The 71,577-nt window shown below is 39.2% G+C and overlaps 4 protein-coding genes across 5 annotated transcripts; 1 reads left to right on the top strand and 3 right to left on the bottom strand.

The window, feature by feature from the left end:
• Positions 1 to 21,145: 21,145 nt before the first annotated feature.
• Positions 21,146 to 34,408, bottom strand: PLRG1 (pleiotropic regulator 1). Of its 2 annotated transcripts, none has more exons than XM_054382931.1 (15): positions 34,388 to 34,408; positions 32,406 to 32,512; positions 32,048 to 32,187; positions 31,008 to 31,061; positions 29,266 to 29,359; positions 28,680 to 28,770; positions 28,407 to 28,508; positions 26,246 to 26,338; positions 25,743 to 25,892; positions 25,530 to 25,631; positions 24,921 to 25,023; positions 24,237 to 24,345; positions 23,418 to 23,557; positions 21,776 to 21,969; positions 21,146 to 21,294 (listed from the first exon to the last, which is right to left on the bottom strand). In XM_054382931.1, exons 1-15 carry the CDS (start codon positions 34,394 to 34,396, stop codon positions 21,235 to 21,237), a joined length of 1,548 nt encoding a protein of 515 aa, XP_054238906.1. In that variant the 5' UTR covers positions 34,397 to 34,408; the 3' UTR covers positions 21,146 to 21,234. The 2 variants fall into 2 exon arrangements, with proteins under 2 accessions (XP_054238906.1, XP_054238908.1); XM_054382933.1 differs by having other exon boundaries at positions 31,035 to 31,061.
• Positions 34,409 to 39,686: 5,278 nt separating this feature from the next.
• FGB (fibrinogen beta chain) lies at positions 39,687 to 46,645 on the top strand. Its single transcript, XM_054382913.1, has 8 exons — positions 39,687 to 39,785; positions 41,082 to 41,285; positions 42,474 to 42,657; positions 43,188 to 43,415; positions 43,964 to 44,077; positions 44,608 to 44,730; positions 44,916 to 45,201; positions 46,091 to 46,645. Exons 1-8 carry the CDS (start codon positions 39,711 to 39,713, stop codon positions 46,317 to 46,319), a joined length of 1,443 nt encoding a protein of 480 aa, XP_054238888.1. The 5' UTR covers positions 39,687 to 39,710; the 3' UTR covers positions 46,320 to 46,645.
• Positions 46,646 to 49,120: 2,475 nt separating this feature from the next.
• On the bottom strand, positions 49,121 to 56,111 carry FGA (fibrinogen alpha chain). The gene is made up of 6 exons (XM_054382982.1): positions 56,061 to 56,111; positions 54,057 to 54,185; positions 52,769 to 52,952; positions 52,304 to 52,449; positions 50,335 to 51,307; positions 49,121 to 49,954 (listed from the first exon to the last, which is right to left on the bottom strand). Exons 1-6 carry the CDS (start codon positions 56,109 to 56,111, stop codon positions 49,245 to 49,247), a joined length of 2,193 nt encoding a protein of 730 aa, XP_054238957.1. The 3' UTR covers positions 49,121 to 49,244.
• A 4,805-nt stretch (positions 56,112 to 60,916) lies between these two features.
• On the bottom strand, positions 60,917 to 65,608 carry FGG (fibrinogen gamma chain). The gene is made up of 10 exons (XM_054383040.1): positions 65,490 to 65,608; positions 65,347 to 65,391; positions 64,712 to 64,895; positions 64,534 to 64,627; positions 63,851 to 63,981; positions 63,242 to 63,375; positions 62,926 to 63,110; positions 61,958 to 62,235; positions 61,458 to 61,627; positions 60,917 to 61,094 (listed from the first exon to the last, which is right to left on the bottom strand). Exons 1-10 carry the CDS (start codon positions 65,559 to 65,561, stop codon positions 61,080 to 61,082), a joined length of 1,308 nt encoding a protein of 435 aa, XP_054239015.1. The 5' UTR covers positions 65,562 to 65,608; the 3' UTR covers positions 60,917 to 61,079.
• Between the last annotated feature and the right edge of the window lie 5,969 nt (positions 65,609 to 71,577).

Below are 71,577 nucleotides of genomic sequence, written 5' to 3'. Positions count from 1 at the left end.
ACTTATAAATGAAACAAAATGTGTTTAAAAGTTATTTTTGTTTTGCTGGTAAACATCCCTTCACTATTGGTCACAAATTAATTTGCAGAACTCATTTTGCTGTGGAACAGATGCTTTGCCTTCACTGATGAAGAATTGTGTTTGTTGCCAGAATCTGATTGGAAATAGTGTACCTGTCTTCAAGGTAGGAAAGCCTTTTGTGCTGATTTAAAAACTAAGAGGCTATAGTATGAATATCACTAGTGGGTTGGGTTTTTTCCTTTCATTATGGATATACTGTGATGCTTTCACTCCATCTGTGGAGTGAATGTTGCTGCTGCCTTCTGTGGGCAATTATTTCAGAATTTGTCAGTCAGATATAGCCCTGTAAGTAGGATTACCAAGATCAGTATTTTCACATTAGCCTTATTTCTAGTTCACTTACCTCATATGCTATCATCCAGGCCTAATCATCTGTGCTGATGCTGTGTTTCCATCTTGTGGATCTTCATTAGCTTCTGTGCTGTCAAACCCATTCAGTTTCTACTCCACATCTTCCCATCTGCAAACCCGAGTGTCACATCACTTGTCAAGATGATTGCTCAAATATATTTGGATCTGCCTGGAAAACTTCAATGTGTTGTTCTACTCATATGATGTTAATTCCACTATCCCCTGCACGATGAAGACATTTCTTGTTATGCTTAATACATAACTCATCTTTTTAAATGAGCAAACTTTCTAGAAAATATGAAATAAAATAAAATACGAAGATAATATTAACAATTAAATTAGATCCTGCTAGATAGGTCTTCATTCAAATTTTGACATCCTAGACATTTTTTTATGTATATGGCTTCATTTATTTTATAAACTCAGTGATAGGTTTTATTACTCTAGCAATGGGATTTATCCAAAAATAAATGAGCTTGTTTTTCATTGCTATTCACATCCTATTTTTCACATGCTATTCACAGAGGGGTTTACCCTCTCACATATTATCAACTTATCTTTAAAATAGAAGGAAAGTGTCTTTCTTTTGCCATCTGTTATTCCAAAAAGCTGATGCAGATTTGAAGAAATACTTTGGGGATGGCAAAAGTTTCACCCAGCCAGGAATGAGCACACCATAACTTCCTACTACACATGTTGCATTTGACATAAAGCTGTCTTTTGCCATCTGCTTGCCGCTGCTAAATCCAGAATTTAGTGGTCCCTTTAAAACTTGGGAGGTGAGCTACAGAAAGTTTGATAAAGTATTTAATACTCCCTTGACTACTGTGTTAAATTTTCACAAAAATCTATGAGATTATCTCAATTATAAAATTTTCTCACACAATAATAGATCACAGCCTGCAATCAGATCACATTTTATGTATGTAGAAAAGCAAAAGAAAAAAGGACACAGATGTGAGCAACAAAGCAGGACTAAATCCTGTAATCTGATGTGTTTGTCTGAACTGCAGATAATACTGAAAGCGTGCAATTACCAAACATAGTTGCAGGAGCTCTAAATCCATTGGTAATCTTCATCTGGATGCAGCATCTTAACTCAGGGACCTGAGTGCAGCATTAAAGAAGTTATTCTGCATCTACAAGATATGATATCCTAGCATTTCCTACATTTCCAAAATCTCTCTTTCTCTAAACTTTGAAGATTTGAAAAGCAAGAGTTGGCACGGAGAAAGGAAAAAAGCCATTGCAATCATATCTGAAGACATAGAAGTCATCAAGTCAAGGATGCTCAGCCCAGCTTTCCCTTCAGGGATGCCAGATAGCCAATGTTAACGCTGGCTAGAGCTATGCAGAACACCGCTGGTGCCAGCAGGCCAAAATAAAGTAGTTAGAGGTTAAGTCTGTTAATGGAGTTCAAACTGCAAACACAAAGCAAACAGCTTGCAAGGGCATGCCACTGTATAGGATGCATTTTCTGTCACTTGCAGTCTTTAAATCACGATTAGACAGCTAGCAGTCGTGTTCTATTTCAGCTACAAATGACAGAGCTTTAGGCAAGGAAAATTAAGTCAGGCTAAACGATTAGACTGTTCCTTCTGGCTTTCACATCCATGAAAATCTGGTTTCCCAGGGCAGCTGCCCTCATCACAGAAGAGCAGCCCACACAGCATGCTTGAGATCTGGAAACCTGCTGCTATCACTTCATCAGCTGAAGTCCTGCTGAGGCCTCAAGCTTGTGGCACTGAGAGGGGAGAGGGCTGATACATAAAGCCACTATGCCAGCTGATTCCCTGGCTGTTTTGAGCTAAGTAATTATTTGAAATAGCTGTAAATCAGAAAAGAGGTTTGCTTTTAAAAGTAAAATATACTGTCATCCATGTGTGAATTAAGGCCCCTGGCTATCTTCTCTCACACGTGCACACAAACACCAAAAGAAGTTAATTCACCTTAAGTTTTTGAGTGCTTGCACTCCTTTTCCAGATGATAATTTCATAAGGCAAGGATGCCCAAGTCTTGGCTGCTGTGCTCCAACTGATACTACCACAATTACAATTCAAAGGTTTGCCTGTTTTCTTAAAGAGTCTGTTAAGACAAGTCTGTAGCTACATGAAAACAAAACAATCCTCCTTGCCCCAGTATGATAGTGTTCCAACCTGCTGATTTTCAGGGGACTCAGTATTGTGCAGTACTATGTGTTTCTTTGGGATGGTGAGAGATGGAGGTGTGGCTGAACAGAGTGAAACCCCCCAAAAGCCATAGGTGAGCAGATGTTTGCATTACCTCACGTAGCAGACTTGGGGGTTTTGACAGCTGGCAGTGAACTGCTGCTGGCTAATTCTGCTCATTTTGTTTCAATAAGTGGCAGTAGAGTACCTAGCAGCTTTTGGACAGGCAACCATTTTTACTATGAGTGAAAACACATTTGTGCAAGTCCTAATTTGTGCAAGGATCCTGTTTGTTTGAAAGTAAGCCAAACCAAGTGCTGGCTACAGAAGTTGGTTGCCTATTTTAATTTAGGACATAAAAGCTGTGTCTAAGGGCATTTCTACTAGCTTCCTCCATCCAGTCCACATCTGCAGGGGGAAACCTTATGGTGCTCTCACTGAATTATCCAAAGTCCTCATCCTTTTCTGCAGAGTTTGTCTTTACAGGATCTTTATGGGTCTGAGAAGGTTCATTATCACCATTCTACAGAGAATCTCACACAGGTATTAAATTATGTGCCCAAAGGGCATATTGGCATCATGCAATGGACAGAGGAAGAGCAACTTAGGTAATGCTGATTCTGCTGTTCTTCTGGAGATGTCATAGCAGCACCCTTAGGAGCCCCACTCTGAAATAACAGACCCAAGGGGTGAGTTATATGCCAGAAAAGCCCTGATTATCTCTCCATCACAGTTCCTAGAGCTGAACTAGTGCTTTTGCACACTGAGCGAGGATAGTGGAACACTGGAACAAGTTGTCCAGGGAGGTGGTAGAGGACCCATCCCTAGAGACATTCAAGGTCAGGCTTGATTGGACTCCGAGTAACCTGATCTTAGTCGAGGATGTCCCTACTCAAAGCAGGAGGCTTGGATTACATGATCTATAAAGGTCCCTTCCAACCCAGTACATTCTGTGATTCCATGAATGAATTGAGGTGAAGATCTCAGTACTGCACACTGACTCAGCATGCCCACAGCCACACCAGGAGTCAGCAATGCAACCTACATCTCCTGCATCCAAAGGTAGTGCCTTTGGGTGTGTTTTTCCCTGCGTGCTCTTATCAACCTGTTCTAGATATATTTGACCATGGACCTTTTTGTTGTGGTGTGCCAAGAATAAAATAATGCAGGCTTTTACCAATTTCAGCTACATATCTTCTATTCTGCTAGCTGGAACGTCAACTGTGAGACCCTTGAGACCACAACTTCACAGTGGTATCTTTAAAGTTTCAAACATGGAGATCGCCCTGTTACCCAAAGCAGATTGTTCCCCAACATAGAATTGCCCATGAAATCTCTTTTTAAGTATCTTTTTATCACTTCTAGTCATATTCCTATGTGGTAGTTTAAGGCTATGCCTTTAAAAAATGTTCACAGATCTTGAACAGAAAGTGGTAGAACGTAAATAAATCACCATTGGGTGTAAAAAGGAAAATAATGATAGTTCTAAACAATCCCATTGTTTAGAAAAACCATGAGAGACCTTAAATGCCAGCTCTTGGTCACCCTTACTGGTCAGTTGTTAACTTAATCCCTGACTCTGGTTTGAGTCTTCTTCTCTGGAAACTTTCAAGACCCATATGGATGTGTTCCTGTGCGATCTGTGCTAGATTCTATGATCCTGCTCTGGCGGAGGTGGGGGAGGGTTGGACTTGATGATCTGCAGAGGTCCCTTCCAACCCCTAACATCCTGTGATCCTGTGATGACCTATATAGAACACAATAACTTGTTGGTCAGTTTAGGGTCACCTAACTGTCTGCTCCTCCCTGCAGCCTTTTACTCTGAACCCCCAATAAAGTACACAAGATTTAGCAATGACCTTGGTCTGCACACCAGTCCTTGGTGCTAACTAGAAACATGGAGGGTTACCACTGCCCAAAGCAGACACTGTCTGCGAAAATACGCCATTTACTGCAGAAATTGCAGTCAGTCAGTAGAGACTGAAAAGTAAAATCATTGAACAGAATTAGTTTCTGTTCTAACTCAAACCAGGACAAATCTTTAAAGGAACGGTAAAGTGTTTAGGTGCAGAAATGGGTAAGAAACGGATTGTACTCTGCTGGAAGTAGACTTCAGGCACAAGGAGGTGTAACTGTCTGCAAGGGGAAGAACAAGTTTATATCAGCAAACCTACTGTTACTTACATCCAGCAGAAACAAACCAGCGCTGGGAAGGGCGTAAAATATCCTAGGGAATTCAAATGCCCTCATTCCTGTGCAGCACAGTACTTATTTGACTGAAAAATTCAGAATACAGAGAAACTGGGTGCTCTGCTGACTTTGGGCTGCACCCAGGGTATCATCTTCCCTTCACAGGAACCAGAGGCAGGCCAGGCCATTTCTCCAGCTGGATTCCAGGCTGGTCCCTAAGAGGGGAACTTCAGGGATGCCACAGCCACCCTGGGGCCTCCGTTCTGCATGGGAAGAGTTGCTGCTCTGACAACACACAGGAGCTCCCCACTGCCACAAAGGGGCAGGAACACCAGGGTCTTCACCACACTCACCTCGCATGGGGCCTCACTTTGCCTTTTGGCTTCCCAGCCCTGCCCACCATGTCTCTGCCCACCATGTCCCTACACTTCTTCAGCACCTCAAGTGAAAACTGTCAAGAATCTCAGACCACCACAGAGACCCAAATAGTTACACAGGGCGACATTGTCCCCTCAGTAAAATCTGGATGCTTTATCTCTGGCTGCATCTTCTGTTTATGGCTGTGTGGTGGAGGAGGGAAGGGGAGAAGACCACTGGGCAGCAGGACTTGCTGGGGGCAGTAGGTATTTTTCTAGGTCTGGAAGCAGTTCACAACTTCCTTGCTGATGATAAAGAAAACAACACATGAAAGTGCTCCTGAGAGGCTCAATATAGGGTCTCTCTCAGGCTCAAATCTTGGTTTACACCCATGGAAAAAAGCCCATATTGCTAGCATGAGCTCATGACACAGTGATCTCTCTCTGAGTGCTCATTTTGGCTTACGCACTTGGAACTGCCTGCTCTTTTCTCTGTAGCTCAGTCGTGCGATATTTCACCTCGCTCTTCATCAAGATCCAGGAGGGGTCTGTATTGCGATGGAACAAAAAAATAACAACAGTTTAATTTAATGTGCATTTCTTTTATGAGAGGGCCTTTTGAAACGACAGACAATTTTTATTTTCATACTCAAAGACATTCATTGTAAGGGGAAGAATTCAGGTCTGCATTTTCTCTTTTCCTTTTATTCTCTCTGTCATGAAAGAGCTGCTCTCAGTTGTTGACACAGACTGTCAGGATTTCATTGCACTAAACAGATTGTTGGCAGCCAGTGGGATGGTAAAATGAATTAATCTACACTGAACTAACAGTTTTTACTTTAAAAAGAGGCATTTGTTTGCAAGTCCTAAAACTCTCTACAGATGTGAATGAATGAATGAATGAAGATTTACAACGATCCTGTCAGAGGAGTAAGCAGAGCATGGACATTTCATCCCCAAGTACAGAAGGCACATGACTTGTCCAATGTTAGACTGAATGCACCTAATCCAACATCTACTGAAATCAATAAAAGACTTCCTGTGGCTTCAAGATGTTCTGAGCTGAGACCTAAACTAGTGACAAAAATAGAAAATAATTCATGACCCTCAAATCTGTCTTCTAATTGCATTTTAGGCTACTTTCCTTCCTTCTGTATTAGTGCTGACTTAAACCAGAACATCAGCCAAACCATGATGATTTATTATAAGACAATATGATAAAAGAGAATTTGTGTTAAAGCTTTCCAGCAAAAATTCATATTGCAAGGACAACTAATAGCACTTTGTGGCCAAGATAATCCTTAAAGAAAATAAAAATGAGTTGAAATATCCCCAAAGGCTCCTTTGCTTGAGCACTAAACACTTATCTAAAATGCTTTATTTACTGCAACAATTTCATGTTATTATTACCTAGATCAATCACCTAACAAGCTATAGCAGAAGTACCATCTAGAAGTCAAGACTAAATAGTGTACCGGAGAAATGAAAAATCTGGACCACTCAAAATTCCACAGTTAGGCTGCTAAAGAAGTGAAAGTCTTTTGAAATGAGCAATTCAATCTTCTTATGAGCTGTAAATACACCTTTTTAATTGCATAAATAACAGCCATGTACTCATAACTGTAGGATCCACTTGGAAATATACATAGCTCTCAATTACATGCAAGTAAAGTATCATGACAAGGAATTAGTCATACCACAGATGTGCAGAACATGCAAATTGGTCTGAAAAAACAAGCTCATTTACTTGCACACAATACCACCCAAACAGCTGTACTGCTTCCACTCCTCAACTGGGCAATGCAGATTTGTCAGCAAAGGCTTGGGACTTTTGCACACTGCAGTCAACAGCAGCACCAATATTTTTCTCCTATCAGATGTTTGCAGTATCTTCTCACTCTCTGATTTACATACATTTTATATTAGCTGTGGTTTTATTTTCACTGGGTGACCACCTCTTATTCCACCTAACATTTAAACCAATCACAGTTGCCATAATGGGGGATTCTTCCAACTGCCTGCTAAGAACAGCCTTGCAACAGAAAATAGCACAACATTAGCTTCATTGTCTCTCTCCTTCCCTAAGTTCCAAGCCACTTATTCACCACACTCAAGACATTCTTACAAAAAAAGAGAAATCAAGTTTCCAAGTCAAAGATCTTGAACAGAAAATGGCTCTCCAGCTACCTCTTTTCTCTCTCACATCTCTCTCTCACATTAGCAGCCTTCCAGGCTGAAGCCCAGCACTAATTCGTGGCTGGGCCAGGAAAGGACAAGCTCCCTCATACTGCTGGAGCTTCCCAGGCCGAAACTAACATGTTCAAATCAAGGCACAAGGTGGCCAAAACAGACTGTGGAGCATAGGCACTAGGTGATCACGGGGGGATAAAACCAGCTCGTAATCTCCACAGGTATCAGTTTCTAATCAGATGGAAGATACACCTTTATAAGGAACTTGTTGAGAAAACCTGCTATTGGGAGGCAAAGGCTTGGATGAAACAACAAGGTCTGTTTCCAGAAGAATTCATCAGAATCTCTCCTGGCCAAGCAACAAACAGAAACAAAAAAAAAAAAGTTTGTCCTGGATACTAATTCTGTCCTGAGCATTAAGAAATCTAGCCAGAATGAGATTGGAAACCCAACCAGGCCTTTGGATTGTAGACTTGGAACAACCTAAGAAAAACAAGCTCAAAGCGAAAGATACTGTCTTTGCTGTCTCCTTTGGTTACAACCCCCATCCAGACAATATCACTTCAACCCTCTTCAGATACAATTTCAGACATTTCCTACCCATCTGTGCTCCTTTCTCAGATAGCCTCTGTGTAATACTGCTGTTGATGGATTATACAAAAGAGAGATACAAGCTAAAGTATGTATTGTTAATGTAGTAAAGCCTCTCTCATCCATATTTTTTCCAAGGACTCCAGTATAGCAAGCAACAAATGAAGATTGCTCCCCACAAGGTAAAGAAAAATGATCCTCATTTATTTTCTAAAGGGATTGGTTTGGTTCAGTCACGAATCATAACAACATATAGAAACATATGTTAAAAGTATTGGGTAAAATGCTAGCCTGACTGAAGTCAGTGGCAAATCTCCCATTTACTCTAATGGGACAGGATTTCATCCATTAAGTTTCTTTTTGCCTACATTTCCTTGTATATGCCTAGCACACATTAGGCAGATGCTCTTTGCTCAGCAGCTCAAGAAAGTTATTACTTTCCCCCAAAACACTGTCTTCACCCCCAGCTAGAAAAATTGACTTGGAATAGTTTCTTCAGAGAATAATACCAAATTGTCAGGGTTTGTCTAATCTGGGTTTGGCATAACCAGGTGAACTCGCTGGCTGGTAGCCCTGCTGTTAATAGCCTGTAACAGCACAGTTTGGGACCTCTCCTTTGGTTTTCCACTCACATGTGTCTCTGTGTCCAATTTCAAACATAGTCAATCGTGAAACAAGGAATAAACTGTGAAGTGGAAAGGTTGAGAACAGGGAAGTGTATTGAAACTCCTCTCAGTGAGTACAGGCACAATTACATGGGCACCAGAGAGGGTAAGCTGGGGCAGAGAAAAATGTTCAGAGAGGATGCCCAGCCATCAAAGCAGAAGTGCACAACTTCTCTCTCCCCACTCTCTGCTGCTCTTTTGCATGTGTCACTGCTGTGCAGCAACAGGATGAGACCCAGGCCAGCATTTCATCTGCTCCAGTTCATCCTCCTGTGAGTTAACCGTAACTGCCTCCATTTGTATCAATAAACCATGCAGTAAATTGCAACAGGCTGGGATGCATAGGTAAGCTCCTGGCAACAGCTGCCACTGGGGTCATGGCCCAGGGACTAAGGCCCATACTCTCCTGCACTCAAGTCACAGACAGCAATGTGGGATATCTGAGGATGTCAAACTGTGGCAGATAACCAGTAAGCAGCTCCCCAGGATGGGGAATTCTTTAGGAAAAGAAGTACCTTTTGGGGAAGGAGAATGGGTCTAAAGATTCTCTCTTGGAAGACTTCGCTTTCCTACTAAATTACTCCTCTGTGAAGTCATGCCTGGCTTTCCCCCTGCAGAGCAATTCAGCTATTAAACATCTCAGCAGACTGCTGGGAGATGCAATTCCCTCTTCAAAACCTAGATCTATGAACTGCAGCCATTTGATGTGGGGAATTTTTGCACGCCAAAGTTCAGAAGCCACTTCATGTTACTTAACCTCTCTATTAGAAAGACAAAACACTTGGCTAAGATCTCAGCCTGGGAATTTTTCTCTTTGAAGAAACAGGGAAAAAAGTCAAGGGCACATAAATGAGAAGATGGTTCAAGCAGGAATTTTAAACAGGTGTTTGGACAGAACAAATATTGATCCCTCATTTCATCACATTCTGAGCTGAAGAAACACGAAAGAATGAACAGAACATTAATGCTCTTAGAACATTGTAAAAGGAATGAAAACATCCCACCCCAGCATGTCTAGTTAGCCCTCTCTGTCTGCCTCACCTCAATTAACTGAGTGTAACTGAATATAACTTGAAAAATGAAACCACTCAATATGGTAGAAATCAAACTCTCTTGTTATTACTAGTACAGTTTGAAGGAACAAATCTGACTGCAGAATCTGCTGCTAAGGGCTTATGACCAAAAGTCCTGGCAGAGAAATGATTTTTTAATTTCCCCACAGGTGTATGTTGGGTGGATTTATTGAAGTTGGGGCTATGAGACAAGACTTATCTGTTTGCTTAAATCTTTGCAAAGGATTTAAGAGCTTGATAGAGGAAGCTTTATAGTATGACCTTTGGAAAGCTTGATCTTATCGTCCTACTTCTGTGGGCAGGTTTATAGGACACAGAGAGCATATGAAAAATCTCACTTCAGCATTATTTCTCAATACTCATTCTCTTGTGCATGCTGATTTAGCTATTTGTTTTTAAACATCCTTTTGCTAAAGGAGAAAACCCTACAACAGATGTGGAATGTAGCAGAGAGAGGTAAGTGAGTCAGGTAACTATCTGAGACAGATACTTACCATAATGTGGCTTCTTAACCACTCCTTGCTGGTTTTACTTATTATCCTCTTGTCCTTGGTACCTCCAGTGTCCTGTTCCCAGCACACAGATCAGCTGGGCTCTCTGACAGAGTACATGCCAGAGTTGGGCTTACAGTGGGAGAAAGCAGCACAGTGTATGTGAAAACACATTCAGTTTGCTGTGTGGGAGAGCAAGACTGGTTCAAAGAGGAAAAAAAAAAAAAAAGAAAATGAGTGAAAAGAAGAGCATGAGTCAAAAGAAGCAAATCATCTTCGAACAGTGTATCAGACCTTTGAAGAAGTCCATTATTTTGTCATTTAAAATGCAATATTTCACAATAATAAGAAAGAAACCAATCATATTAACTGAGACCTCTGATGTAAAACGAATGCATAGCTCCAATGAGTCAGATATGGAGAAAAAGCCAATGAAGAGATTTTGGCAAGGCAAAGAAGACTTCAGAGCAGAGCATATACAAACAACACTTCCTCTTCTCCCCACCACCACCAAGGAACACCACACACACTGCAACTCAGAGCAGTGCTGTCCTGAGGCTTCATTTTAAATGAGAATAAAAAAGGTGAAAGAGGAGTTGCAAACTTAAGTTTCCCAAAATTTATTTCCTCAGGAATGCACATAGGCTTTATTTTTCTGGCTTGATACCCCTCATGCAAAGTAATTGGGTAAGTTGTGGAGCAGACTAGGTTTGGCATAAAGATCTAACATTTTTAATGAAAAGGGAGATTGGGCTGGGCTTTTTTAGTAGAAGCTGTGCTATCATGGACATAAGCCATAGCCAGCTGGCTCATTGTGTCACTGAAATCAGAACTGACCTTGTGAGAATCCAAAGGCTCTGGGATTTCAGTCATGGAATCCAGAAGATATGCTGCTCCAGAAGAAGCAATGTAAATTTGACACAGTGCCCATCAGCAGCGGTTTTGGAATTTGGTGGCCACAGGCTGCCACTTCCAAGTGCTTGATGGAGCTCTGCTTCCCATCCAAGTGGTGGCCTGGCTGGATCTGGCACATGTTTCATTTGGTCTACTACCCCTCTCCTAGAGAGGAAAGGGAACAGATGATGAAACAGTAAACAGCCTGAACAGATGGACACATTTCCAAATAGTTCATATTGTACTGCACTGCCAAAGCTCCTGTTGCTGCCACTTGTCCCTAGAAAAAGGGGGCGAGATGCAACATATATGGAAAAACACAGGCAAGTCTACCTCTGTAGCTGTGAGGAAACCTCCAAACTGGAACACGGCCACCAGGGCTGATAGGGTTAGACTATTCTCAGCACTATAGGAAAAAGCAATTTAAAGAGCAAAACAATTTCAACACTAACATCTTGGACCAGCAGCCTAGATGCAAAACCATTCTAGCAACCACCAGAGACTGCAATTTGTAAGGAAAAAGCTCTGCAAGTAACTATAGTCATAGCTTTAGGAACAGGATCCTGTCATACTATGCTCAGTTACTGCTCATGCTGTATGTTTACTAGGGACAATGCTTGCTGTAGGGAGGCAGTGAGCAAAGCCAGCTACCTTCTATATCTAGCTGTAGAGCTTCTTTTCCCTGAATTGATCTTACCAAACAATTTATAAAGTCAGTGCAGTGAATTGGCAATGCTGAATGCTGCCCGGTCCACTTTCCAAAGCAAAAACTACATCAGACTCTTTGGAGGAAATCATATGAAAATACCAGCTCCACACTAAATGCTTATTGTGGCAAATGACAGATCACAAACATTATTTTTATTGTTGCAATACTTTGAGTCAGGAGAAACATCAAAGTTGTTAGCAAAGCACCTCTGAAGTTCACATTCTAGCAACTCCTTAATCAATTTTAGAAGATATGACCCTATAAACACAGCTCAAGAGTTTCCAGCAGGTGTTCCACTTCTCCTTTCTCACTCTAAGCACTGAAGGTCCCTTCCAACCCAAACCATTCTATGATTCTACATCTGCTTATCAACAAAAACTGAAGCTAATACTTTTTAATGTTTCCCATGCAAAGTCTCAGGGAACATTACTTTTACCCTCTCTTACTTAATACTAATTTTGTTCCTCTTCCACTGAGACAGAGAAGTGACTTTACATGTACTGCATGTGAGAATGTGCAGGAAACCCTTTCAACAAGAACCATGGGAGAGAAAAGATGAAAGAGTATAAGGTTTCCTGTTCTTGGCAAAACATATTCATAGAGGAAGACTTCTAAATTCCACCACATACTACTTTGGTCCCGTCCACACCAGAGAAATGCACCATGCTAAAAAAACGTGTGAACTGACATGTCTTAAAACCAAGACAGCGTAAAAACACAGTATTGCCCTGGGGTATGAATGACAACAGCTGTGTTATTTTAACATGTGCTGTCTCCTGGTGGTTAACTCTAAGGTGTCTCCCACAGATACTCACCAGTTTTGTTTTTCACACACAACCTGCCTCTCTGTAGGTATCAGTTATCATCATGGCAGTTTCAAATGAACTGCCTCGGTACAAACAGGATGTAAGGCATACGCTTACAGAGCGGCACCCAAATATTTATGCTCTGGCCTTTTGTTTGCTACACACCCACCCATCCCATCACCTCTTCTGTTTTCTCTTGGAACAGAAAAACAACATTCAGGCTTTTATTGTTTTTCAAAGACACGGGTGGAGATTCAATATTCCAAGCAGCAGAAAGTTCTCCCATTTCCTCATTGTGACCATTATGGAGAGTGGCTTTTTGTCAGCTGCTTTCAATAGTAAGAGATACCATAGCAAGCCTTATAGGTCCTGGGATATTCCCAAGGACACAATTTTAATTCATAACAACTATTTATGGGGTTTAAGAAATTAAGAATAGTGAAGAGCACTATGTGAAACACTCAGAAGCTTATGTCCCATCACAAAGATGACAGCCTTTCACTAGCAGATTTTGGCATTCCTCCACATCTTCCCTGCCAGGACAGTCTCAACTGGGCCAGTCTCATCCTAGAATAAGCTGAGGCTAATAAACTGTTACTGAGCATGGTGATGAGCAGAACAGGAGGTTAAAGAGAAAAAGCTTACAGACATGATTTACTTGAGCATCCTTCTGGCTTTGATTCAGGTTTCCATGGTAAGTTTCTCATTCAGGCATAGCCTTTACCACTTGCTTTTACTCTGAAAAAAAATGTGACATTTTTCATCAGATTTCGTTATTAACACTATTTGTGGGGCATTACTAGCAACTACCAGAGCATTTTATGTGCAGTGTGCTGTATCACTAGAAGGATCACTCAAGAAAAATCAAGTGGGGTGAGAAGAAATTGGAGGATGGAGAGAAAACAGTCATCTCTCAACATCAGGCTACCTATCAGGAGAGAAAATAAAATTTTATTCCATCAGTATTTTCCCATCTCCAAGAACAACTTCCCAACTCAAAATGCTCCTGTCACATAGTTCAGTCACTGTTTGATGCAGGGAAGCACAACCACAAGGAGGGACCTGGAAGAGCAATCTATAGCACTGCACACTGTGCCTGGACAATGTGAAACTCTCCAGAACAGCTGAGGATCTTGCAGGCTCCATGGGGAAGCTTGTTGACAGAAGGCGGCCAGAACACTTTTGTGGGAAAAGAGTTACCAGGTCATAATTAATCAAGCTGGAGATACAGGCTAGAGATAGCTTCCAATTTCTTAGCAGTGTTTTCCCCATTAAAGGCTACAGTTGCCTTATTAAAAAAAAAAAAACAACAAACAAACAAACAAAAAAAACCCCACCAAAAACAAAACAAGGAGAAAAATGAAATCAGAGAGCACTGCTTTCAAAAAATTGTGCTCCCACAGACCACAGGGCTCTATTACTAGAAGCATGTGGACATCTTCTTTAGGGTCTTAGAATCTGAAACACACTCCCCGTTTTAAGCACAGTCAACCTCTTTTAATGGCTGAAAACTACATCACTGATGTGGCAACCACATGAACCAATATCCCTAAGAAAGTGGATAACACCAGGAGCAGTTTTCTTTTCCTTTAGGTAATTAAAGTACGTTTACAACCACACTGACAAATTAGAAAAGCAGGTTTGCTCAGGAGAAGAAATATGCTACATTTTACTACATTCATGTCAATTAGCAACAAGCATTTTCATCTGCAATTCTATTTAGTTACTATGATGAGTTTGACTCACTAGTTTCTTCTGAATTTCCTGTCAAACCCTGATTTGGAGTAACAGGGAATAAAAAAACCTCACTCACTGGGATTTTCAGTTCCAAAAATAGAATGAAGTTATTAACAGAACTGATGGATTCCAGTAAGTTTGTATTGACAAGCTTTCTTTGAACAATGCATGTTCATTACCATGTTGCATGGGAAGAAAATAAATTGAACGAGCAAGAAAGAATTAATATACTTACGGGACTTGAAATTCGAGTCATCTGGTGGCTGAAGCCCTGTTCAAATTTTTTTAAACGGAGTTTTTCTATTCGTACCCTATATTGCTGCTTTATTTGAAAGCAGATCTCTAGCTGTCACTGAAGGAAGCTTGCTTGGCAAAGAAATTTACTTGGAATACTTAAGTCACATTAACATTCATGGTGCTTTTTCCTAGTGAAAAGCTTTTGGACATGGCACAAAAGCTTTTCCTGACTGCACAAGCTACACCCTTAATTGATCACATTAGTCTCCCACCGGCAATGCATTCTGTAAGCATGATACTCTGGCTATAAACTTGCCTATCATTCCACAGGTCACCATAAGGAGGGTTGCCAGAAGGTCAAGGGAGGTTCTCCTCACCTTCTACTCTGCCCTGGTGACACCATATCTGGAGTATTGTGTCTGGTTCTGGGTTTCCCAGTTCAAGAGAGACAAGGATATACTAAAGAGTGTCCAGTGGAGGCTATGAGGATGATTAAGGGGCTGCATCATCTGTCTTATGAGGAAAAACTGAGAAACCTGAGGCTTCTTAGTCTGGAAAAGAGAAGATTAAGAGGAGATCTTAATGTTTACAAGTATCTGAAGTGTGGGTGTCAAGAAAATGCTAGCCTGTTTTCAGCAGTATCCTATGATGGGACAAGGGTCAATGGACAAACTAGAACACAGGAAGTTCCACTCCACCTCAACATGACGAAAAACTTCCTTACTTTAAGACTGACAGAGCACTGGAACAGGCTGCCCAGAGAGGTTGTGGAGTCTCCTTCTCTGGAGACTTTCAAGACCCATCTGGATTCTTGTGTGACGTGCCTTAGGTGATCCTGCCTTGGCAGGGCATTTAGGGTCAATGATCTCTAGAGATCCCTTTCAACCCCTAACATTCTATGATTTGCTTATCAGAAAGAAGCAAGCTCAGTAGTGTAAGGCAATCTTTACATTCAAGTCAACTGCAAAATCAGCCTCACTACTGTTACAAACTTTGGCATCACTCTTCACACTTTACTCTTTAAGCCTTGTCTAGAATTGTATTAGCAAGTTCCCTGGTACAAATTACAGTGCTGCAGCAAACCCCTCCAGACTCCTCACTCTGCATTGTTCTGCAATTCTTCATGTGCCAAGGACTTTTCTAAAGTATCTTGAATTATGCTAGAGTATTGAGGGTACTGGAACATGCACATACATATAATACCAGTGCTTCTTGGAAATGTGTTCACAGGTTGTTGTCACAAGAATTTGCATCACGACACTCACAGGAAGGAAGAAAGAAATTAAAAAATAAGTATATCAAAAGTTGTTACTGTAGCAGAAAGAGTAAAGGTGATATGTATAGGAAGGACACATGTTCTCATGTTCTCCTCTAAAGTATAGTAAAGGTTGGCTGGCAGAAATGTGTTTCTCTTCTCAATCACTGCAAGGTGTAAGGAAAAATAAATCAACACAAACCCAAGCAAAGCTCAACACAGTTTCCCCAGGTCTGTTCAAACTCAAGATTTATTTTCAGCTCTAGTTTTTTTGGTTAGTGAATTCTCCTTACCTGGAGACAGGCATATAGTGCAATTATTGTTTGTACTGTTGAGATCTAATCTATAAACAAGTGCCCCAATTAATCGATGCTTTAGATACACATTTGGGGCTTATGAATTCATATTCAAAACAAAAACCCTAAAGGAAGGTTAACAAAACCTGGTATTAATGTGCACCTGAAGGAAGTTAACATGCTACTGACTTACAGGTTCACAACTAAACATTACAAAGCAAGTACTTCACAGTTTCAACACAAGGAGCAACAGAAAAACAGTATCATTTAAGGGCTGCATCTTGCAAAACCTTCAAGTCAAAACATTTAAGATGACTTTCAGGAGAACATTTGGAAAATAAACCAAAACCAACAAAGAACAAGCACACATCTAGAAGTTCAAAGGTTCTCATCTACAGCAATCTCTGTTGAGTACTTATACCTTTAACAAATATCTGACTGCTGCTTTACAGCAACTGGTAGAACACAGACCCATTAAAGAGATCATTCTCTTTGTTAGATTTGGTCATTTTGCTGGAAAACCTCTCAAGTTACTTCCAACATCAAAACTTAGTAAAGCTTATGCTGATATTTTTCAAGTTTCTGACACATCCTAAATGAGATTACAATACTGAATGGCTCATGATGAACTTATAGAATAGAATGGCTTAGGTTGGAAGGGTCCTCACAGATCATCTACTCCAACATCTCTGCCACAGGCACGGACACCTCTCAACTAGACTTGGTTGCCCAATGCCTCATCCAATCTGGCCTTAAACACTTCTAGCGAGGAGGCACCCACAACCACTCCGGGCAACCTATTCCAGTCTCACTACCCTTGTACTGAAGAGTTTCTTCCAAAGATCCAGTCTAAACAACTCTCCCTCAGCTTAAAACCATTCCCCCATGTCCCACTACTAGATACCCTTATGAAAAGTCCCTCTCCAGCTGTAGGCTCTCTTTGAGTATTAGAAGGCATCTATGAGGTATCCCTGGCATCTCCTCTAGGCTGAACAACCCCAGCTCCCTCAGCCTACCCTCACAGCAGAGGTGTTCTGGTTTTCCAGTCACCCTTGTAGCCCTCCTCTGGACTCAATCCAACAGCTCTACGTCCAACTTTTCTTGGTTTAAGATAAGAAAGCATAGGAAAAATGTTCACAGAAGCAATTACATTTTGCTAGCCCTTCAATCAAAGCTTACTTACAGGACCTTACTCAAAATAGTACCAAGAAATGCAGATTCCCCTCTGTACATCAAAATTCTTGGAAGGACATCTTTAGACAGGGACAGTCATTCTTTTTTTGGGCCAGTTTTCAGCCAGTTCCTATTCTATTAAGCACAGAACTAAACTCACAAGGCTTCAAGATGTAAAAAGCCAGAAGACTGATTCTCAGCTGCTGCCATTAAAGAAGCATCAGATGGAGTCTCCCAAGTGACAAATTCTACCTAAATGACCACTGGTGACGTCTGTAATTCCCTGCTTACCAGATTTTCAAGCTATAGAAAAAACAAACAAACAACACAAAACCACCAAAACTTCTCTCTCCTCATGCCACATTCAAGTCCATTTCACCTGAAGACTTTATTGCTTTCAAAGGAATGAAGTGATTCACCAACTGTACATTCTGCTCACGGAACAGTTTCCATAGAAAGTCATATTTCTGCTAGTTTCAAATCCTGCTAACCTAATGTTAAATTTCATAGAACAAAACTGCAGGCTTACTTTCTTCAGCTGATGAATGCCAAGAAGCCTGATCAGTTTCCAAATACTCAACAACTTCCTTCAGTGTACTAATAAAAATTTAGAAGCCTCGTCTAAAAAAGAATAATGTACCTTATGCACAAAAAAATGCTTGTGTGGCTATTACATGATATGCCAGACTGACAGTTTTTCCAACTCACTTCAGGGGAGAGAAAAAAAAAATTCAAACCTCAGATACCTCACTAAGTGAAATCTTGACTTAAAAAATTAATGATAAAGCTCCCATCTCATTGTGACCAAGTTTTCAGTTATGTGCCACTGACAAAAATATCCCTTTAATTTGCTCCTAGTAACACAAACCAAAATCAGTTTAAACCTTTTTTTTCACCCATGCAGGTCCCTGAACCTGTCTTAACCATGCTTTATTCCACTGAGGTTTCAGTGTGGTTCTTTTAAACGTTAGAAAAAAACATCATTTCTGCACTTGTTTTGATAATGCCTCCACACAAATAGGAAGCTCTTCATGAAACAACCATCTCTCTCCATTACAGCATCACACATTTGTTACTGTACTATGGGAAACAGCCATCCATTTTAGCACTAAATGACTTCAACTTCCAATATGTACTTATTTTTTGTTCTTCTTACTACAAAACCCAAAATAGGAAAAAGAAAAGAGAGACATGAAATCACATTGTGTAAGTTTTATTGATGGGTAAATTGCTGTCGAATCAGGCATTAGCACTTTAATTCTTATCTAACAGGACTAAAGAAATTGACTATTAAAGATTTACTTCTGTAAGCCTTTCAGTTGCTGAAGACATACTTTTCTGCACAACTTTCATGCTGCCAGCAAATGACAGCACTGTAGCTGCATAGCTTACATTGTATGCTTTAGTACACAGCAAAGAGCAATCTCAAAATTTATGACTTTTACCAGTTACAGTTTTTTGCATTATGTTACAAACAAAACCCATCTTTTTATTTCTCTGCAACTATGTACAGTATAAAACAAAACCCAAGGTTCATGGTAGAAATGTGTATGACTTGATCATATACAGAAGACATCAAATTGTATGAACTAAATGACAATAATTGTTTTCTGAGTTTAGACTTCTCTTGGAAATTATTTTAACTGACATTACGGTGCAACTGTTCAGAAGCATGGAAAATACACCGAACAGACCAAATCTTCCTCTCTTGCCTCACCTTATGACTGACACGGACAAATCTAATGTCACTGTGTATCCTATACTACCAGACCTATGTGTATTTAAACTCACTACCTAGGATTTCTTTATACTAAAGGAGCACTTAAATGAACTCTTAGAATCTTGACGTCTCATAAATAACACTTACGGAAGTACTTGTGATGATACTCCCGCTACCGCAAAGTGGAATAAAAAACTTCTGGGACGGAAATGAACATGCAAACCAAATGTCAGAGAATACAATAAAAAAATTAAAGAAAAAAAAAATCACATAGAACTGGCACAGAACAGTACAGAGTCAAACGGAAGTATTACTTCAAATAAGAGTGTGTAACCTTTAATTTGCAAGCCAAATTTTCACTAGGGCACAAAAAGAATGCCCTGGCAACCACTGACAGATGCTGGCCGATCCCTGCAGAAGTCCAGGGAAGAAACACAGGTTTTGCAGGAGATTTTCGGGTATCTCTTCAAAGTGACAAACAGTGGAATAAATGCAGTGCTTCCTCATTTCAAATTATGAAAAGAAATAGACAACAGAAGCAAAACACAAACTAAAAAAAGAAAACCCCACAAACAAACCAAATCAAAAAGGTCACAACAATCTTGCCCCTTTTCAAATAAGTTATTCCTCTCCACAGTGGCTTTCACTGTGAACAAGAAAATTCTGTAACATCAATACTTCATCAATTCCTCGAATGAAGCATTAGCAGCAGTATAAAATACACATAAATCTGCATTTTTCCCCATTATCTTAGTCAAAATGAAAATAGCTATAATGAAGATCTAGAAAAAAATATCAAATTATCATTGAAATAAACCGAATAAGACATTTAATCCTATTTATAAATACCAAATCCTCCTTTTGTGCAGACACTTTAGACAACAGTTGTCAATCAAAATTCAGTTTTTACACAGCATGGAGTCTCTTAAAATGACATTGTCAAACAGTTACAAAGACAAGACAAAAAAGATCCTAATAGAAACACCACCTAGCTTTGCTAGCTTTTGAAAATTACAATGCAAGTATCTGTCATTTCTCTAACACAAATCCCAGATTTGAAAGAACTCAGACTAGCAGAGAACAGAAATAAGTATTTTGAACTGCCTGTTATCAATGCTGTGGCCACAGGACAATTCTCCAGATCTACCCAGCATAAAACTTGGCGGCTATTAGCACCACTAACCAAGTTTCCAACAACTGAATGGCTCGATGACAGTCCTCTGTAAAAATAAAGTGCTTTAGAGCAGCACAGACACCACAGGTAAGATGTAGCAAGGAGGCTTACATGTTTACTGCTTGTTATGCAACTGTAAACACAATGAAAGATTTGTCCCTTTAAGACTACAAATTATCTTTCAGGAATATTTCTTTTAAATCCCTACATAAGATCATGGGGAGATAGCAACATGCAAAATTAAGAGGCTGAATGAGAACTTTTCCTCTTAAAAAAAAGTTTCCTCATAAAAGTCTGCTGTACTCCAATGTCATTATATGCTTTGGATTACTGAGGGGAAAAAAAAATAGGTGATTTAGAAAAACTAGTCCTAATCCTGTAGTGACTGTGAACAATATGATTTGACAGTGATCCTTGCTATAGAAGGTACACTCTGAAATTGAGTGAAGATGAGTATTTGCATAAGAATGCTTTCTTAGGGAAATAAGCACTTTGAAGAACCAATTCATTCAATAACACAGCACTGGCAACGCTCAATGGCTCTGTTTATAAAGCAAATTACATTATTATTATTATTATATTGTCCTGCTTCTTTCTTCATTACTCTAATTTAGTATACGGACTGTTCCACTACAGTATATACTTATGTACACGTTAACAATACTCTCTAAAATCTGAAAGTGTTACTCAAGAAATTTCCAGCAGATGGCTTCTATGCATACATTTGCTATTGACTTTTGGAGTCACGCAAGGGTCTTTCAGAAAACCTGGCTCAAAGTATTTTTAGACTTACACTCAGTAGATTCATATAAAAAAAAAGTAAAACAACTGCACAGCTTTCCTTTCCATGAACTATACACGCCCCACAAAGAAAGTTAACAGCTGCAACCACTTAGCTGGGATCACACCAAAAAAAAAAAAAAGACAAAAGGAAAGAGAAATAAAATTTATTATAAAACATGTTGAAGTAGCAATGACTTAGCTGACTTCCTGCTCTGCTGCTCTAGGCAGAGCAAAATGTGACTGAATGCTGTCAGGAAAACCAAAACAAAATTACAGCACAGATATGCTGCTGTACTAAAATCGCTTCCTCTTGATAATTTCTGGTTTCCAGCTGACAGGATGAGTTTCTTCAGTCTGAAGAGAAAAAAGAACAATCTCATATGGATTATTTTTGACTTTAAATTGACCTGTCATTAGGGTTTAGTTTAAAATATTACTCATAATATATATATTCTGTTCCATATGTAACATTACAATTAGCTAATCTACTATGTAATTAGATTATCCAAATGAAGTTTTTGTGTCATCCCACACAGTCCCCTACTGGCTTCAAAATACAATGTACATGACTGTATTAAGATTTCTACAAACTTTATCATAAAGGACTTTGGCAGTATAGTTGACAGACCTGACACTTGCTTGTACTACAGCACATAATAAAAAACTCAAAGAGTACAGAAACTAGCTGCTCTTAATGTTATTGCATGCACATTGCTTTCCAACTTCAATAAAATGGATTATGCAAATCTGTGCATATCCCTTATTGATATGTGCAACATCTGTTTGCAATCTTTTTGCTTTTGTGAAAATACATTAAAAAGACCCTCTGACATACCGCAGTATCATCTTCTTTGTATACTTTTATGGTTTTATCAGCTTCGGCAGTTAGCAATCTGCTTTCTGACTGGTCAAAAACACAGGCAAATATTCCTGATTCACTGTCCAAAGAACCTGGCTGTACAGCTGCATGCACTCTCTGGAAATTGTATCCAGTTCTCCAGTCCCAAAGATGCATAGTACCATTATCAGCTAAAATAAACCAGCAGATATATTTAGTATTTAAACAAGTTAATTTTTATCATTTTTTCTAAAACCAGTATCATGAATAACTAATTAAGACATCAGTAATACTTCAGCTATAACATTCATATAGACTATCTCGGTACATCCTACATTTCCTTCTCAGTTAAGAAAGGCTGATAGTGTCTAAGAAAGCTTTCTTAGAATCTCATTCAGTTTTATATGAGATAACTAGAGAGATGATGCACAAGGCAATTGCAGCAAACTGCTCTGGAAGCACAGTAAGGAGTAGCATTCTGAATATCAAGCTCAGTGCCCCCACTAAGACTGAATAAAGAGTTAACGTTTGCAAAAGTTTTATTTCAAGTACAGTTTAAACCACTGTCAGTATTACTGCTGGTGGCATCAGCTACAACATTTTACTCCCCACATGGCATAATGTATCAAATACACTAAACACACTTCACCATTTCAACTTGACTGTTACTCTTTTTTTGTTTTGGTTTGTTATGGACTGGCTACAAATACAGTAATGCTTTTGAGAAGTATCTGCTTCTGCAAACTTAAAACTCACCTTAACTGTCTTATATGTGATACTGTGAATTTAGACCCGTCCTTGTTCACAACTACCCAAAAGGTTAGACAAACTCTGCAAGTTACATGGAACAATATAGTCTAAACTTTTCATTCACTTTAGTCTAGACTTTTCATTCACTTTCCTCTAACTGCTAGAGCTCTTCCAGGACAATCTCATGATTAAGTAACTGGTCTACGACCTCAAGTATTTGGGTTTAACCTCCTGCTTTAACTCTCTTTTCCCAAGCTATCTTGGGACTGTTTCTCTACAGTTCACATCTCAAACTGTAAAATTAGCACTTTCCAAACTGTTTACTCATTTCCTGTTCATAACACCACGTACATTAAAAACACACTTAATCTCCCTACTAGGTAGACACAATGTCTTAACAAAAAGATCTGAATGCAGTTGGGTCTTCTAGAAGCCACTTTCAAAAAAAAAAAAAAAATCTTGTCACTGAAAAGGTCTTTTCTCTTTTATAGACATAAAAATCTCAGAAACATCACAGATTATGGTTTTAGTTCCAACAAAATATTTTTACTATAGTGCTCAGGTAACTAATATATAGAAAAATGCTATCTGAAATAGGAGATAAATATTCTTTTCATAGAATTATTCATATACACTAAGCATTCAGAATTCTCTTCCCACCCCCGCAACACAGATGCGTGAATACTAATAGTTCTCAGCCTTTGGGGGGCTCACAGACCGTTAACACTACTTCCATGTAACAGAGGATTATTAATTTCTGGACATTGAGTGAAAGAACTAAGCTGATGCATCACGAAAGACACAAAATCCTCCCCTTGATCAAGGAAAGCTCAGTGAGCATACGCAAGAGTGGAGAGGTGAAATATGAACACGAATTTCTTGTTTTTACCTCCTGAGACCAGAACACCATCAGAATTGACAGCCAATGTATTAATAATAGCATTGTGACCAGAGAGGTTCTGAATGAAGTTTCCATCTGGGAATTTCCACTGCTTAATATTATCTGGAGAACCAGATGCAAATGTGTAACTGAATAAAAAAGGAAGAACAATATATTAAAGTTCAAAACAGCTGTAGGGATAGTAAACATCCTTCACTGAAACCACTGTTAAATGCTATTGGCAAAGTTAATTAATACTAAAATTGCTTTTCTTGTATTTTTACTTTGCATATAATGAAGCTGGTTTAGGAAGTCATTAACTATTTGTATTGTTTCCTTTCTGTCCAGAGACTACCTAAGCTTGATAAATCCTACACTATATAGGATGTTAATAGGCAAATAGACACTAAACATGGATATTAAGTTCTTGTCAGTTGTTCAGGAAAGAGGGCATCAGCAGCAAACATATCAAAAAGAGAAAACAAAAAGGCAGCAACCCCCCCCATAAGAGGTCCCCATATTGGCTAGTCTTCAATGTTACATGTTTATTATTAGCTTTAGAAGCCCATGTTGCTGACTTCTCAAGGACTGCAAAGGCACACATATAAGAACTTCTGTGGGAGATAGATATTCTCAGTACTGCTAATGTACACCAATGCCAATACTTGGGGAGCACAGAGTACAGTAAAACGTATTTGAACTGATAGGTACATTTTTGCTGCATTCCAAGTTCATTGTTTTTCACATTATTATGCCCTAGCATTCTGAATCATCACTCACATTGGCTTTTCTACTAGCCCAAGTATAAAAGAATGAGGAAAAACTTACTGTCTTGGATGGAGGACTACTGCTCGTACAGACTTCTTGTGATTTGTTAAGGTAACACGAGTTTTTCCTGCCACTAAATCCCAGAGCCGTATGGTAGTATCGTGACTGCCTACAATGAAAAGAAAATAAATAGCAGAAACCAACATATCAATTCTACCACCATTACTACTTCGATAAGGCAGCCAAAACTCTGCATGTGAAAGATACAAAAGTATTATGCTTCTGTGAAAATAGGATACTAATGCCACTTCAGACAAAATAGGTTGGGTTGTAGTAAACTTTTTATGCAGTTCGAAATTCAAGAATTATGCAGTTAGACAGAAAAGCAAGATTTTTGACATAACAGGAAAGAAGATTGACCTTCTATTTAACCATGGTACTGGACAATTCTTAACTGAATTGGTGAGAGCAGTGAGATATCGCAGAAAACACAAGACTCAATACATACTACAAGCAAAAATTGTGAACACCAAAGTGCAGGAAAACATCCACACAGTTGTATTTGCTTAAACATGCCACTACTACATGAAATAACCATTGCATGGCCTATTTTCTACAGAAAACTAATAAAAGAAATTGAGTAAATCAACAAAGATAGCATTATGAACCTCACACAATTACTGAACCAACACATTCATGATCAGGTTTTTCAATTATGTTACTTGTGAAATCAGCCCACTATACCTGTAATAATTTGTGGTTCTGCAGCTTGGCATTTCACTGTTGCTACTGCATTCGTGTGTCCTGATAGTGTGTGCACACTGGCTTTTGTCCTTACATCCCAGATCTATGAATGCACAGTAAACAAGTCAGATGTCAGTAACAGGTGCATATTCAATGTGTTTTAGACACCCTTATTGACTACATCAATTCCTTACCATAGTGCTACAGATTAAACAATGGTATTTAGGCTGTATTTTTCATCCAACAGTTCATCACACAACTGCCTCAGCTGGCAAATTTTAAGAGGAGCAGCGAGCCTGCTGCATCATTTCTGGACATGCAGAAAAGTCACCATAAAACCATACCATCTTCTCAATACTAAGTGATCCTACATATACACTATGTAGTCGACGTACCTAAATTAAGAAATAAAACATTATCCTGATGTGCCACTGCATTTTTGTGTATTTGGGCTTCAGTTTTACCAACAATAGAAGACAGAGCTACCATAAATCATCTTACTATTTACATCTTGATTCATGTTAACTTTTGGTAACCATCAACTTTTACAAGTGGAAGATGTTAAAACACATTGACAAAGGTGTTAAAATTTAACAATGCCATACTTACTCGTGCTGTAGAATCTCTGCTACACGTTACCAGTACATCTATTGTTGGATGCAAGTCTAAACCATAGACAGCACTTAGATGACCATGGTAATGTCTGATAACCTAGATGAATAAAAGACACACTAACTGGGTATTTGAAAGAATATTCTAAATGCTTTTTATTTGTGTGTTTGCCATCATCAATTAATTCCAGTTAAAGACACTACAGTTTACCTTATTGTATTCGAGATCCCAACATTTCACTTGTTTGTCTTCTCCACAAGAAAAGAGGTATGGACTTCTTGCACTTACTATCACCCCTCGAACAGTACTGATGTGTCCCGTCAAAGACAATTTCAATTTGCCGCTAGCAAGGTCCCAAATCTGTGTCAAAAAAGGTATTTTGAAGTAGACTGGTTAAGAGCTACACAGTGATAGTCTGGGTAAACAGCCCAGATGTAACTGATCCTGATGCATTTTAACTTAAAAATCACAGTAATGAATATTTGTTCTACCATCCAGCTATTACCTTGTGATAAATGAAATCTCAAGTAGTAAGGCTCCACAAATCCATTATGACAAGATAATGAAAGAAAAAGCATTCTGCAGTTCATTATTCTGCACGTGGTAACCAAGAAATCATTTCCAAGGGCTGAAGACATTTTAAGCAACAAGAGGAAAAAAAACCCAAACAACACCCTCTGAAACTTTGTCAGAGATTTCTTCCAGCCCCTTACCTTTATGGTTCTGTCAGCAGAGCCAGTAACAAACCACTGATTTCCTGGTTCTACTGCAATACATCTTACCCAGCCCAGGTGACCACTGATAACCTTCAGAAAAAAAATTAAATTATTTCTAAATCATAAATAACACACATATATCTGTCAATATAATTTTATTCTCCAACACTGGAAGAATTAGTTTGTATTCACTGAGAAACATACTCCCCCAAAAGTCAAATATGAAATTAAATTAGATCTGAAGAGATCCCGATTTCTACTTTAGTTCAATAAAGAGACTACTAGAAATGTACATATCATAGACCAGACTCAGGGAACTTGCAATATGGAAAGACCCTGTTCCCCTAACTAACTTACTCAAATCTTTTGAGTCCTTAGCACTGTGGCTCAACACTTGAAGACTTGCAGAGAAAGGCTGCATTGAAGCACAAGTTCCTTGTGCTGCTGTATAGTGCTTAAATCACATTGCCATACAGTGGCACACCTCTACCTCATTTTCCCCAAATAATGAAGGGAATATGAGTTGGTCAGAAGCCTTCTGGTAACAAAATACTGGAGACAGGTCTCACAAGAACAACTCTACCAATACATGGCTTGCTTACTGCAGCCTCTCTAATTTGTCTGAAGGCAAACAGCTGAAATCAAATCTCTGCTTGATTTCACAGCATGTTATTATTTTATGTACTGTCATACAGCTCATTTCAAACACCTAAACCAACAAAAGTATTAACTTTTGAAAGCTAAAGTTGATTCTTCTGACTAGATGAGGCCATAGCCACATATATTTGAGATAGTTGCCTACATCTCTTCATAGTCTAGGAATAGAAGTGGGCATTACCAGGCAAGAAAACTAAGAAATAATTCATCTGACCTATTTTAAGTCTCCATCTTTCACAAATGATGTCAAAGCAAGCTTAGGAAGACCAGTTAAAATGCAGATCTTAAGCAACAGATAAGTTGAAAGCCACATCTGGTGTTCTAGCTCCCACTTCTGAGTTGCTCAAAAAGGCTTTTGTCCTGTTGATTAAGGATTTTAACAGCAAACCTCCACTGAAGATGTTGACATGTAGAATTAATACAGTGACTTGAACTGTATTTACATCTCTCTCTGAAAAGGAACTGCTCCTAACAAGTAGGCATTTTTCATTTGTTTACCTTAAATCTTTCCTGTTTTTTTTCAGATAGCATTTGCCTTAATATTTATAGCAAGTGTGTTCCAATACCACAATATTTAGAGAACATATGCCTTTGAGCTGAAGTGTTTTTCAAAACATTAAGATTAGATTTAAGATTTATGATTAATACAGCATTCAGGACCCTTCAAAATATCTAAATGCCTACATATGGTGCTATGTTTAGCTGAACAGTGCTAAAAAATATAGTTCTGATACCTTGCCATGAGATTTTTAAATATCAAAGCCTAACTTTCCTAAAACAATATTCACTCTTTCAGGCAAAATATGAGATTTTATAGTAAGAATCAGTCCATTTAGACAAAAGAAAAAAAAAGTACACATTCAAACAGATGCACACGAAAAGTTACAAACACCTAAACCAGTAAATATCCTTAAAGATTTTTTCCTTCAGCTCAGCTACCCTGCCATACCCATCACCAATGTTAAAAGACTGTATGCGATTTTGGGGGAATGGATATTATTGCTCCCTAACAAAATTAAAAGTGTTTCTAGTGTTTTTTAATTAGTCTATCTAAACTGCAGAGATAACCTGTGATTGAAGTATTAATCTTTTTTTAGCACATTTTCAGACCGAGTAGAAATCTGGCTGACTAAGTGTTAACATTGCTAGAGCATTTCATATATCACTTCCAAATTCTGCACTTTGTCTTTGAGTTCCTCTATCAAAGAATCTGACTAGAAAAGAAAAAAACAAACTCTAATAAATTTATCATAATAGAACTGCACCAACATAAACAGAAGGGTAAAAATGAAAAACATTCACAAAATGATTTAGTAAGCAGAATGAAATAAATGCTTATAATCTAACCTTTTACTTTAAAAAGAGAGTGTGTATATATATATATACACAACTTAGTTGTGATCACTTTTCATTTGATTTCATTATGCTTTGAAGTCCTCATAAAACATAAAATATTCATTTACATTTACATGCATCTTCATGTCATACATTTGTAACTTACTCTGTACAGTTTCCAAGGTGGATGCCACTGGGGTTTGGGCATGGTTGGAGCCTTCTTTGCCATTAATGCAGAGTTTTTGTTTCCACCAGCTTCCACCATAGCCTGTAGGTTAAAAGGAAGGTTACTCTCACCTCTGCCTAAAACCTAAAGCCTTCTCAGTCTGACATCTCAACAAGGATAATAGTCAGTCAGGAGATGTCCACACAACACACAAATTCAGACGCAATCTAGCAAACACCACAAACTTTTCACATTATATATGAACAAACTCACCACAGACATCCCAGGAGGCTGTGAACGTTCAGGTATTCCAGCATGTCTGTAAATATCACCCACACCAGCAGCTGTCCGATTTGCATCCATCCTAGTATGAATGAAAATGGCTGATGAATTGGTATCAACTTTCTGTTGATCACTAAGTGAAAAGGTATCAGAGGAATGCATCTAGTCTAGTGTTGCACACCTCGAAGGATGGAGACTCAACAGCTTCTCTGGGCAACCTGTTTCTGGGCCTGACCATCTCAAGGTAAAAAAAGACAGCCACAAACAAACCCCCACTTTTTTCTCTTATCTAAACAGAACTTTTCTCTTCTTCCATCTTCTGCCCGTTGCCTTTCATGACATCCAAGGCAAAAAAAAAAAAAAAAAAAAAAAAAAAAAGAAAAACCACCCAAAACCCAGATGTTCAGAAAAATTATACCTGGTCACACTAAAAGTAGTTTCTTTAAGCATTTTTTAATAAATGTTTTTAAAATTTTAAACATTCAAGATACTCAAAGTAGTTCTCATTTTGACTGCTGTGTTTTGCCTTGAAATTCTCATAGATAACAAAAGCGTTAATGAAGTAACACAGCAGTACCTGGCCTGAGAAGCAGGAAGTGCAACAGCTAAGGACTGTGCTGCAGACTCACTAGGCATCCTCTGGACCTTAGTATCTGCTGTCAGAGCCACACCTTGAAAAAAATTAACAGGACAAAAGAAAAAGACAACTATTAACAAGAAAATCCATAAAGATATGTTATACAAATGTATGTATACATATAAGTATACATACATATCTATGCACATACATACATCTACATACCTATGTATATATGTATAGATATACAAACACCTGGAAACAAGAGCTGGCAATACTACACCACTGTAGCATTAAATCCCATTATTTTAAAATTTTATTTTGGCACAAATCCCTTCCATCATGATTCTGCTACACAATAGGTACATAATTTCTAGAGTACAAAACAGTATGATTCTCATTAGACACAAACAAACAAAAGATCTAACAGTGTCCATCTTTTTATCCAGGTTCAACTATTATGGAAATCCAAATATCACAGCAAAAACCCCAACACATGACATGTTGAAGCATTTGCTAATTTTGGTCCTGCGTTTTATTATGCTATCCCTATGTGGTAGCTGGCATTAGTGGTACCAGAACTGCAAAAAGTTCAGTCCTACTGAAGTGAGCATTTCAGACTACAACTTATGATTTATAATTTCACCCTAAGAACAGCAGAATACTTAAAAAACACAAAACAAAACCCCACAAACAAACAAAATCACCTCACTACAAACTTTAGTTTTAGTGCAAAGTGGTGAATTTATCCCATTCTTTATTTCTTTTCCTAACCAAAGTTACGACAGTTGAAAACAAAAACAATAGCTGAGATGCCCAGGTTAAATGGAGAAACATCACCAAAAGAAATCTGATTTTTAATCTGGATATAGTTGATTCCACGAAAAGAACACTGACCTTGGGGAAATCTTTGTGTACAAGTCTTGGCCCCACATTTACACACAATTATGCATTTTTTTTAATGCCTGAGGGTCCACTGAATTCATGATTGTTAACTTACAAATCAAGCCACAACAGATTTTTCCACCACACTCCTAATAAATTTAAGCACTAACAGTGACAAGCTGCTGCCACAAGGACAGAGTAAGATTAATCAGTATCAGTGACAGTTAGCAATGGCTAATGTAGCAATACAGAAACATAACCCTTTCAAGAACAGGCAAAACCAAATGACACTAGAATTGTTAGACTCTAATGTCTCTCTCAGAGCAAGGCAGTGATACCTACACCTTTTTGCTTTGCGGATGAAAAGCAGGATACATCCCCTCTTGTCATTCAACTTCCTTCTAGCTAGAAACCTTCTCCCACTTCTTGTTCACAAAAAAATTCTAAAAGTAGCTCTGCCACAACAGTGGAGCATCAGGGTCTATGAGTCTCAGCAAGCTCTCCAAAAGAAAAGGGACCATTTATACCAGAGACAAAAATTCTAGAACATTTTTGTGATGATGTTACCACAGGAGATGAAGTCACACAGAAACGAGCAAACATCCCTCAGCACGCTCACATATACCAAGGCTTCGTAAAAAGACACTGCACATCTGTACCTAAATCCTTCTCCTACCTCCTATACCAGAACATTTATCAGACATAAAACACTGCATCGAGACTATGAAAGACTTAAATGACACTTCCCACTACTATCAGGTATGGATTCAAAGTAAGAGGAAGCCTGCCTCTCCTAAGATGGAAGATGCCCCTTTCCTACAGAAGTCTAAAACCCTGGCAAACAGAATTTTACCTACCAGGCCCAGGTGGGTATGGATGTGTGCCAGTTATCAAATACTCAAGTTCTTGTCCTAAAGAGTAACAAAACATCTTATTAATAATTACAATTTATACTGCACTGCAAATGACTCAAGCAGGAAGAAGAAAATAAGAGCAGGTCACACACAGCAGAAGAAAACAGCAAACACTTTCTAATGTACTTCTTTATTTAATTTGTTCTCGTTACCTCAGTTTTCTAAACCTCAGCAATAAACCAACATTTTTAAAATACCGAAGCTACGGGTTATCAAGAGGGACTCTCAAAAGAAAAATCTTTGTACTGTCAAAGATGCCTTTTGGAGTAATATTACAGAAAAGGATTCAAGTATACAAATTGCACAGGAATGTGAAATGTAAGCTAGTCAAGACAACTGATTGTCCGTGGCCTCAAAAAAAGGTTCTTTTCTCTTAAAGGATATTTTCATTATGTCTCAAGATCCTTTACTTTCAGAATACTTCCAAATAAAGTACCTTTGGAAAAAAAACAAAACTTCAGCTAAAGTAAGACTGCATTTGGTACTCTTTAGAAGAGAGCTCTCTAAATAATACATACACATTTTATGTATAACCAAACAGACTGAAAAAACATGTAGATTTAAAATAAAAAGTTTTCTGGTTTAATAGCTGCAAGACTAAAGGAAAAAAATTCTATGAAACAAAATGAAATACAAAAGAACAAACCAAAAGAGCATGTCCTTAACTATCATGAAATGATAAAAATCGTCATTACTCATCTTTCTAACAGCAGATATTAATGCTATCACAATTATTCTTTTTACTAATTAATTACTGTGAAGATTTCACAGTACCCTACTACTCCTTTATTAAACAACTCCCTTGTTTTGAATCCCTTACCTTCTGTCAACCCCAGCAAGAAAAACATCAAACAGTCCAAAAAATGTATTTTGATTTCTATATTTGTCTCTGATGAATTAACATTAGACTGCATTCTTCAGATTTTGCATCAGTGAAACTGTTACCAAATAAAGGACAAATATACCACTAAGAACAAACTAACCTTGATTTCCAGAATATTGCTTGTGTCCATAAGGATCTCCCGTGTTTGGGCCTTTCTCTCTCAAGTTTTCCTTAAGCGTGGGCATGTGTAACACTGAGCCATACTCTGTACGCAGCTTGACTGCCATCTTCACTTTGTGACTGTTGGATGAGACAAGCACAAATATGATTAAACTGACTTTTCAATTATTGTTACAAACTACTTTAGAGAAGGCTTTATACAACTTTCTTGACATATACTATTTTTGCTTTCTTCAAGACTACACTTAACTCTACAGAAACATCCAAACTTCTGACTTGGATGGAGTAATCACTAACACAACTGAAAACATCTGGGGCATACTCACCACAGTACTTACCTTTCTTCATCTAATGGGATAGGCTTGGCATTATCAGCTACAAACATATCATGGGTTCTCTTCAAAGATCTGAACACAAGTGTGTGTACGGAATGCTTCTGAACTTCCTAAAATAGAGGATAGTTAAATATATTTGGCCATAATTCAATGAAAAATTGAAAATGGAAACATAAATTGAACTAAGGAGCAATTCCAAACTTCAGTACTGTTAGATGACATGGCAATATTTAGCTCAGGGAAAACACTTGCTGTTCTTGGAAACAAAACATTAAGTTTATCTGTTAATTGTTTTAATTGAGCGTTTACTCAACACCATCTTTCTTGGTAAGTGCCCAGACTTTGAAAATCAAGCAAAAAACTTTCATTAAACTTTCTACACTGCCATCTACATGACAAATGCATGAGTGTGCAAGCCTTATACCCCCTTATCCATTCCACTTCTGTTTTTATATGTGGACAATAACCAATTCTGAAAACACTGCTGTAAATTTTGTTTCACTACCACCATAAAAAGAACAGCATGTATCATCAGTTTCTGTGCACTGTGCTGCCTTACATAAGTACTGCAGTTTCCCAAGAGAAAACTTGGGATCAAACCCAACAAAACTTCTTTTCCTTTTATTATTTTTGCTTGTTACTATGAGCAAAACATACTTAAAACTCCATTCAGGAGCTAACAAGCAGATTTTAAAAAGTATTAACTTATATGAGTATTTGCTTAACAACAGCTCAATTCAGTTTTCATTAACATTTTCCTCCCAAAGGACAAAAATATCATTAGAAGTCTGAGTCTGCCTGCTTAGATACAAAACCTTTCTGCATGAATGTGTCACAATGACAACAAACTGGAGGCTACATTAATAACTTTGGCATTGGATATCACTCAACTGCTCAGCTTTCAAGATACATTACAGAGGTGCTTTTCCTATTGAGCTTGATTTAGGTTCTGTGTTCCAGTCCTGGAAGTTGTTTGTCCACTTGCTGATCCATTTTGCAGTGGCTGTTACTCTCCTACCTCACTAGCACCTACATAAACGTTTTTGCTCTGGCTGAGTGAGCTCATACAAGCTCCAGATATTAATTGAAAAAAACCTGTCAACTTTTGGAACCGGATTAGGAATTTCATATATCTAAAGAAGTAAATAAGAATTAGAGGACCTAATTACTATTCAACGAGAATGACTGTGGAAATCACCACATGAATAACAGGTTACACAATGCCTTCACAAGAGGGAAGCACTTACATTTTTGACAGATATTCTCTGTTAAAAAATCGCTAATGCTATTGCACGGGGCATCTTTGCATCTCGCTATATACTACTGGCAACAATACTGTATTTTATTCACCTACGGTAACCACAACACGACGTATAAAAACAGTGACCTTCCCCCCATCTTTACTTCCAAGCTCTCACGAGGGAAAAAAAAAAAAAAAAAAGGGGGGGCGCGCGGGAAGCAGCAGCTACCATTTCCTTGATTAGCTGACAAAGCCAGTAAGTCGCTGGACGTTGAGTACCATTGCATCACTTCCTCAGGTCCCTACACCAATTCCGCACTCGTTTTAAGTCTGGCAAAACAAAACTGCTACCTGCTGCTTAGTCCTGCCCAATTCCCATTCCCACAAAGCCCACCGCGGCCCACGCGAGGCAGAGGTCACGGCCCTCAGACCAACAAGAAGCATCTCTCGCTTCCTCCCCGCAACTCGCTGTCCCATGGAGCGGACGGGGCAGGGGCTGAAACATCCCCACAGTAGCAGTTTGGTACCAAGGGGGAAGGGAGAATGAGGGCTGCGGTACTGAGCTCCGTGATCTACGCGCACGGTCTATCCCTCTAACCCCGGCCGGCCCTGGCCCCATCACGGGCTCAGCTAGCCCCGATGCCCCGGCAGCGATCTCCGGTATCGCCTGCGGCGCCTCAACTGCGAGGCAGGGACGGTGCAAAGAGCTCAGCGGCAAGCCCACCCCGTCCCGGACGCCTCTCACCTCCACCATGGCGCCAGTGAAATCCTACCGCCACTGCACTCCCCAGACCGCTATGGAGCTGCTTCCGGAGCGTACCCCGCGCCGCACCGGAAGTGACGAGCAGCGAGCGCACGGCACGTACGCGTGCCAGGGCCGGATTAAGTAAAGGGAGCGGGGCGAGGCCTCAGCAAGTCCGTAGCACCCTCGTGGTGAACCTGTGGTCACGGGTTGGAGCCGCGGTTGTGGGGGCGGTCCCTCCCCAAGCACCGGCTCTAGCAACAGAAAGCCTGCAAGGACGAGTACCCACCAGAAGAGAGCAATAATGAGCTTTGTAAAGCACACCTAGTGCTTTATTGAGCCTGCCGCAGGGCCTTGAGGGCATTAACGACATCTGTGCAGTGATTCCCCACGCGGGGTGACTCAGTACGCTCTGGTCAGCTTCATTTTGTAGAAATTCTTGGCCTTTGCAAAATTGCTCAGGGTCGTGCAGCAACAGCTTCTGAATGTTGTTTTTTTCGGGAGTTCTCAAGGTTAAAGCCTGTTCAAGGAGCACACAAAATGAAGGGACGTGTTAAAACAGTCCCGGGACTGAAATGTAACCTTTTAACAAGAGAAAACAGTGTGATATGGTATGTTAGCCGTTTTGTCTGGTCTTTGGGGAAAAGTATCTTTAGTTTGGGTCCACAAGACCTCCTTTCAGTACAGGTTGAAGTGTGTGGATGCACTGGTAATCCCTTCACCTCATGGTAAAGTGGGGCAGAGATTACAGCTCTTTTCCAAAGTGTCCTGATAGTCCAGGTGATTTTTCTCTTCATGAGCAGAATAACCAAATGCATATGTGCAAAATGCATTCCTTGCATACACTCATCTGCTCTTAAATGCAGGGAGTCTTGTCCTTCTGAGCCTAAAGCTAGCACATCTTTGGTAGATGTTTGGCTAGCACATCTTTGGTAGATCCACCATAATGTGGCTCTTCTTTACCGTTGTACCAGCCACTTCCAACGTTCATGTGTGCGTCCGAGCTGTGAACAGTTTGCAGACAGATCTGGACTAAAAGTAATCCAGGTACAACATCAGTTGTTTTAGGCTGGTCCTCTTTATTATCCACAGGATGGCATTAGGCTGGGAATATTTCTGGCACATTTATTGCCTCCTTGACATAACTAACCATCTCTTTTCTGGATTTGATGGGTCATTTCTGGTGGCTGCAGTGGTGGTTTATATTTAGTTATTTTAGATACCATGACAGCTAGAAATGAGCTCCAGTTGGCTTTGACCCACAGTTGGGGTTGAGGTGGGGGAGAGGTGTGGATTATATTGTGCCACTAACTGTGAAGGAGCATTGCCAGATCAGTTTCAACCCGAGCCATCCAGGTTTCATGTTTAACATGAGGACCTATTTTTGATAGTGCCTGTGGTGATGTTGGGGATCCCTGTTGGTTTTTGGAACCTTGGGCAAAGGTCAACACAGCACCTGGAGGAGTGGGAGCATCATCTGTCCTAGTTTAAATTCCAACCTAGAGTGCAAATTCCATGGGGCAGAGTGTCAAAATGGGGCAAATCTGTTGCATCTTCCAGGGCTGGTGAGGTTAGACTGAAGATACACAAAATTTAAAAGGAGGTATTGGGGGCAAGGGATGTAAACCCAGTTGTTTTTCTTTTGAAGTGTACACACAGTTATGTTTGCTTGGTGACTGGTTGATTGACTGATTGATGGACTTGATGTGTGGAAATGGTTTAAGGGCTAATCTCTGGCAACATATAAAGTATCATGATACAGTTATTTCCTTTCTGTTGTCTGTTGAAAGAAATCAGGCTTATTTTTGCTGCCTTTAAAAAAAAACAAAACAAATTTGAAATACAGATGCTTGTAGCAAGAAAAAAAATTCTCCATTTAAATTTTGTAAGAAACTTTACTTGTATGTGCTGTTTATTACTATTATTATTATTATTAGTGTTCACTCTGGCCCCATAATTGTTCTCATTTTTTTTTTTTACAAGTAAACATTTTCCTCAGAATAATCTCAGTTTATTTCCTGGTGTCCTTATAATGCTTTATAAAATCAGAGGACAAGTTACTCTCTGTAAAGATTTCATGTTTTCTGGAAGATTTAGTCTAAGGTGAAATATAGTTTTTCATTCCAAGCAACTACTTGATCCATTCTTGTATGCCAGCTGCAGCTGCAATTCTGGAAATAACCAACTCTGCAATTTTTTTTAATAAACCACTACTTAGTAGAAGGTGATTAGCATGGTGCATGTGGTTTTAGTGCAATTTTAAGGCCAAGCTGAACAGCTTCATTCATTTAATGTTGAAGAACTTCCTTGCTCTCGAAATACGAAGGAAACATTAATTGTCATTTATAAGGAACCTTTGAAGTATTATTTGTTACCAGTACAAGCAAGATATGAGGGTGTTCATCTCACCAAAGACAACATTTAAGTTTACAGTATTATTTTCATGGTAAGACACTATTACACCATGAGTTGTTTAAAGAACATCTCTAAATCAACTTCTATTCTAAAATTTAAGTAAACACTATAGTTCATCACTGTCCAAGGTTCTGTCCCTCCACTCCAAGACCACCTCAGAGGGCACATTCAGCTCTGAAGAGCTGTGATCTAGCGACTGTAGCTTGCCTGATAGGAGTTTGTGTAAAGAGCATTGCACTGCTGCAGATATATTGGCACAACAAACACAAAGGGAGAGCAAGCAAACAGTCAGTTCCTCAAAACGCACACATATGCCTCTGCCAGGAAGTGTCTTTTCAGTACAAAAATACTGTACTAGGGATGTCCTGGAACACCATCAGGTCCACGTTGCGTTATTACAGTTCTAATAGCAGATGTGTTGCGGTATCACTACCACGTTTACTCCGGGAAGAGGTTCTGTTTAACCATATGAGTTGGGGGAGGGCATATGAAGGAAAAAAAAGAATAGGTGTCCTGTTTTGAAGAGAAAACCTCTTTGATATAATTTTTAGAAGAAATTTAAGCCACGGTTTTTGTTGTTCATAAGGCTTTGTTCAGTCCTCAGAAAGCATCAGCTAATTGTAACAGTTGCAAGCATGAGAGAAAAATCACATTTCATAAACCAGCATACTAGCTAACGTAGACTCGGTTCTGCTGCCAACATGTTTTTCTATACACACACTTTTGCAGTATAGATTGCTCTGTATGCAGTTCCAGATTTGGACTAGGTTTTGATGGTAAAAGTCTCCAGGTAAAACCTTTGCCATGTAGACAAGGCCTCTGCTTACCAAAGGCATGGTCAGACCATCCTGGGGCATCTGATCATTCAACACAAAGCTGCAAACTCGCTGTAGTATGATGCACATGTGTTGCTTGTGGTATGATGCACATGTGGTAAATTCCCCAGGGAGACACAACCATTCATCTCTATTGGGGAAGCCAATGAAAAGTACTGAATATGGGAGGGTCGGTTAAAGGCTGAGTTTCAAAGGGGAAATCCCATCTGAAGGTAGATGATGCCTGGGTGTTTCCTGTGCTGGGACTCTGCATCAGGCTTGGGGGATCCTGTGCCAGCCCTCATCATCCAGTCTGCAACACCCTGTGCACGGACACAGTCACACTTTTTCACAAGGGGATGAAGAGTACATCACAGCTGAAGTTATGTTATTGAAACCATAAGTTATTGCAGATCATGGTCACACTTTCATAACGGATTTAGTACAAATATCATGCATTTAATTAAGACTTGTTTGGAATGAGCCAGGGCAATTTAAGTGTAAGTTTCTAGCTCAGGACTAGTGCGACCCTGTTTTAGTTCTGCTATGTCACAAGCTACCTGTAAGCCCTTGGCAAGGATTCAGGATCACGATGTCCTTTCCTTATATGTAAAATGAGGGTGACTGAACTTCCCTCAGAGGTAGATGAGGGGAAAATTATATTTAAGATTGGGAGATGCTCAGAATCACTGATAATATCTTGTGTATCTTCTTTATGTGAAAATAACATGTTAATGATGTCAGTTTTGGCCTTAAGTAGTTTTCTTTAATGTCTAGAAGTCATCCTCGTCGTCCCTCGTACAAGGGATCAAATTCAGTGAATTTAGAGCTCCTTGAGCCATAGATGATTTTGGTCCAAGCTGTTTAATAATTAAACCATTCAGGTTAAACAGTTTCAATATTTCAGGAATCTCCATAGTTTACAAGAATTCTGACAACAGAGTAAAATACAGGAAAAAGGCCTAAACCAAGCAATTTTAGCTGTTCTCATCTTTTCCTACCATAAAATTTCCCGCTCCCTCATGTTGGTCTTTAGAATGGAACCTCAGTCCATGGTTTTCCTCTCTTCAGATCTTCAGACATCAGTATGAATTACTTCAGAAGAGTGTGCTGGCCCTCACTTGGCAAATTTTAATTCAGTATGTTATGATCATTTATAATGCAAAAGAAAATCACAGGATATAGAGACACTGAAATGTTAAAACTCTGCCAATATGAGAGCAGTGATAGTCCATACTCATCAGAAAGCATGTTTGAATACGTCACTATGATTACAAATAATTTCATACTGTATTCTTTTAAAATATTATTTAAAGTATCAAAATAATGTTTGACAGATGTGTTTTTATATTAGTAAAGGGAACCAGCAAATTAATATGTAAAATGTAATTATTTTAGTTCATTTACAATGTCATATCACTAAAGTAATGAAATATATATTTTTGTTTACACTATTAGTCTTATCCTTAATTAGATCAAAGCAATATTTTCATTCAGAATCATTAATGTAATTAGCATAACATACTTTTTTTAACCTTTATACTTAAAGAGACCCAAAGTCTTGCATGCATATCCAGATACCATCAGAACTGTTTAAATAAGGCAACAATTTATGTGATGTGAGTTTAATTCAAATTTCATATGCTATTTCTGAACCATTCATATTTTCAGCAGAGACAAAAAAAGGAGACATCACAGTGTGACATCTGAGGATGTTTCTTTTTTTGGATGTACATGTTTTAAGATTTATTAAAAGACTTGTGATTTTTGAGAAAATGGTAACCTTGTGTAATCTGAGCTGGAAGCACTTGTAAGGATTTAAACATATATTTGATGCCAGCATCCACAGAGGTCTCTGGGACATTTAGATAAGAGTTGTCCAGAGAAATTACTCAATAACATATGTATTCAGGCACACAGTGAGGAGAAAGGTTGAATATTAACAGAGATACAATGATTGCTCAGATGGGTTGGTTCTGTCACCACCAAGCTGGAAGTGAAGACTGCTGCTGATATATATAGGAACAGAGAGGACCTCTGCCTGTCAGAGCTGTTGGTGGGAGAAGGTAACTGAGCTGCTCAAGCAAGCCAGCACCATGAAACTGCTCCTGTTGTTCCTGCTCTGTGTTTCCTCTGTTAAATCCCAGGCTTCTACCGACTATGATGATGAGGTTGTAATACTGATCATACTTAATAAGAATAATAATAGTAAAAGTTATTAATTTCATTTAATTGCATGCATGACTTACTTAGCTTATGTGAGTTAGCTAAGTTAGAAGCTGTGGGGAAAATGGTCTAGTGCATATTCTTCTGCTTGATGTGTTCAAAAAAATAACCTTTGTATCTTTGTGTGGATGTAAATACACAATAGTTATTTTCTGAGTTTGGCTATATTTTCTTTCTTTTATTTTCCTTTTTTTTTTTTCTGTAGAGAATGAAGACTGACTAATGGTAAGATTAGTTATTTAGCTGAATTTACTTAGGGATATTAATCCCGCAATGTTGACATAGGATATTACAAACAATTAATATGATGTGCAAAGGAATAGAAATGCGTAATTAATCCTGACCCATCTCAAAGGCAGTAAAAACTTTTCTACAGGTTCAGTAGATGTTAAAAACCCTCAAATTGACTGTCAGTTTATATAGTTTTATATTGGAAAATGAGAGGTAATAATTGTTAAATAAAAAGGAAAGTGATGAGAATCAATCTAAAATAACAATGTAACCTATATTTAGTTTTGTTTAAGTAAAATATTTTCATGGGAAATACAATTAAGAATCTCAGTACCTTTTTTTTCATATTCGGAAACTCCCTGCAAAAATTAAATGGGTCAGGGTAATCAGAAATGAGATGACTTTCGCTTGCACAACCTAAGCATTTGTGTCTGTACATTGACTACTTGTAACCCTACTATGCTAAATAATTTTCAGCAATTTTGTGACTTGTATGCTGACTTTTTAAACTATTTGCACCCTTCAATTCTGGGTCCTTACAAATGTTTGTTATTTGTAGCTAAGTCTGAGTGGGATTGGAGAGGGTCAAATATTTTGATTTAGTAGTTCAAACAGCTATTATTTCAAATGGTTTATTTTCAACAAGTGCTTGGGGACCAGGCCTGTTTTCCTTTCTCAGCCTGGAAGAGATGGGGAACATATGCGTCAGAGGAAGCTCTGAAAGCCTACCCAGGGAGATATTGTTGAATGCTTTTTGTGCTTCCATCAATTAATAGCTGGTGTGTGTATCTAGATGAATGTCACACAGCTAGTCTTAAAAGGGGAGGCATAGCAACGACTTTTACTTAATGTCGGTGTAACATTTCCATTATTGCTGTTTTCATTCCATTCCATGGTTTTAATTGCTGTTTAAAATACTACAGAGTGATGAACAGATGTCTCCACCTTGTGCATTGCATTTTACACCAGCAATCCCAGATTCAGAGTTTCTTCTTCCCTTGGCTTTGCAGGATGACATCCCTGTGCCCGGGGTTCGAGGCCACCGACCCCTGGACAAAAGGCGGGAAGCAGCCCCCACGCCCCGACCCGTGGCACCTCCGATCAGTGGAGCTGGATATCAACCCCGGCCCCCAAAGCGGGGCAAGCCGGGGGACAAGAAGGAACGTATCATCTACCCTGACACGGGCGGCTGCAAACATCCTTTAGAGGAGCTGGTAGGTACCTGCAGCAAAAACTTTAACACAGAGTTACTTTGCCAAGTAAGAGACAGTCATTCATTTAAAGCAGGCTAGCTTCGCTTCATTTTCTGTGTGCGTGGTAGGATGGCATTCAGAAGAGTAATGCCACAGAGTCCATGGGATTAGTCAGAGAATCTATGGTGAAGCTGTGGAGATGAAATTTGAACTGTAAATGAAGAAACAAAGTATCTCTGGGTTTACCTGTGCTTTCCATGTAGCTTTGCATATGGAACTGTAAAGAAAGAGAAAAAAGTTCTGCAGAAGTGCTGACTTGAATTTCAGATAATCTCAAGGAACTCTAGGGACCAAAAGATACCTCCTGTGTCTTTCTTAAAATTTGTTTCAAATTGCAGTCATAGTCTGCTCTCAGTCACTGCTGCAGAACAGTGTGGAAGCATGCTGACATCTAGCCTACCCCTTGCTGCCTTGCAGTAGTCTATGACACTGTCCTTGCTATGCTCTCTGCCACAAAATGCAAGCTTTGACAGTGCTGAGTGGCATCTTAGTGTCTGAGAGTAAATTTGAGTGTGGAAGTTTCCAACAAATGAAGTCTATTAAAGCTTAATGCATACATTTTTCACTGCTGCCTGGGTATTTTGATTTTCACAGGACACCATCATTTCCCAACTCTTTTTTAGACGCTGCTGTGCTTGATGGTGCAGTGCTTGTTGCCAAAGTACTGGCATTCAGCTTCTTGTAATGATCTTCGTCTAATGAATCATATGATCATTTCACAAGAGATACACATAACAAGCTGATCCTCTGAGTCAGGTGAAAGAGGAAAGGGATAGATATAAACATGCACAGGCACCAGGCTGTTTCTGACAGGCTTCAGCATAATTTCAGTGACTCGAACACTGAACATTTAACAGTGCAGAAAAATGAAAAGCGGATAGTGGCCACAAAAGTGTGAAGAAAGAGGGCTTTTCCCAAGAGCTTCAATAAGAGCCTTTCTTAGAGATTCAGGGCTCCTTCCTGACCTTTAGAGCGCATCTTTTTTGTAGAAATTGAATGCCTTGAGACCTTATCCAGGTCCTTGAATATCCAGTCTCACATTACTAACTATTCAGTGTGTTCAAAGATATGGACACTGACTGATTAAATTAGAAACTTTTTATCCTGATTTTATTCACAGCCCTTGTTTGTTTTGATTTTGTTTTTAAGGGAGTGCTATGTCCAACAGGATGTGAGCTTCAAACTACACTGCTGAAACAGGAAAAAAATGTGAAACCAGTTGTTCGTGATCTAAAGGACAAAGTGAGCAAGCTGTCTGAAAGCTCTACAACGTTCTATGAATACATGACTGTTCTAGAAGATAAATTGATAAAGAGGCAAAAACAAAGAAAAGGTAGGCTATTTGTATGGGTTGCTAGTGTAAATTATATTGTAGTTCTACTGGAATTACGACTGTTACAGAGTAATATCTAGCAAAGTAGGGTTCCATGACCTGAATCTTAAAAAATATCTGTTGAGATAGGCAGTGGAATGGATCTCATACTAAGCCCCCCTAAATGATAGGGTAATTTGCTTCCCCCTTACCTTCTTTCCTATGTCCATTCAATCCCTTTATGCCCACATCCCAGTTTGGCACCATGGCTCCCTGGAAAGAAGCTAATTATAGTTCTTTAGCAGAATATGGCAGCACAGATAAATCCACTAGCTAACAAAGACATATCAATACAAATGTACCACTGTCCTGAGAACTTCTGCCTAGTCTTCATACATTGTGGAAAAGTAAGTGAAAGAACTGCCTGTCTTTTTCTGCTTGCTAAGGGAAGAAATAGCTTCTCAAATTGTGCTTACAGATTACTCTTCCTTATTTCATAACTGGAAAATACATTGAAAACTAATTTGCTTTTGATCTCTTTGCTTTTCTAGACAATGATGATGTATTTTCACAGTACAATTCAGAAGTGGAGCTGCATTATAATTATATAAAGGATAATCTGGACAATAACATCCCATCTAGCCTTAGGGTGCTTCGTGCAGTTGTTGATTCTTTACACAAAAAGATACAAAAGCTGGAAAATGCCATTGCAACCCAGGTGGACTACTGTCGTGCCCCGTGTGTTGTTTCCTGTAATATTCCAGTGGTTTCAGGCAAAGGTAATGATTCAACTAAAATGATATCTCTTCTTCTAATTATATCACTGTGCAAATTGATATTTCCATCATTCAGTTGGTTTAAACATACCTCCAAAGACTGTGCCACTGATTATGATAAAAGATAAAAAGTTATCCTAAATGAAAAAAATCTTTTATGGATGTCTGTAGCGTTTTAAATAAATGTGTGCTTCAGGGTCTTTGTAAGGTGGAGATGATACATTTGTGACTATGATCATTGTACCCTTGATTTTTTTTTCATTCAGGAAAGGTTCTTCTTTCACAAGCTTGTCTAGTTCAAAAAGTCACTGGAAAGTGTAGTCTTTCATCACTCAGTTTGAACTTTTAAAAAGAAATTCCTATTTGGAAAATCAGAACAATACAGGTGCAGTGTTCTTCCTTCCCTGCTTCTTTCACATGATGTGATAGAATCAGGGAAAGTGAAAGAAATTTTATATATATATATATATATATATATATATATATATATATATATATGCTGAATATGTTCACTGTTCTTCAGTAACCGGGTCTCTCGTTTATTCTTGCAGAATGTGAAGATATTATCAGAAAGGGAGGTGAGATATCAGAAATGTACCTCATCCAGCCAGATCCTTTCAATAAACCATACAGAGTATACTGTGACATGGAAACAGATAATGGAGGTTAGTGTGAAATAACTATATTGTTAAAATGTTAATTAATATGGCTGCTACCAAAATTCATATTAGTGGTTTGCATTTTATGCAAACTAATATGAAGTTATAACTTTTGTAATTACTTGAAAATTAAGTCTGATTGACTCGTTCAGAAAATTCTTGCTGGTCACAGAATAGGCTACCTCTATAATGATACTGGAAATAAATTTCTGTGGTAGGGTTGGTAAATAAACCCATATCCTACTATGAATAGAATGGACAGTATATGGGGTGGGTAGACAAGGATGGCTTGTTTAATTTCTTACCTACTATGTGCTAGACAAAACACTGAGGTGGTCCTTCAAATTCTGCTTTTTCCACTTTATGAAACAAGGTGTTACATATGAGTAAAAATGGCAAGGCTGAGATTGTAAGCATTGAAAACTCAGACTGCTGCAAGGAAGTTATATGCTTTGCTTGTCTTGAGATGAAGATATCTCAACGTTTCATGCTCCTTTCTTAGTGGTAATTCAATCTATGAACTGTTGCTTCTGCAGGCTGGACTTTGATTCAGAACCGCCAGGACGGCAGTGTTAACTTTGGAAGAGTATGGGATCAGTATAAAAAAGGATTTGGAAATGTTGCAAAGAGCGGAGGGAAGAACTACTGTGACACACCAGGTAAAACAGTGAGCATGAGACATGAAGAACTCTTCTTAGCGAAACTGTTTTCTCATATTTCTTGAAGCTTTTTGATTGTTAAAAATCAACTAATCCACTTCAGCAGACTTATAGGCAAATAATAAAGTTGCCTTGAAGTATATTGTGAAGTCTATTTCACAGAGCTCTCACTTGTTGCTTTTCAGGTGAATATTGGCTTGGAAATGACAGGATCAGCCAGCTTACCAAAATAGGGCCCACTGAAGTCTTAATTGAAATGGAGGACTGGAACGGTGATAAAGTATCAGCTCACTACGGAGGTTTCACCATTCAGAATGAAGGAAACAAGTATCAGCTTTCAGTTAGTAACTACAAAGGCAATGCAGGCAACGCACTAATGGATGGAGCTTCACAGCTGCATGGAGAAAACAGGACAATGACAATTCACAATGGCATGTTCTTCAGTACTTATGACAGAGACAATGATGGATGGTACGTGCTTGCATTAGACAGTAAAAATAATAATAGAGATTAAAATAGAGCTCAATATAGAATATTTCTTTAAATTGCTTTTAGTTGTCACTGCATTTCATAGTGTCTTAAAATGTGTTTTATCCCTGTGAGTTGCCAGCCAAACATCCATACAGTTCTCATGGCAGTTTCAAGGGCAGGTAAAACTGTATATGAGCTTAGTGCTGCTCCACAACCAAGTAAGGAGCAAGCATTCTGAATTTTATTGATTCTATGCATTACTTTACCATACACAAATCAGCAAATCTGGCTGTAGTATATTGTTGAAAGAATGATGGTGGCAGTGCTGAAAACAATGTCTTACTTAAGCAGGAATATTGGTACTCACTCCAGTAACCCATAATGGGTCCTAAGGAAAGAGATAGCATGTCGTATTTAAAAACCAAAATTCCACCTGCTCAGAAGTCAAGAGCTCAGTTATAAAGTACATAATTTAACAATGTATCTCTGAACTATATGCTGTCTTTGTCTTAATACCTGGTTACATATTCGTGAATAAAGGAATTGTTTAGGTTGGGGAAGACAGGCATTTCTCATTGTTTTTTATCTTTAAATTGCATTTATATTGCAATTATCACTATGAACTGCAAGTAATTGTAGTTATTAATCAGTGAACTAAAATGACATTTCCAAAGAGATGCACCTAAAATTTGTCTTGTTTTGCTTAGCTGCTTCACCTCCCAATCACGCTGTGTAGCACACACTCATGGTGCCCAGTCTTATACAGAAAATTCAGAGAGGATTTTAAATGTTTACTGTGGTTTGAAAATTACAGTACAGGAGTAGGTCTATGTACTGTGTTGATTTGTTTGCTTATAGTTCATCTTTCACTCTTTTGTTCCTTCATCAGGTTAACTTCAGATCCAAGAAAACAGTGCTCCAAAGAAGACGGTGGTGGATGGTGGTATAATCGCTGCCATGCAGCCAATCCCAATGGCAGATACTACTGGGGAGGGACCTACAGCTGGGATATGGCAAAACATGGTACAGATGATGGTGTTGTATGGATGAACTGGAAAGGGTCATGGTATTCAATGAAGAAGATGAGCATGAAAATCAGGCCATACTTTCCACATTAACCATTATAAAAATGTACAGAATCGTAGAGTTTTAATATTTGTGCATTGTTATCTTTTTGTCCGCAATATTCGAGCTTGTCTTACATGTGAGAACCAAGTATGTATGAGCATATTGTGACCAAACAGTGAAAAGCTATGTTCTATGTCAACTGTAAATCAAAATCTGACTGATGAAAATAATTCATATGTGTATGTTGTTACACTTTTCTATTATTCCAAAGACAGAGGTAACAAGTATAGAAGAACACTTTTAAAAACCACCCCAAATCCACTTATTTCAGTGTTTTACAAAGGACTTCTATACCACAGGTTTTCTAAAAATTAAATAAAGCCTTAAAACTAAAGTTTTCTTCATGTGATTCCTAAGTGTTTATGCATTATCTGGGGAAAGGCAAACACATTCCACTAAATAAGGGACAGCAATTTTATATTATAAAGGCAGTGGTAACTAACTGTGTAACAAATTGAGAATGAATAATTTGAAAAGATAGTCTCTTGACAAATGGATAGGCCACCAATCACTTAGTTCAAATCCTGTATGCTGGATAACATATGCTCTTTCATGGGACCTGGCTCACATAATGTGCCTCTTAATATCCCTTCCACCATCCCATAGCCTTTTATTACAGAATAAAATACAGTATTAGAAGACATGGCTGGTATGTCTTTCACACAATTACTATGGTGGGACTAAGGCAGTTAGTGACTCCACTCATGGGGTAGGTGGTGGCTGGGTATTTCGTTGAAGCTAGCGCTTTAGGCTATCTCTGTCGGCAGAAGCAAAGATTATCCCAATGGCAGGACTTCCCCACCCTGGTAGGCAGGATCAAACATCTCTCTGAGGGGACTGCCTTCCTCTATAAGGAAGGGACCTGAATCACTAGTGGTAGATAGGTCCTGTCTGAAATCTCTCATGTGAAGCACTGGAGGGCAAGGAAGAGACATCATGGCAGCATCTCACTATGTAAGTGCAAGTGTTCAGCATCCCCACAGGCAGGCTTCCACTGAAACTAGGGAGTGAAAGCACAAGACATAAAGCAGAAGCCCTTTTTTCAAAAGTACAGACACTTCTCTACACATAGAATCATAGAATTATAGATTAGCTTAGGCTGGAAGGGACCTGAGAGGTCATCTACTCCAACCTCCACGCCATGGGCAGGGATGCCTCTCAATTAGATTTGTCTGCTTAAGGCTTCATCCAACCTGGCCTTGAACACCCCCAGGGAGGAGGCATCCACAACCTCCCTGGGAAACCTATTCCAGAGTCTGAACACCCTTGTACTGAAGAGCTTCTGCCTAAGATTCAGCCTAAACCTACTCTCCATCAGCTTAAAACCATTCCCCCTTGTCCTATTGCTAGACATCCTTATGAAAAGTCCCTCTCCAGCCTTCCTGTAGGATCCCTTCAGGTTGTTGGAAGGTAGCTCTAAGTCCCCTTGGAGTCTTCGCTTCTCTAGGCTGAACAATCCCAGCTCCCTCAGCCTATTCTCATAGCAGAGGTGAGCCAGCCCTTGGAACATCTTTGTGACCCTCCTCTGGACTCTCTCCAACAGCTCTGTGTCCCTCTTATGATGTGGACACCAGAACTGGATGCAGTAATTGAGATGGGGTCTCACAAGAGCAGGGTAAAGAGGAAGAATCACCTCCCTTGACCTGCTAACCATACTCCTCTTGATGCAGCCTGGGGTATGATTTGCCTTCTGGGCTATGATTTGCCTTCTGGGCTGCATGAGCACACTGCTGGCTCACGTTGAGCCTTGTATGTCTGTAAAGATGTCTTTTCTCTTCATCAAGCTCTCCCAAAAGGCTTCACTGTAGCTGTGTTTGAGAAGCACAGAAAAAAAGACTAAAAGTGAGCTGCTTTGCCAGTATTTGATGACATTGTTAAATGGTATGGAATGTGCTGACCAGTGAGACTGGAGGCAAGGAAGTTTGCTCATGCTTGTTTCTCAGTAAAAGCACAGAAGTATTAAACAGTGTAAATACTTGTGTAATTTTATGCCGTAAGGTATAAAGGTAAACACAGCATGTTCTTGTGTAATTGTGTAATATAACTGGTTTTCCATGCAGCCAGAGTTTTGTTGAAAAATCCTTACCACACACTGTCAGCAAGTTGCTGTAAAAGAATCCTTGCTTGCACTGAGAAACATTCTAAACCAAGGAAATATATACTATAGCCATACAGGTGCTCCTCATATTGCTTGTGCTCGTTACAGTCATAATCTTTTACTGGCCAGCAGAAAATAATAGCCTTTTGGGAGAGTTGAATTTTGGTGAGTTGTCATGAACTGTCTTATTTTGAAGCTACGGTGTGCATGGCATACTACCTAGAATTCATCAGTAGGATGGGAGGTCTACCTCCATATTTGTAGAATGAAAACTTAGGCAATCCTTAAAAGTCATGCACCTTCTATCAAAGTGTACTCTATCTTAGGTGTGTGACAAAAGTGAGAACTCTAACTACCCTCAGCTCTGCCTAAGGACTGCCTCCTGCCACTGTTGTGCTCCTTCTCGAAATGAGCATGAGAGGAAATGGCTCACAACCATGACTAATTTGGTCAGACTTTCATGGTTCATGTTATTGATGGTGAATATACTTCCAAATCCTTTTGCTTCTTTAACACTCTTAAACAAAGTAAATAATTAAAAATGTAAATACTTTTGTCTCCAGTCAAACTTTGAGCTGCCAAAGACACAAAGTTTATATAAAAAGGGTTTTAAAATCATTATTTCCTTGAAAAGGTTTGTCAGTTACAAACAAAATGAAATCACTCTTTTGTTGATAATTAATCAGTGTTTATTTTTCAAGCCACAGATGTGCCCAGTTGCCTTCAAATTCACAGAGTAAAGATAAATCATACATATGTATTTAAATAAAATCTTTTCAACTTGAAGTTGTAACATAGATATTAAGAGCCTGTCCTTCTACAGGGTTTCTATGGGCCTGATTTTCATTCTAACAATTTTGAGGGAATAATCAGAGGCTCTAAATGGCAGCCAGACCACACCATTTTCAATCTCATAAGGAATGTTATACCTGGGGTCATAGTGGCCCCCAAGGTAGTAAATGCCATTGAGGTTGGCTGCCTGGCAGCTATTGTACCACCAACCACCCCCATACATCTCTGCACAGCTCTCCTCCCAGCGGTCCTGGTCCCGGTCAAAGGTGCTGAACCGCATCTGGGCATGGGACGTGTATTCAGTGCCCTCTTCCAGCCAGCCAGTGATCAGCGCATCCCCGGCAGTCCCCTCGTAGGAGGACACAGCAAGGGGGTACCCTTCTGCTTCAGACCCTACCTGTATGATATACTCTGCATATGCAGAATTTCCATCCCAGTCCTCTAACTCTACTCGAAGGAGAGTTTCATTCTGAGTCAGCAAGTGTATGTTTTCATTGCCCAGCCAGAACTCTCCTCGCCCTCTGCCGTCCACGCTGCCGAATCCTCTCTTGTAGTCTTGCCAGGTCCGGTTAAAATTCACTGATCCATCCATTCTCTGTTGGATCAATAGCCATCCTCCCAAAGTGGTCTCTTGGTCGCAATAAATTGACAAAACCTTATTGGATCCTGCTGGCTTGATTTTGAAAATGCCACTTTTGGCACCAGAAGTGTGTTTCTGGCGGATATCATCACAGTCTAAAAAAACAAAGTTGATCTGGTTTGACAGGAGTTATCAGCAAAATTTAATAAAAGGTTCAGAGGAATCCAAGTACCAATAGCTCTGATGAAAATTGTTAATCATGTCTTGAACTACACTAGGTATAGTGACAGGCAACATTAAAAAGAATTCAGAAAAGAAAACTTTACATACTTAAATTGTGGATTGTCTAGGTAATACCCAAGTATTATTATGAAATGTTTTCAATTTTGTTTCCAAAGTGGCAACAAGCAGACACAGTGCTAGCTTTTTAACATCACACTGTTGTACTGCAGTATCTAAACCAAATGTGTCAGTTTGGTTATGGATGGAATTTGGCTTCACTACCTCAAATACTACTTCTGTGATGCCCGTGTACCTTTCCCAGTGTTGACTGTCCTTTGCTTCACGTGTCGTCTGAGGCTGCGTGCCTGAAAGTCTGGGGTATCCTCTGCACTCTGATCATGTTGAACCCCACCTAGCTGCTCAGTTACTTCACGGGTCTTTAGTGATTTGGTTTCAAAAGTGGAGCCTCCCTTGTTGAAACTAGAAGAGGCGCTGGTCACTACAGTCTTGGAGTGACTTGCACTGCCAGATGGGAGTTCAGGTGGTTGAGCGTGGATTGTTCTAAAGTCATCATCTTCATCCTCTCCTAAGTCTGTAAATCCGCCTTTCCCTGAATGACTGGATACTCCAGTACCAGGTGCGAAAAATGATTCTAGTTCAGGGAATAATGTCTCTAGCTTGTGGAATTCTGTCCCACCAACATGGTATGTGCTCCCTTCCCCTCCAACATTTCCTGTTCCATGTAAATAGGAGCAGTCTGAGCCATCAGAAGAAACCATTTTTTCAACTACTTCTTCTCTAGGGCCATCAGGACCAGTGGTAAATTTTGTGGTGGTAGTTTTGGTGCATCTACGAACAACAGAGGAGGTTTTGTCTCCCAGACCAAGGGTTTCTCTCCCATGAGTAGAAGTAAGGAATTTGGTGGTATGTGCTGGTCCATCCCCCCTTGATTCTGCCAGGTGATATGAGCTGTCACCTCGCAGGGGGGTTGTGTCTGCTTCTGATCTTTCTAATACTGCTTGCATCTGCCTGATGTTATTTACTATGTTCAGAGCCTGCATTTCTGGCAAAGGCTTATGCTTAAAATGCTCAGGAACATTGGAGTCCTTAAGTGGTCTCATTTTCAGTGTACTCAAGGTGGTTGTTTGAAGCTCTGGGTGCAAGTCAATGGAGTTGGCTTGAGTAAGCTGCTTCTGGATGTTGTCATAGCTTTCTTTGTCCACCTGGTAATCAAAACTTCTACCACAGGTTCCTTTGCAAGCTCGTATTTTAATATCAATGTCCACCTACATAAACAGAGAGAAATAATTTGGTCAGGGAGCTTTTCTGACTTCCTCAAGTAAGTGTATCCTTTAACTGGACTGGGGAAAGGGAAAAGGTGGGAGCTGCCCTCCCACCTACTACTGAGCTTTCCCAAAGCTCCATTTTGAAATCATCCCTGGGCTTATTCCCACTGTAAATACAACATGCATAATAGCACAGTGCACGTGATCCCCATGGAGAAGTATATTGAAGCATGTCCACAAGCTCTGCTCCCTTTGTTCTCAGGGCACAGGGGTGTCTTCCTGAGTTTGGAAGGAGTGATGCAGAGCAGGGCACACTCACTGGGGCCCAGGGCAGAAATGAGTCCTCCAAGGAGGGGGGAAGACATTGGACTTGTCACAGAGCCTGTCATGACCCTGCTGTGCACCCTGCCCTCCTGGGCATGACATTTGATAGTTGGACTCGATGATCTCAGAGGTCTTTTCCAACCAAAACAATTCTGATTCTATGATTGTTTTCCCAAATGATCCAAAAGCCAGATCTCTGATCCAGGGATCAAAAAGGGCTTTTGAGCAAAACTGGTGGTTGTGCTAGTACTGTTCCTTGCATTACCATCAGAAGAACTGGCTGCAACCTGGGAACACAGGCTTTAATGCCAGTACTGGCTGTGGGCAGCGGTGGTGGCACTGAGAAAGTACAGGGCATGTTCCTCTCATCCTAGCTGCTCAGTAACTTCTTACAGGAGGAGAAATGCCTCACACAGAGCCAGTTATCAGCAGATACAACATCTTTGCTGTCTGATAGCAGGAGTGGCAGATGGGAACAAGAGTCCTCCCAAGCTCATGTTGGCTCCCACAAAGCAGGAAAAGAAAACCAAGCTGCCCAGAAAGCAGCTCATTGCCTCAGCAAGTCAGATCATGTGAAAGTTGCATCAGGTTTTGAAGTTATCATATTATGTACAGACCTTTTTTCTGTAGCTAAGCCCTGGAAACAATGGACATCACATAGCAGCTACCTACCTCCAAGCGCTTCATCTCCACCACCTGTTCCTGGATGCTGCTCTGCAGAGCTTTAATTCTGTTTACTTGAGTGACAACTCTCTGCTTTAATGTCACAATTCTTCGCCTCAGTTCTCCTGACACGTGACCAAAAGTCTCATCAACCTCTGAAACAGAGATGCCTCACAGTAAGCTATGCAAATGTGAGTTTCTTTCCTAAAAATGTAGCATATTTTAAAATCTGCGATTAAAAGATATAAATAAGGACATATTTCTCATGGGACTGAGCAGATAATAATTACATTAGATTTTACTGGTTAACAGTTAAGAGTCTTGTATTGCTATGTTTCTTCTGGCTCTTGATAATAAGGTCCAGTGCAGCATATATTTTTACTGCATTTTGCTTATGCACAGCCCCTCCCCTCCCCCCCGCCCCCCCCCCCATAATTCAGGAATAGATAATAAAACCAGGTGTGAAGTACTCACGCTGAGCACTGTCCAGGTTTGGCTTTATTACATTTATGGTTTCTGTAATTATCCGATTGGATTTTTTGTAGTTGTTTTGGTTTTCTGCTAGCAGCTTCTTGATTTTGTCTATTCTATGACTGTAATCCTGGTCTGTCTCATCAATCAACCCTTGCATTCTGCAGCCTGATGGACATTTTGTACCCTAAAATTGAAAGAAGGAAATAATTGTGTTAAAATCTTCACAAGTAAATGTATTTTTTAACATTACGTTTCTAGATTTTTTGGCAACACTGCAAACACACACACACACACACAAATATTAAGGCAAGATTCTGCAAATTCTCTTCAGATGCCCTTTCCTATTAATCTACTGACTTCACCAAGGACTTGTGTGACTTAGAGCAAGCCACCTGGGGGGCAATTCTTTACCTCCTATGCCTCTGTCACTGGTGTGTTGGAACCAATGAAACACATCCTCAGAACACTGACAAAAGCAGGCAGCAGGGAACAAGTAAACCCTTATTTTTCTCTCTGCTGTGATACTCAGGGGTGAAATACACATACACACACACACATACAAGTACTTCCTAAAGGGCTGCTATAAGGACAGGTCTGTTGTCCAGTTTGAGTAATGTTAGAGGCCAACGTATTTAAGCAAAATTTTCATCATAAAAGTTTCATGTTCTAACAGATCAAAGGTCTTTCCCAAGATTTCATCAAATGAATATAACATATAGACAGGCTGAGATGAAAGAGGCAAGAGTGAGACAAATTAACAGTTTGTATGCAAATACATCCAGTCAATTATTATGAATCTTTTACTGAACCTTTTATCATCTGAATTCCTAAAAAGCAACTAGTGAACTGTAAGTTTTTTCTAGCTATTTTTCTTTGTCTCACATTTTTCTTTCTGGTGCCTTTCCCTTACCAACTCCAAAAATGGCAATATCAAAATTCCAAAACCAAATCCTTCTTAGTTTTTCTAGGAATTAGCCTTCCTTTATTTCATCTTTCTTTTCCAGATTCAATTTCTCTTCTGATTCTACACCTCCATACACTTCTACTCCCTCTGTCATTCCCCTGAATATTTTTTCTTTCTTTTTTTTCTTTCTTTCTTTCATTCATTTATTCATTCATTCCCACAGCAGCTCTCCAGGCTGCCCCAACACGAAGTGTTACCTGTCTTCCCTCAGACCTAAAGCCTAGTCATATGCTGGCTGCATGGCACTCATCAGTGTGGTCAGGCTGAGGTCCCTGAGCACCCTACTGATGGGCCCTGCTTTTGCTGCTGGAGTTCATTGCTCACCCAGTCATCATCTGCACAGATGGGCCAGTTCTTCTCATACTGGCAGGTGGACTGGGACATGTGCTCCACAATCCTGGGACCACGGATTCCTGCACCCACCTTTTCAAAGGTAGTCTCTCCATCTTGTGCCTGCCAAGATCAAAAAGTGGGAAAAGGCACAACCAAGATGAGCTAAACAGCTACAAAGAGAACAGAAACACAATGCTGACATCCTCAAATGCTCAGTGGCATAGCTGACCTGTGGCAATTACAGAATCACAGAAACATTCAGGTTGGAGAAGACCCTCAGGATCACCAAGTCCAACCAATAAGGTTCACCCCTAAACCATATCCCCAAGCACCACATCCAAATGACCCTTAAATACGTCCAGGGTTGGTGACTCAACCACCTCCCCGGGCAGCCCATTCCAATGCCTGACCACTCATTCCATTTCTTGTAATATATAATTTTGTTTGTTTAATTGAAATAAAGCTCTTAATCTCTTAAAATTAATGCTGCTTTTTTGGGAGCTGGTGATGCTCAGTATATGTTATGATATATCATTCCACAGAAATCTTGTGTTCTCTGTATAAATATAAAAATAACTTGAAATCAGATTAAGGTTGGTTAAGTTAAAGCAAATAGTTTAAAAATTTCTATGTTCTATTTCTATTTTCTGCAATACTTCTAATTTTTTGTTTTCATTCTACCACCTTCATTCTACAAAAAAATGGCTTAAAGATATATATGAAGAGAGTTTCTCATTTTAATCACAGTTGCTGTGAGCTCATAGCACTGTTTTGCCTGGCATAAAGAGCAATAAAGTTAATAACATCCTAACAAAAATAGTAATGTCAGTGTTGGATGGATTCCACTGTGCTAATGGAAGAGAAATAAATATACTGAGATTTTTCTCAAACCTGAGAAGGTATATATGCATGCTAATTCTGAGTCAAAACACTATAAGGATTCCTACTGTGTTATTGCTTAGTAAAAGACTGGGAAATAATTACTTGTCATAAAAGAAAGTTCTGTTTAAGGGCTTGAGATATAACTAAGTCTGAATGTATACCCTATATTCTTTTCAAGAAGCATAATCAATGCTTGAAAATATTAATTATAAATTATTATGATGATTAATGATTAATTCAGCAGTAGATAAAATTTTCCTAATTCTAATCTCCAGAGCCAGAACCTCGGCCCTAGTGAACTAGAATATCATTATTAAAATCAGCTGATTGATGCTGGTTTGATTCATCCTGAGGACCTGGCCCAAATACCTCTTCAAAGTTACAGAAGATCCCTTCACTTTTAGGTGGTCTGTGCCCTTTCAGCATTGACAGCTCAAATATAACTGCTTCTGTTTCATCCCATCTGCTTCCTATAATTTCTGTCATTTCTTAGAACATACACATTCTTCAATAAATGGTCACAAAGAGAAACACAAAAGAACCTCACATAAAATTATGGCCTGAGATCTCAATGAGAGAAAACCAAGTTTATATTAGAATAGTGGAAAATCACATCTATCACTTTCCTTGATTTTTACTTAGCTCTAGTTTAACCTGGTGTTGCTACCTGATGCATTTTATGATAAAGGAATTTTGTGCCGTTTATAGGTGGAAAACTCTGCTGAAATACGACCCAAAGGAGAGTAGAATTCATCCTATTAAACATGCAAATTTCTGACTGGCTGGAACCACTAACATCCAGTTAGTTAGGTTTAAGACTTATAGCATCACCTGTGAATCTATAAATTCAAGCTAATATATATGTTTTGCTGCTCCTGAAGCCAGGCAGATTCAGCAAAACTTAATTAAGTAAAACTAGACAGCTGGGCATCAAGAACTATTGATGAAAGGCCAGCAGCGAAGTGGTTACAGTATGCCTGTGTATATGTGTGTGCATTGAATTTTATGAGCTAGGTAACAGCCAAAATGTATCTATGTAATGAACAACCATTAAATAAATGCTTACTCTTCGAAACAGAAAGAGAGGAAAGAATCAAATAAGCAAAGTCATACCCAAGCTATGTTGAGGGACAGCAACACACAGATGATCCTTGTAGATATCATCTTCAAGAGAAGAGTGAGCAGAACTCTGACTGAAAGGATGCTCTTTACCTGTCTTTTGGTGCAATTTAAACCTTAATGCAAAGCAGAGATTAATCATTATGCTCCCTTCTATTTGGAGACAAAACATGCCAAATTCTACCCTCCCCCCCCCTTAGGTGATTACTTAAGGCCTCTTGCACAAGTTTCTGGTGTTATTTGCTCCAGATAAGTTTGTACAACACTAACATGCAGGCAGCACCGTGTATTCCAGGAAACAATCTGTCTAAAGCTTAATTTCTCATAACTGGATGTTCAACTAAGGTATATGCAGGACCTGGCAGGATCCAGCAATGTTTGCCTTCTGGAAGACACAGTCTATGATGGGCATTTAACTGGCATAATCAAAGAGTTGCTATCTATTTGAAAAATCAAAGTCAGTGGTTTTCCCTTTCTGTGTGACTGTGCTCCACTGCTGTGAAATCCACTAACCCTTCTAAAGCAAGTACTAGTCTAAGAAAGTTTGATACAGTCTATCTCTGACCATGTGGTCTTCAAATCAAATTAATTCTTGAGGAGTGAAGAGACAAGTTTACATCAGTTTTTACAGCTGGACTTTACTGGTGTATAATGCAGATGTGTTTAACATTAAGTTGTCTCTTCCACAAAAGGTATATTTTACCTTTTTATCAAGTGATTTTTTTTTTTTTAAATGAGCACATATTTATGAAAAGCAGAGTAGAGTGGTACTTGAAAATGTCAAGGAACAGATGTTAAGTATAATTAAATCTTCCTAAGGACTCATGTTTCCTTAAATGTTTGTATAATGGGTACAGTTTGCATGTGGCAATTGATGGTAAGGTGCTGCTTCCGTGAGCTCTTATAATAAGCCTTACTGTTAGTGGTGTTATGCACGACTCTCAGGCACTTGAAAGATGCTGCCCATCTCAAAAGTTGCCACCACACTGTTCAGGAATGAGCAAGAAAACCTTTGCTAGAGCAAAAGTGGGCCTGATCAGTTGAAATAACAAATTGTCCCTTGGCTTTTTAAAGCAACATGACATTCACAAAACTTTTTTGCTTTAGAGAGACATGTTTAAGCTTAAGTCTGTCATCGGAAAACATATTTAATTCAAAATAGCTGATTTCATCTTTGGATCCGAGCCTTCAGGAGACTTGATCCCTCTGCATGTAAAGTTTACATAAAGTCAAACTGGAGTCTTTGTTTCCTCCCAATTCTGGCCTTGCATTTCATGCTTTTCTTATCCAGAAAACCCTCTTAAACCTAACAGCTTACACCCATATAACTAGTAGTCATATCCTCAGCAGAAGAGATCAATAAGATGGTGCTACATTGATTAACACTTACACCAGGATCTGACAAAGGGTTTCTGTTATATTTAGGGCTTATTATTAAATAAAATAATAATCTATGCACATTCTTAAACAAAATCTTTTGTTTATTTCAGTTCCCGTCAACACACTTTGAAAAGTCTTCTGTGGAATCATATGCAGGGCCAGTAATACTATGATGCAACAAATTACTTCTGATTTCAGCGACAAGACACCTGAACTCCAATAAAAAATGTCCAAACAGTCCATTTATTATCTTTGCTCAGTTTGAAGATCAGCCAGCCATGGCTGTGTTGTTTGGTTGCTAAATGTCCACAAAGCAGCTCCTGAACTCAAAGGAGATAATCAATATACTTACCAAAATTCTCAGCTGCTAACTTTAGCAGAAGTGAGGTTGGTTATGTGCCTCCAAATCCTACACCGTTTTGCTCACTCTGTGAAAGAATTATGAAAATCTCAGAGGGCAATAAAATGCTTAATGGAGAGAAAGACCATAATAAGAGGAAGTCTTGTAGGATTAGGGTTAATTATTTTACAGAGCAGAGTAAAATGGGCTTCACATAAAATGAATTGGACTCCACGGAGAGTCTGCAGCTCAAACAAACACGCTCTAATTTAACTTACATGATGGATACAAAACTCTGCTCAAAGATCCCAACCTCAGGATATCCATGCTTAGGAATACATGTGCTCTCCTTCTGTGTATACTCATGCACTTTACTACAGAACTACATGTGCTGTTTCTTCCATGAACGCCTTCCTCCTCACGTTGAGTATGGATGGGGCTGTGTAGGCAAGCAGCTGCCCAGAGCCGTACACTGTTTTCATTGCATGATGATGATTTGTAGACTGTTTAAAGAGTCAGTGATTTTCCTATGGTGCTTATTTATAAGAGCTTGATTTTGTGATCTTCAGTAATCTCTGAAAATTATTTTTTATAATTTAATAGGACTTAAAAATTAAGAGTAGTCAGAGCACATCAAGCAGAAGAATTTCTGTCTGTTTAATAATGCTAACAGAGGATGCAACAATTTCCTAGGTGGTGTCCCAGGTACTGGCTACCAGTGCAACACCGGACACAGCAGTAGCATGTGCCAGGCCTCCTCTGACTCTGATGGAAGGTGCAGCTTTCTGTTGACCTTCAAATGCAGGACAGTTAAGCTCTGGTCCAAGTAAAACTCAGCCACTAAGGCTACAGGCACTGGAAAAAGCCCAGTCATAAACATCAGATAAGCTAAGAGGGCTTTCCTGATTCATTCAGAGGGGACTGCTGGTGAGGATGGGGTGAAGGAGGAGCTCCTCAGGCTTTCCAGTTGAGGGCTGCATCTGGGCCTGACCTTCAGCCTATACCTTTGCTTTTATGTTGTAATCATGCAGTCACTTCTCTCTGTGTTTGTTTGAAAAGCTAAAGGCCAAGAGCTAGATAAACTTTGGATTTATCTTTAATTAATGATCAAAGGACAGAAGTACAGTTCACTGCTTCAGCTGCTCTGCTCTTGGCAGGTTGCCAGAGAAATAGCTGGCGAGTCTGGGATTTAATTCTGGTTTGTGTGCCCTAGTTGAGATCTAGCCCTTCTTTGCCCAGCACTGCCACTGTCTCCTGTCCTACCAACAGTCCCCACCAGCAGCTTCCAGGTGATGCCTTCTCCTCATCTTACCTGCTCATTCATGTCCCTTCTCTGGATACCTTGTATTAGACTCCACTGCCCTTCAGCTTCATCTCTCAGCTCCATTTTCTCATCATATGCTCCTCAGACTACATTTTTGCATTCGTTACTAGCCAGTCCCAGCATCTGGTCCCACATTTTGCTCATTGACTGTGGGACCCAGCAAGTCCTCCAGTCCATCCACGTCATTTGCCTCTTTCTACCTCTATCTCTTCCTTGTCCATTTTCTCTTATTTTTCTTTTTTTTCCTCTTTTTTTTTTTCTTTTATTTTCTTTTTATTTTTTTCTGTAGAGTGAACTGTTTTGTGCTACGGTGTCTTTGGGAGATTGACTGCAAACACAAGGCATGAAAGAAAGGCAAATTAATTGTAGCCAACAAAGCCAACTTTTATCAGCTCGGGAGGGGACAAGCTTACTTACATACAAATGACTTTCATTGAATCACAGAATTGTTAGGGTTGGAAGGACCTCAAGGATCATCCAGTTCCAACCCCCCTGCCATGGGCAGAGACACCTCACACTGGATCAGGTTGCCCAGAGCCACAGCCTGGTCTTAAAAACCTCCAGGGACGGGGCTTCTACCACCTGTTCCAGTGTCTCACAACCGTCATTGTGAAAAACTTCTTCCTAACATCCAATCCTAATCTACCCATTTCTTCTTTTTTTCCATTCCCCCTAGTCCTATCACTACCTGATACCCTAAAAAGTCCCTTCCTAGCTTTCTTGTAGGCTCCCTTAAGATACTGGAAGGCCACAATAAGGTCTCCTCGTAGCCTTCTCTCCTCCAGACTGAACAGCCCCAGCTCTTTCAGTCTGTCCTTATAGGAGAGGTGCTCCAGCCCTCTGATCATCCTCATGGCCCTTCTCTGGACACGTTCCAGCACATCCATATCTTTCTTGTAATAGGGGCTTCAGAACTGGACACAGTTACTCTCCCTCCCATCTATGTGGGGGAAGAGGGGCTTGTGAGAGCGGGCTGTGTTAACCCAGGACAGCACTTCTTATTTCACTTCTTAATATATAAACTTGAGATAGCAATATAGATAGGGATGTACAGATATGTGTGTGTGTATATATATATTAGCTATGAATGCATTTTTGTTTAGCAGTTTATTCACAATCCTAATCTCATCTGCTGGTGCACCCCTCAAACCAATTCACCGGATATTCTGGGTGACTAGATTCAGACAGAATGGCAAACTCTTGCCATTCTTGATCTGTGCTGAGTTTGCTTGTGTGGGTGGCATGGAAAATTATTAACAGATTAGAAAAATGCAAGTAGAATACTATGAATTCCTGCTGAAAATTTTAACTTTTTTTTGGTATCAAATAAGGGCACTAGATGTGTTAATTTTTAATAATGGTTGTGCAGTGTAATACTTGTTAATATGTATGTTCTGGAGTAAAACATCTGTTATTGATTATTGTTAGTGTACTTCCTAACACATCCTGATTGAAAACGTATTCATTACTTCATGGTAAGCTCAGTTAAGTAGCCTTTAGCAATAAACTAGGCGTCTTTCAATTTGCTGTGTGCTTTGATTAATGTCAATGATCAATTTAATGAGAAAAAAGAATGAAAACTTCTGGAAACAAGCCTCATTTCTATGGAGAAATAGCTCCAATACTCACTACTAAACAAAGAGCAGAAACTACTACAGGAATGACTGAATCAAACAGATTTGATTCCTTCTAACCATTATAAAGTTCACTTTGCTTTGTTTGGTCAACAGTAGAGCACAGATAACAAGCTCATATTCTTTTGTAATAATCAAAAATTTATTAAGAATTTGTACACAACCCCCCCCAACCATGTACAGAGAGGTAAGCACTGCTCAGGGAACAAGCTTGGGCATCTTACAGTCAACAGTGTTTATCGGCAAAACTGAACTGTGTAATGTTAGGTTAGTTCAGTGACTAAGATAAAAGATTTGTTTTCCCTCTTGAGACCAGTCTTTGTGAAATTGTCCTTTTATGAGTCTCCAACCTACAACAGAAAAAAGAAAGCACTTTAGTGACCTTCTAAAGTTAGAGGTACATAAGGTTATGATGGCATGTTGATAACGTTCATAGTTATACCAGTTACAAATTTAAAAGGTAGCATTTAAAACACGTGAAGGCAAGGCATTATTTCTGATCATAAGTTTACCTATTTATCTATATACTAAAAGAAGCAGTAATGTGGAAGATAGACTAAGATCAAAGTACAAATATTTCTGTGACAAAAGGGAAAACAAAGCCAATTTCTTTATGCAGTGGGCTTAACACTTCAGCTGTCCATGTTCAGTGTTTGAAATGTTAACTATATTCTGTTTTCATTTTAAATATCTCCTACGGCCTGTGTTCACACCTGTTTGGCACTGCCTAAGTTGTGCTGCTGTCCGTCTATTGATAGTCTGTTGAATGGAATGATTTTCATTGCAGTTTTCTTCATAGAGTACCACCGGTCACGCCAGGTTGCCCAGATAATGCCATTGTCATATCCAGATGGACCAGCATCATTTGATGTGTACACACCACCTAAAAAATATCAGTTGGAGCAAAACTGTTAGTTGCTTTCCCAAAGAGTTAACACACCCAGGTATTCTTCTGGTACTAACATTTCCATGGCATCCCCAGGCATGCTAACAGGCCCAGTTCACTGCCCTTCTTCCCCTAGTTTGCTTCTCTCAGGACTGATTCTCCCATTTTGGGCCATAAGTTCCAACTGCTGGTGTTAACAGTTATTGTAAAATATGGGCTATACCACCTTTGGGAAATCCAGATGGCAAAATATTTATAATGAAAGCAATCCTTTCTTTGTCAGTGTAACTGGTGTCCTGGGCTATAGGTACTTAGAAAGTACTTCACCTTTGTAATATTTGCCATTGAGGTGTGCAGCATGACATCTATTCATCCACCATCCAGATCCATCTTGCTCAGCACAGTTGCCAGCATAGTTATCATTGTCGTTATCATAGGTACTGAACCGCATGCCATTATGAAAGGTGAAGGATTTGTCACTTGGATCATCTCCAAAATTAAAGCCATCAAAGGCATCCCCAGCTTCACCACCAATAAAGTAGGCATAGGTCAGTCGATACTTGTCTTCTTCACTTCCCACTTTGAATACAGCATAGTCAGCAGTGCTGTTAACAAAGCAGAATTGTGAAATGTAAGTGTGCTGCATTATTTGGACATGCACAAATGAAAAATTCATAGGTGTTAGAACTGCAGAAAAGGCATTTATGCTATCCTAGCATGTAAAAAGGAATTGGTTTTCCATAATTGTGTGCCTCAGTTCAATGACACATATCCAACCAACTTTTGTGCTCCATTATCAGACCTGTTCTCTGACACTAATAGTCTTCAGTGATGTGTGAAAGATCTACATTATAAAACACACACATATCTATCTCCCAGGTTCATAATGCTGAAGCTTACTTAGGTCACAAGGAAATTCTGGGTGGAGGAAGAAGCAGATATCTCAAGAAATGGCAGGGACTATAAGCCCTCCTGTAGAATGGAAAGGAATAGGATAGTTCAGTTGGAAGGCATCTACAGCGATTATCTAGGCCATAAGATGCATAAGATGTGAAGAAACTTAGAATAAATAGATTCCTTCTGCCAAATAAAACAGGGCTGCCAGCACATGGCCTTCAAACACACATGTGCCTGCAAACGAGTTACATACAGTGACAGCTGTCATGTCTGTGAGTTCAGGAGCCAAAGCAGTGTCCTATGCATGTTAGCTCATCATTTTATCAGAGAGCTGTACAAACTGACACAGGAGCAGTAGGTTTTAAGCTGCCATTTTCAGAAGCAACATGAACAAATACCTTTTTTTGCCACTCCAGTCCTCCAGTTCTACTCGTAAGGTGTATGGCAGAGCAGACTGTGTAGTTATTAAATGAATCTTTTCATTTCCCAGCCAGAATTCAGTGGTGTCATCTGGAGACAGATGTCCAAATCCTTCCTTGTACTGAACCCAGTTTTTCTTGAAGTCCTCACTCCCATCAAGTCTCTACGCAAAGAAAAAGCAAAAAATCAACAAAACAAAACACTCAGTCAAAAAGATATGTATCTTACATAGGCAAATAAAAACAGTGCTGGTGCAAGAAGCTTGCTCACAGTAATAATACATAAGCAGCATACCCTCTGTAACACTGTCCAGCCATTGCCGTATGAGTCAATCTCACAGTAGACTAGGAATGACTGCTTGGCTTTTTGAGGCTTGATAAAGTAAAGACCACTTTTCCTGGCACCTTTGTTTGCAATGTCTTGACAATCTGAAATAAAGATATTCAAAGGATCATCATTAATCTAACTACAATTCTATATGCACATTTATTTGCTATCTTAACTTTCTTAGTATAAGAAAAACAATTCATCTAAATGGCAGTGTTGCACACTTAGCTATTTATTTCACATACTTCATTGTTATTGCCAAAAAACAATCCTACTGAAGGTCACAGGACTTGTATATGATGAGGAAACTCTACTCATGTCCATCACATTTAGCATACATTTTAGGACAATTGGGTTTTGGCCAAAAGGGCCAGAGACCTCTGTTTCATCTGAATGCCTTGTTTGCAGAGCATCAACCTAGCACTCCTATTGATTCAAGCACTGGTTCCATAACTTGTAATCTTACATACATATATTTGCAGAAATCTATGGGCCATTAGATTACAAACAACTCATCATCACTGCAGTACTTGTAACTGAATGAACCCTCCACCACACAAGAAGCATTTTGTGCACCTCTTCCAGTTGTCTCCTGTATTTCAGCCGTGTCTCTGCATGGCTCCTGACATAGTGACTCAAGATGGGCTATCTTCTCTTTCAGCTGTGAGATCCTGTTACTGTTCAGTATATGTGTATCTGTCAACTGTCTGGACAGAGAGACAAAAATGGTTTGTTGTTTTCTGAATGTGTAATACGAATTTCATTGCATACATGCCTCACCTATGTAGCATGCTGCTATGATACATCTCTGTAAAAGGAGGTGCCTCTATTAGCTCATTTTTCATGTTCAGCAAAATTAGTTAGAGTGAGGAATTGTACAAATATTCCACATACTCTGCATTACAGCACAAATGCATATAAAATCTCCAAAGGTCTTGGAAAAAATATTTGGAATAGCTAGCATAGCAAAAAAACCCCAAACCCAAAACCAAAAGTAAACACAAATAGTGTCATGCTTCCTAACATGGTTGTCTTGCACTTTTTGCACCATTAATGACTTATGGAGATGAGCAGAGAACACAATGTAAGATCCACATGATCCTTCTGCATATTGCTAGGCAGCTACTAATGACAGTGTGGGCACAATGGTCCACGTGGGCATAAAAACCTTTCTTAGGGAGCCTTACCTGCACTTGATAAAAGAACAGAAAGAAAAGTATTTAGATTGCCAAGTGATATGAAAGGTAGAAGATACCTACTGTATAGTAGTTTCATGAGACAAAATAGTGTTTTCATATCTGATAATTTCTTCAATTATTTTCCTGGACTTTTTAGTAAAATCATCAATTGAATCTGTAAAACAAAGATATGAAATTATTGCCATTAGGCAAATTAAAAAGCAAGAAAATTTCAGTTGTGTAATTTTTGTATTCTCACTTGGTAGGGTCTGCTTCTCTGGAGGATAGAGGCTTTGGATGTGCTGAATCACATGCTCTGTTGTTCCTGTAGAGTTAGAAATTTGCCGCAACAGTCTCTCCATTTCCTGCAGCTCCCCATCTATAGTGAGATGGTATTTATTAAAGAAGTCTGCAATGCCACAGGTTGTTGGGCAGTAGCTACCCTAAAGTGGAAAGAAAAATAATTGGCAGTGTTTCAGGAGCAAAAACAGGAGAGCAGAATATTTGGGCACGGGAACTTTTAGGCATTGTTTATACAAACGATTGTGGATAAAAAAGTGCAGGTATTTCCTACTTTGCCTGCTGCATTTGAATTTACAGAGGCAGTTTGCTTTCACAGTATGTACACACACACACATAGAAAGGAAATGGTTCATGGTGTTACTTATAGCATCTTCTAGATACATGCTTTTGTCAACAGCACAGCCTCTCCTACATTTTTACCAGCATACACATCTATTAATGGATAAGGGGCTTAAGCACAGCATATTTAATGAGTATCAAAAATATCAGTGAGGATCAAATAAAGCTACAAGTGATAATGGCAGTTAATAATCAGTGTAAGAAAGCTTTAGTTAGACTCTTAAGGTAAAAGAAAGTTGTTCAGATACTTACAAATCGTTCATCTAATATGCAACAGTTTTCTCTGGTAGCAACATACTGAAGAGAAGAAAAAGACCATTTTCAGTGGCATTTCAGACCATTTTCTCTGACAGCATTTCCCACATCGACTTTTCTAACACGGTCTTTTAACTTACCGCCATGCTGGTGGAAAAGAGCAGGGAGAGGAGAGGCCCCAGGGGAGCCCAGCTGCCTAATCTCTGCACCATTATGTCTGTCCCACCAGGTGCAGCTGACTGCTCAGTGCAGTTGTGCAGGTAGCAGCTGAAAATGTTTGACCCAGCACAGGGTGGCAGCAGTTTAAGGGCGCATGCTGAAGCTGGGGGCGGGCACTAGGAGGTGGTGGGAAGAGGTGGGGTAGGGGGTTGAGGTGGATTCCTGGAATTTGCACATCTCTCACTCCTCCCATTTTCAGAACCTGCTTTACACTTATCCGCTTTATCTCTGCTCCATCTAGGAAGTCTTAGGAGGGGCATGAAGGTGCTACTTCTAGTAACATAAGAATATAGAAACACACATGGCTTCAGAATTTTCATGCAAACAGCACAAGGAAGGGACACAGAAGGAATATGAATTATGCATAACAACTAATAATAGCCTAACAATTAATACTATTTTGTAGTTACATAGTACTTTCTCACCACCGATCTCAATGTACCTTGCAAAGAAAATCACCATCATTGTACTTATCCACTAGATGAAAAAACTGAGGCTGAGAAAGGTAAAATTCATGATGGGCATTAAAAGAAGCCTGTGTTATTTCTCACAGGCATTGAAAGCACAAATCTTCCCTATAATTCTACTCAAGAAGTCTATTTGAATGACTTTGGTGAAAGCTTCCTTGCTGGGGAATGAATGTTGCCAGTATCTGCCTTATTTGTTACACCTACAAGACTGGTGACAGGCTCCCTCTTCTGCTATGGATTTTATCCCAGCCAAATTATTTATGTATGCTCTTCTGCTTCCTATTCATATTAATAGCTTTCTACTCATATCCTGCATGTCTTTAGGCTGTGGCTTCTACAGAGAAAGCCTGCTTTTCCATCTGTACAGTATCACGTGATGAAACAATGTTCAGTGAGGCTTTTGACTTCAAGATGTTTGACCAAATAATGGAAAGAATGGTGGGACTGGGGCTCACTGCTAGATCTGTTGTTATTGACTGTCTTTGTTATTTCAGGGAAATGACTTCACCTCTGTATAGCAGGACCAATGTTTCAGAAACAACATATAGAAGCTAGAGGTTATACTATTACAAAATTAGACGTTGATTATGGCCTGAAATGCAGAGTTCCTGTCCTTTGTATCCTCTTTTCATCTGGTCACATCTGGTCAAACAGAAGATACCCATCATGTTTAAGGATCTAGACACATATTTCCAGAAGGAAATCTGAGCATTTACAATGCTAAAGGTCACATTCATGGCTAAAAATCAAATTCATGGGACACTTATGCAAAGCTGAAATACTGTTCATGAGAGAGTCAGCTTTCCAGTAACCGTACTGGTGACCAGTGCCAGGCTGCCAAAAGTTCTTTCCAAAGAATGACCAATGCTAGAAGTTTGTCCTTCCAAACCTGGCATTGATTATCTTCAAGAGTCATGTGTTGAACATGTGTCTGTTGTCCTTACTGATACAAATAGGACATGGATCCACCTTTTACATGGTTAGTTCTTTCATACAGAGTGAAAATAAAGTAAAACTGGGTAAAAGTCTACCTCCTGTTGTGTCTTCCATTGTTGCTTCATTAATTCTGTTAACATGGACTCAAGAAACTACCAGTGAACCTCCCTGCCACTGCTATGCACACATTGCTTGAGCTGCTTCACTGGCTGCAGGTTATTTGTTAGCATACGACATAGGGCCCAGTGGATCCTGGAAGCATAATTTCAGTGGCTGTGCACCACCAGGATTCTTTTAAATAGGATTATATAGTATGAGTAGGTTGCTAGTATGAACTTCATAAAATAACTGTCCCAGTTTCAACCACATATGTACAATCAATAGTGCAGATGGGCACACAATGTGTGTGACACAAGTGAACCACTTTAACAGAGTAAAGAGCATACCCTTCCCTTTTGTTGCTTGAAACTCTCTCACAGTTAAAAACAATAACACACAATAATCATAGTGCAGATTTACACTCATGAAGGAATCAATTTTTAACATTGTGTTGATGATTACCCCAATATCTGTACACTGCATTTGTAAGTGTTGCCTAGTTGTATTTCTGATTACAACCTCTTGTGCTTCTTAGCAAGGGTAAATATTTTAAATGAATATTTGTGTTTATTTTACTTATTATATGGTCATGATTTAGCCTTGAATAATTAATCCTTCACTTCCTTCTCCTTTCATCTGTGGCTCCACCTAAGAAATTAATGTTTTTTATTAAGTTGACAATAACATGTATGCTTAGTGGAATGGCTATGTAATACTGTTTCTGGCTGCAAAAGAGCTGACCCATTTACCATACAAATTTACTAGAGACCTTGTTGTACTCTGAGATGTGCCCAATATAACTTGACTGTGTTGATTTTCTGGACAGTTTTTTCTTTCCAGTAAGTCTATTTGCTGATTTGGCAACAAATGAGGAACAATTTGTGTAGCACAGGCAGAAACAAGAGTTCTCAAAGTCAATTCACTTTTTTCTTGACTTTTTTCCTTTTTTTTTTTTTTCCCCTCTTTAGTATATAGTAAAGGTGAATCATTATTTGATTAAAAGAACTTACTTCAACTCCATTTTTATTAGTATTTTTTCCAAACAGCTACTAGAAGACTATCCAACACCTTCCCATTATTCACAGTAAATCTTCCCTCAGAAATACAAATCAGAAGAAATAGGCTTGTGTTTGTAAATTATTTCCTGAATATCAGAGTATTCTTACAGCTCTCTTAGAAAACCAACTGCTTTTTTTAATACATGAGCCATACTTACATGCCTTAAGAATCTAACTTGAAAAATCAGTGTATTTTTTAAATTGAATTTGTGCAGTGGACTTGGCTGGAGATTGTTGTTTTGTTTTTTTTTTTCTTGCCTTTTTATTTTTCAGATACTGATTTTCATATGGAAAAATAAACACCAAATATAAATGTTGCAAACACTCCAAAACTATTGAAAAAAATATTGTCTACTTTGCTTTGCTACATTATCAATATGCATTACCCTGCTTGTAGTACTAGTAAGGTACACATATTAGTGAGCAAAATCCCCTACACGATGTCAATAAGTGAGTGACAATTAGGATGAGAAACAAAGATGACTAAAAAGCTGTCTAGTATTCAAGGTATGCTGCTACTGCACTGTAAAGCGTACTGCTTTACAAACAAAAGCAAAAAAGTGAAAATAAAAAAAAAAAGTTTTGTAACTCATCTTTCTGTTTCTCTTTCAATATTCAACACTTGGGCAAAAGGTAAATGGCAACGTTTTTGCCAATCTGATAGTCCACTCTGCGCAACAGTTCTTCCTTGCCCTTCCTGAAGTGAAATGCCTGGAGGATTCATGAGTCAGCAAAAATTAGCTCTCAACTGTTTTGTATAGAAGATTTTTGTTTCTTTACACTTAGGAAACCAGTAAGACATTCACTACGCTTCAGTTCAAATATAGGCTGTAAACTGTTCTGTTTCTGAGGAAAAGTAGGAAATGGATGTACTTGTGTCAGCAATGGCTTCCCATGTTGGAGAGAATTCATGGGATATTTTGATGCATGAACACTGTGAATACAGAAGAGATTTTCTAAAATACTACAAAATCCCAAACCATGTGTTTGAATCAAACATCATTATTGATCTTTGAGTTGTTTATGCTTTATACTGGGGTATAGATGCAACATGGCAAATCTCTTCCTTTACTGATTTACAGAGATAATTTTCAACTGTTGATTCACTTAGCAAAGGTTGGTTTTCAGACTGTCTGCAGAAGAGAGATTGCAATGTATGCTTTACCTTGAGGGCAAGAGCAGTGAACTCCATTTGTTAAACAAAGAGATGCACTAATTTGTGGGAAGGAGATAAGTAATAAATTCAAATATTTGCTGAATATTTTGTAATTAGTTGAGAGGACAGAGCCTCAATAAACTAAACAGAGCCTACTCAATAAGCTAGAATATTTGTTAGTATTTGTTAGTGTTGCTTAGGACAGGAACCTATTTACTGTGACATTAGAAGAAATACAAAAAATTGAATGTATTTCACAATAAAACCTGGGTCTGTGATATTCTTTGCCTGTACTTTTTTAAGCAAGCAGAGGAAGCTTGACTATTAGAAAAAATCCTAGAAAAAATAACAGAAAGTGCATGTACTCTGTATCATCCTCCCATAGCTCTGAATGCTATGAATTTGGGATGGCAGTAGTAGAAGAATGAATTTCACATTTCTTTTACACATCATCTGTGCTCTGTGGTAGTGCATAAGCCTGTTTATAGGGAAAAAAGCACAGGCCTACATATGGGACATTAATGGCCATAGTTACAGAATGGCCACAGTATGGCCAACAGTAACTAGCCATTAGTGACAGTAAATCTGAGTATTTAGGGTCACTGAAGAAACTGAATGTCAGACTGAACAACATGTGAACCATAACCAAGAAAAAATTTATTCTTTAATTAATTTTTTACCTTGTAACCTTTTTCTTTCTCCAGCATAAAAATGAAAGCCAGAAGTTTTTGTTTTGTTTTTTCTACCTTTCCTTCTCAAAATCTATGAAAGGAATTAAAAACCTGGTTTACTCTTAAATTGATGGAAGTGGACTCCTACCATGAAATAGATTATGGCATCTATTATTTTTGACACTTATCCTCTACACAGGCCACAAATACAGTAGATTTTTTTTTTTTACTAGCACCTCCATGTATGAATTTTGCATAGACTTGTTACCATCTGTAGCCTCTTCCAGGCTTCACCAACAATCTCACAGTGCCATCTGTTGTCCTCAAAGAGTAATAAACTTTTTCTACAATCTCTGAGAGGTCAAAATCTCAAAGTTACAACTTGACCATCACAGAGCATTGCTTCCCAAGACTCTAAACAACTTGCCTCTTTTCATGTTTTCATCAAGGCAATCCTAACATCTACAATGAAATGATGGACTCCGAACTAATCGTTACAAAGCACCACTGTCTTAGTATCTTACACATGTAGGACATGCATTCTCTCGTATGCATGTAAACATCCCTATGCAAACTTGCTAATTGCAGTCACGTTCCATGAGTGCTTTAAAACGGTCTCTGACAAAGCAAGGTCCAGCCTATTGCAGAACCATGGGTAGTTGCTGTCAAAATTTCTTCTACAAAAATATTAGAAAGAAATTGGAAGAACAAACCACCTTCTAGATTACAAGATTGTTCTGCCAAGGTACATCTGCACGTGTGAATATTTGTATCTTAATACAGATAAAAAGTATTTGCTCAGGGCAAAATGCACATGTTTACCTCTCTGCATAGTGCAGACAGCACAGGGGATGCTGTCAGGAGCAGATGACACTTTTCGGAGTTGGGGATAGTTTTGCAAAAGAGGCAGGTGCACAGTGGTGAAGCACAGCCATCTGCTGGCCTCTTGTTCTACTGGTTGGTTGAGCAACCTTGTCTTTTCACGTCCAGAAAATCAGTTTTGCAGCATCTTGGTCCAACCCATTTCATCGGGGGGGGGGTGGGGGGGGTGGGGGTTTACTTACATTCATGGGTTGCAAATTATTATGTTTGTTACTGATTGGTTTTTATTTCTGATATGTATAAGCACAGATGTGAGTGATGCTACAGCATGTTGATTATGGAGTCTCAGCCAAAGTAAACTGCCTTTGAATTTCAGCACAGGATTTGAGACCATTGCAAGACTTGCTGAGGATTAGTCATGTTTTCTGCTACATTATAGTATGTTGAACTCTCACTGCAATGTATTCCACATTGAAATGCCATATTGCAATGGAAGATACTTTCAACTTTAGCTACAGAAAGCGTTTGTCTTTATGGATATACAGACAGCTGTGTATTTTGTACCACACAGTGCTCCTTCTGGTTCTTGCTTCAAAGTTTAAGCAGCTACAATAAAGACAGATTGGTTTATTCAGGACAAAGCTACCTAGAGTCAGCTACGTATACGTTTTTTCCCCCACTGTGATTATTTGGATGTTTACTAGTTTACAGAGACTCAAAACCTGCAAGCTTTCACCATACTAATTGTTTAATAATCAAAAGTTAGGCCCTCTCTGTGTGTAGGGAACCAGCTTTTC

Source organism: Indicator indicator, chromosome 8 (genome assembly GCF_027791375.1).
Source record: "Indicator indicator isolate 239-I01 chromosome 8, UM_Iind_1.1, whole genome shotgun sequence".
Taxonomy (NCBI): domain Eukaryota; kingdom Metazoa; phylum Chordata; class Aves; order Piciformes; family Indicatoridae; genus Indicator; species Indicator indicator.
This window is presented reverse-complemented; position numbering and strand designations above follow the sequence as displayed.

Bases quoted from the DNA above. Each gene is read 5' to 3' on its own strand.
- PLRG1 (XM_054382931.1), bottom strand. The intron at 28,771-29,265 runs GTACTGCTGTGT...CATTCATACTAG, and splicing joins CTTCCTGCTTCTCAGGCCAG to GATGGATGCAAATCGGACAG. The intron at 26,339-28,406 runs GTAAGTTACAAA...TTTTTTCTGAAG, and splicing joins CACCTTGGAAACTGTACAGA to GTTATCAGTGGTCACCTGGG.
- FGB (XM_054382913.1), top strand. From the start codon at position 39,711: ATGAAACTGCTCCTGTTGTTCCTGCTCTGTGTTTCCTCTGTTAAATCC. The intron at 39,786-41,081 runs GTTGTAATACTG...TTGGCTTTGCAG, and splicing joins CTACCGACTATGATGATGAG to GATGACATCCCTGTGCCCGG. The intron at 42,658-43,187 runs GTAGGCTATTTG...TTGCTTTTCTAG, and splicing joins GAGGCAAAAACAAAGAAAAG to ACAATGATGATGTATTTTCA.
- FGA (XM_054382982.1), bottom strand. From the start codon at position 56,111: ATGATATCTACAAGGATCATCTGTGTGTTGCTGTCCCTCAACATAGCT. The intron at 52,450-52,768 runs GTGAGTACTTCA...TCTCTGTTTCAG, and splicing joins AAACCTGGACAGTGCTCAGC to AGGTTGATGAGACTTTTGGT. The intron at 49,955-50,334 runs GTACACGGGCAT...TTGTTTTTTTAG, and splicing joins GACAGTCAACACTGGGAAAG to ACTGTGATGATATCCGCCAG.
- FGG (XM_054383040.1), bottom strand. From the start codon at position 65,561: ATGGTGCAGAGATTAGGCAGCTGGGCTCCCCTGGGGCCTCTCCTCTCC. The intron at 63,111-63,241 runs GTATGCTGCTTA...TTCTTTGCGTAG, and splicing joins GCTGGACAGTGTTACAGAGG to AGACTTGATGGGAGTGAGGA. The intron at 61,628-61,957 runs GTGAAGTACTTT...GATATTTTTTAG, and splicing joins CAATGGCAAATATTACAAAG to GTGGTGTGTACACATCAAAT.